We start from the raw sequence: 72,089 nt of genomic DNA, 5'->3' as shown, positions 1-72,089 counted from the left end.
TCTCAGGCAATCCTGGAATTATATGAAGACATCTGAGGAGATCTGGACCCCATCAACACAAGGTCCCATGCTGTCCCCAGCCTCACCAAACTCTTGGCTGCCCTCCATTTCATGGTAAGCGGCTCCTTCCAAACCACAGCAGAGGTTATGGGGGGAATGTCCCAAACCACATTCTTATGCTGTCTGGAGCAGGTCATCGAAGCTGTCACTGACCGCATTAATCAATACATAAAATTTCCTCACAACAGGCAGGACTTGATGGATTTGAAGAGAGGTTTCTATGCCTTCATAAACTTTCCAATTGTTGTCGGAGCTATCGACTGCACTCACGGGGTCAACATCCCACCCCGTCAAAGGGAGGAAATGTACTGCAACAGAAAGCTCTTCCACTCTCCAAAAGCGCAAGTGGTCTGTGATGCTCGAATGTGCATCTTGGACGTGGTAGCCAGGTATTCAGGAGCAACGCATGATTCCTTTATACTTAGGCAATCGGGACTCTTTGTCAATTTTGAGGTCAGCCTCTACGGTGACGCTTGGCTCTAGGGTAAGACACACTTTTCTTTCTCAGTTCCATCTCTGCCTATGGGTATGTGGCTAATGGCACCCAAATTGGGGGGGGGGGGGGGGGGGGGGGAGGGCTGTGGGGGAGGACACGATTGGTGGCATTACAACAGGCTTGTGCAGTTGTGTATGAAGGTTATTGTTCAAGGGCATGCTTTTTTCTGCCCATGTTTCAGAGGCCTGCCAAAGTAGTGCAGTCTAACAAGGCACAGGGCCTAAAGTGAGGATCCACTATATATGTAGCACGTATTTATAACCTAAAAGGCCCATTCCCTATTCCCCCCTTGAGAGCTGTTGCAATGTCTCAGGTGAATCTGAACTGTGCACTGTGCACACTGCTAGCACAGCATCTTCACATGTAGGCCATTACTGAGGTGTCAGGAAGATAGTCACTTACACTTTCTGTACAGCTTCACACACCTGTACCACGAGCAGTCTGCAGTGCATGTTGCAGGCCTGCTGTATTCCCTGTGTGGGTTTCTATGCAGGAAAGACTGCACAACTGCCACAGACATTCGCCTGAACAGCATGAGGTATGTCATTTTATGGCACCACAGGTATCTCACCTCTTACGTATGCCTTGAAGGTTGGCAGGCAACTACAACCAGTAGCCTTCTCTGGGCTGTGAGAGCCTGTCATGCAATACTTCCAATAGGCACATCAGATGCTGTAGTAATTAAAAGATCAGCTCCTTTTGGCTACAGTTTGCCTATACATATAGTGGCCAACAACAATGCTAAATGCTTTCAGGCAATGCTAATCAGGTTTAAAGGCTCAGCAAAGGTACAGGCTACTTTATACAGTCTTACTGGATGTTGTTGTTAGCCAGTCACATCTGCCAGTAACAATGCAAACATTCATGCCTTTTTTCTGTCATTGCCGCAGGAGACTCAGAGTTGCAGGCCCTGGCTTCTCACCCCCATACACATGCCAAACACACCAGCAAAGATGAGATACAATGAGGCCTTATGTGTTACCTGCTTTGTCAGCCTTCTGAAAAGTTGCTTTCGCTGTTTGGATAAGACAGGTGGACATTTAATATAAGCCCTACCCAAAGTGCAAAGATTATCTTGCTGTGCTGCATTTTCCATAATGTGGCTGTATGCCATGGACTACCAATCGACCTATGCCCAGATCTCCCACAGGATCTCCCATGTCTCCCTGCACAAGCCCAGGAGAACAAGTTGAGTGCAGCCAGATTCGGCAAAACCTTATACTAACACACTTTGGCTGATAGGCTTCAAGTAACAATTACCCTTCCAGGGGAGGTCTGCCTGAAGCCTGTAAGCTGCTCCTCTACTCCTTATCCCTTTTCTTTCTATCACTTCATAAGAACAAATGAACATAAGAACATGCCATACTGGGTCAGAACAAGGATCCATCAAGCCCAGCATCCTGTTTCCAACAGTGGCCAATCCAGGCCATAAGAACTTTGCAAGTACCAAAAAGCTAAGTCTATCCCATGTTACCGTTGCGAGTAATAGCAGTGGCTATTTTCTAAGTCAACTTAATTAATAGCAGGTAATGGATGTTTCCTCCAAGAACTTATCCAATACTTTTTTAAACACAGCTATACTAACTGCACTAACCACATCCTCCGGCAACAAATTCCAGAGTTTAATTGTGCGTTGAGTGAAAAATAACTTTCTCTAATTAGTTTTAAATGTGCCACATGCTAACTTCATGGAGTGCCCCCTAGTCTTTCTAATATCCGAAAGAGTAAATAACTGATTCACATCTACCCGTTCTAGACCTCTCATGATTTTAAATACCTCTATCATATCCCCCCCTCAGTCTTCTCTTCTCCAAGCTGAAAAGTCCTAACCTCTTTAGTCTTTCCTCATAGGGGAGCTGTTCCATTCCGCTTATCATTTTGGTCACACTTCTCTGTACCTTCTCCATCGCAACTATATCTTTTTTGAGATGGGACGACCAGAATTGTACACAGTATTCAAGGTACGGTCTCACCATGGAGCGATACAGAGGCATTATGACATTTTCCATTTTATTCACTATTCCCTTTCTAATAATTCCCAATATTCTGTTTGCTTTTTTGACTGCCGCAGCACCCTGAACCGACAATTTCAATGTGTTATCCACTATGACGCCTAGATCTCTTTCTTTGGTGGTAGCTCCTAATATGGAACCCAACATTGGTAATTAAAGCATGGGTTATTTTTCCCTATATGCATTACCTTGCACTTATCCACATTACATTTCATCTGCCATTTGGATGCCCAATTTTCCAGTCTCACAAGGTCTTCCTGCAATTTATCACAATCTGCTTGTGATTTAGCTACTCTGAACAATTTTGTGTCATCTGCAAATTTGATTATCTCACTCGTCATATTTCTTTCCAGATCATTTATAAATATATTGAAAAGTAAGGGTCCCAATACAGATCCCTGAGGCACTCCACTGCCCACTCCCTTCCACTGAGAAAATGGTCCATTTAATCTGACTCTCTGTTTCCTGTCTTTTAGCCAGTTGCAATCCATGAAAGGACATCGCCACCTATCACATGACTTTTTACTTTTCCTAGAAGCCTCTCATGAGGAACTTTGTCAAACGCTTTCTGAAAATCCAAGTATACTACATCTACCGGTTCACCTTTATCCACATGTTTATTAACTCCTTCAAAAAAGTGAAGCAGATTTGTGAGGCAAGACTTGCCTTGGGTAAAGCCATGCTGACTTTGTTCCATTAAACCATGTCTTTCTATATGTTCTGTGATTTTGATGTTTAGAACACTTTCCAATATTTTTCCTGGCACTCAAGTCAAGCTAACCAATCTGTAGTTTCCCGGATCGCCTCTGGAGCCCTTTTTAAATATTGGGGTTACATTTGCTATCCTCCAGTCTTCAGGTACAATGGATGATTTTAATGATAGGTTACAAATTTTTACAAATAGGTCTGAAATTTCATTTTTTAGGTCCTTCAGATCTCTGGGGAGTATACCATCCAGTCCAGGTGATTTACTACTCTTCAGTTTGTCAATCAGGTCTACCCACATCTTCTAGGTTCACCGTGATTGATTCAGTCCCTTAGAATCATTACCCATGAAAACCTTCTCCATTACGGGTACCTCCCCAACATCCTCTTCAGTAAACACCGATGCAAAGAAATCATTTAATCTTTCCGCGATGGCCTTATCTTCTCTAAGTACCCCTTTAACCCCTCAATCATCTGACAGTCCAACTGACTCCCTCACAGGCTTTCTGCTTCAGATATATTTAAAAAAGGTTTTTACTGTGAGTTTTTGCCTCTACAGCCAACTTCTTTTCAAATTCTCTCTTAGCCTGTCTTATCAATGTCTTACATTTAACGTGCCAATGTGTATGCTTTATCCCATTTTCTTTTGTTGGATCCTTCTTCCAATTTTTGAATGAAGATCTTTTGGCTAAAATAGCTTCTTTCACCTCCCCTTTTAACCATGCCAGTAATCGTTTGGCTTTCTTTCCACCTTTCTTAATGTGTGGAATACATCTGGACTGTGCTTCTAGAATGGTATTTTTTAACAATGACCACGCCTCCTGGACATTTTTTACTTTTGTAGCTGCTCCTTTCAGTTTTTTCTAACAACTTTTCTCATTTTATCAAAGTTTCCCTTTTGAAAGTTTGGTACGAGAGCTGTGGATTTGCACACTGTTCCTCTTCCAGTCATTAAACCAAATTGGATCATATTATGATCACTATTGCCAAGCGGCCCCACCACCGTTACCTCTCTCTCACCAAGTCCTGTGCTCCACTGAGAATTAGATCTAAAATTGCTCCCTCTCTCGTTGGTTCCTGAACCAATTGCTCCATAAAGCTATCATTTATTCCATCCAGGAACGCTATCTCTCTAGCGTGTCCTGATGATACATTTATCCAGTCAATATTGGGGTAATTGAAGTCTCCCATTATTACTGCACTACCAATTTGGTTAACTTCCCTAATTTCTCTTAGCATTTCACTGTCCGTCTCACCATCTTGACCAGGTGGACGGTAGTATACTCCTATCACTATAGTCTTCCCCGACATACAAGGGATTTCTACCCATAAAGATTCAATTTTGTATTTAGTCTCATGCAGGATGTTTATCCTGTTGGACTTTATGCCATCCCAGACATAAAGCACCACACCTCCTCCTGGGTGCTCCTCTCTGTCTTTGCGATATAATTTGTACCCCGGTATAGCACTGTCCCATTGGTTATCCTCTTTCTACCATGTCTCTGAGATGCCAATTAAGTCTATGTGATCATTCACTGCTTTACATTCTAATTCTCCCATCTTACTTCTTAGACTTCTGGTATTAGCATACAAACATTTCAAAGTTTGCTTTTTGTTTGTATTTTCATCCTGCTTTTTAATTGATAGGGATAAGTTAGAATTTTTTAGCTCAGGTGAGTTTTTAGTTACAGGCACTTGCACTATTTTTCTAATTATTGGAACCTCACTGTCAGGATGCCCTAATTCTATTGCCTCATTAGTATCCTTTGAAGATACCTCTTTCCGAACCATGCACTGTTGAGCGACTGTCGGCTTTCCCCTTTGTTCTAGTTTAAAAGCTGCTCTATCTCCTTTTTAAAGGTTAGTGCCAGCTGTCTGGTTCCACCCTGGTTAAGGTGGAGCACATCCCTTCAAAAGAGACTTCCCCTTCCCCAAAAGGTTCCCCAGTTCCTAACAAAACTGAATCCCTCTTCCTTGCACCATCGTCTCATCCATGCATTGAGACTCCAGAGCTCTTCCTGCCTCTGGTGACCTGCGCATGGAACAGGGAGCATTTCAGAGAATGCTACCCTAGAGGTTCTGGATTTAAGCTTTCTACCTAAGAGACTAAATTTGGCTTCCAGAACCTCCCTCCCACATTTTACTATGTCGTTGGTGCCCACATGTACCACGATAGCCGGCTCATCCCCAGCACTGTCTAAAATCCTATCTAGGTGACGCGTGAGGTCCGCCACCTTCACACCAGGTAGGCATGTTACCAGGCAATCCTCATGCCCACCAGCCACCCAGCTATCTACATTCCTAATAATCGAATCACCAAGTATGACGGCCAACCTAACCCTTCCCTCCTGGGCAATAGGCCTTGGGGAGATATCCTCATTGCGAAAGGACAATGCATCACCTGGAGAGCAGGTCCTTGCTACAGGATCCTTTCCTGCTGCACCTGGTTGATGCTCTCCCATCATGAGACTTTCTTCCTCCAAGGCACCACCAAGGCTGCCAGTCTGATGTTGGGACTTGACTACTATGTCCCTGAAGGTCTCATCTATATACCTCTCTGTCTGCCTCAGCTCCTCCAGGTCTGCCACTCTAGTCTCCAGAGATCGGACTCATTCTCTGAGAGCCAGGAGCTCTTTGCATTGCATGCACATGTACAACTTCTCACCGGTGGGTAAAAAGTCATACATGTGACACTCTATGCAAAAGACTGGGAAGCCCCCCTCTTGCTGCTGGACTGCTGCCTTCATCTCAATTTTGATCTGTTCCTAGTGAAGTTTTAGGTTGCTATGGGAGTACAAATGTGTCTAACGTCCTTTAAATGTACTAGTGAATTCATTATGTGTCTGGTAGTGGCCTACCGAGGTCTGATTGATGCCAATTGTTGTGCTTGTACAAGAAATTCCTCTTTTTCTGAACATAGATAATGGCGATGCAAGAATTGACCCACTGATAGATTCCTTTTCAATGAATATGAATGGTAGCTAGAAAAATGCAGTAAAGTATTTTTATCTGTGGGTTTTTTGTATAGTGTTGTAGAAAAATTATTATTGTCCAGGGTGATAAGGATATCCAAAAAAATTAATCTGGGAGTGATGAAAATGCATCGTAAAAAAAAGATTGGGATTCAAGGAGTTAATCCATGCCAAAAATTGCTGTAACTCAGGGATATCACTGTGCCATATAAAGAAAATGTCATCGATGTAATGTGTCCAATGCGATATCTGTTTGAAAAATAAAGCTGGATACAGATGCTGTTCTTCAAAATGGGACATGAAAAGATTTGCCAAACTAGGAGCCATGGTGGCACCCATCGCAGTCCATGTATCTGTTGATATAATTGTTTATTAAATAAAAAATAATTCACACACAGTGCTATTTGGGCTAAATTGACCAAAAATGTAGTGGGAACATGATGTGGGTGTGGACGAGTCTCAAAGGCTGATTCCAACATCTGTAACAATTTTACTTGAGGTATACTCGTATAGAGAGATCAAATGTCCGGAGTAACCATAATAGACACAGAATTCAATTGTATCGAAGACAGTAAATTCAACATAGATTTTGTGTCCTTGATAAAGGAAGTCATATTGGGAATTAATGGTTGTAAAAATTTGTCCAAGAACATGGAAAGGGGTTCCAGGAGTGACCCAATCGTGCTCACAATGAGTCTGCAGGGTGGGTTTTCAATACTTTTGTGAATCTTAGGTATAATATTGGAGATCTATAAGATTTTTTAATCAAAAAGAATGTTCTTTCTTAGATAGAAAACCAGTAATAAGACCATCTTCAACAATTTCCTCAATACGGGTAAGCAAAGAAGGACTGGGGTCTTGTGATAAAGGATCATAATTATTGACATCAGACACATGATTTAATACAGTGTTAACATAAAACACTTTATCCATGATCACGGAGGCTCCACCTTTATCGGCTTGTTTGATAATTAAGGATGAAGATGACTTTAATTATTTTACGGCTAGATGTTCAGACTTTGTTAAATTATATTGGGAGCAATCCCAGTTGGATTCAATTTCCTCTAAATCAAACAACACAAGATCCATGAAGGTTTTGATGTGTGGATCAACGGGATCCGGAGGTAACCAACAGGATTTTGGAAATACAACAGAACAATCAATGATTGGAGCTTGAAGTGAAAAAACAATTTAAGTTGCAATTTGCGAAAAAATCAGTAGAGGTCACATCTAGTAAGGAAGGGATCATAGAAGTAATATGGCATGAAGGAAAGCCCTTTTTCCAGCAAAGAAATTTGTGAAGATGTAAGTTGGTGGGATTATATGTTGACTACCGTAGATGGAAGGCACTCTGTGACATGGTTTGAGGATGACCTCCCATGTCTGCCCAATTGGTATCGCGATTGCGAAAAAAACGACGTCCGAATCTACGGGTAGCAGATTTATAATTGTTGTATCGGGAATCAGAGGTGGGAGGTTGCTGGTTGATGGAAACTTCCTCATCGGAACCAGATGAAGATTCATCCAATCTGGCAAAAGCCACTTTTCTTGGTCTGTTATTTTGGCGACGTTGCCATGGATAGATGGTGCCAGCGGCATAATCCTTTTCATCGTGCTTATACTTAGAAATCTTAGATTGTCAAATTTCAGCGTGGAATTTGTCCATAGATTGATTAAATTCATGTAGTTTTTTATTGTATTCTTCCAAACTCTCTGAACTTTGTAATGAAGTTTTTATATCATCACATGTGACTTTAATAGTATCAGCCAACTTATTAGTAGTCTCAACAATCAACAACATAATGTCAAGAGAGCACTTGTTAAGAATCACTATCCATTTGTGTACAAAGTCATCATCATTGCCATAGATGGAAGGCTCTAAATTTAAGCGCAGACCACGGAGGATCATCTCTTTTTTAATGTACTGTAACAGAGTGGATACGTGTAATTCCGATCTGATATATCGTTTATAAGAATCTTTCAAAGTGGTCCACGATTTGGTATCAGATGTTAATGGTTCATCCATCCAATGGTTTTTGCCATCAATGCCATGCTTTAACAAATGGACATTCATAGTACTATTTTAACAATTATATGGCATGACATTGCATTTTTTAACAATCATACTCACTTTAACACAATTGTGCAAATTGAAAATGAAAATGAAAAAAAAGGACCTATGATTATACTAATGGTATACTCATATCTTGTGCTAACTAGCATGGAAATGTGTGCCTTTGTATGAGGTCTTCACTAAAAAAAATGTGTTATCTGTATTCACACGGAATATATGGGTTATCACAATGGGTTGGTAGCTTTTGTCTATGTTGAATATTCAGTTGCCTATTACCCTTCATTGATATTTTGTGAGAGAGTATTTCCACGTATTTGTAATCCGAAACTTATTTGTCCTATCTGTTAAATACGTGGGGAGGTGAAACGCATCGCGACTCCCCACGTATTTAACAGATTTCTGTTTTATTCGGCCTCCTAAATAAACAATCTACCAGCGTTTAAAAAAAGGTTAAAAACCTGGCTTTTCAGGCAAGCGTTCCAATTCCCAGAGTGTAACTAGGCACCTCCTCCTGACTCTCAAATCCAACCACTGCAGGGTATCACTAACACATTGACACTTAATTTCATACCCGCACTTACTTATTCTCATGTCTATTTAACAGTCGTTATTCACCTTTATATAGCCGCTTTTTGCAGACCATATTCGATACTAAAATTCCTTGTAAAAAGATGAACTCACACATACTATTCATTACACGGTTAAGGTTTTGTTAATTGTTAAATTTGTTAAATATAATTATTATTACTTTCAATGTTCATTGTAATAAGGTTAAATAGTTGTAATAAGGTTCAATGGCTGATTGTTATTGTTCAATGTTCCATGTAAAAAAAAAACCCCGGTCTAACCTCCCAGACCAGGGCAACCTTTTTGTTACTTGTAAACCGGATTGATTTGTATTGTATACAGGAATTCTGGTATATAAAAATTAAAAATTAAAAATAAATAAATAAATAAATTTAACCCCCCCCCCCCACCCTCCTGACCCCCCCAAGACTTACCAAAACTCCCTGGTGGTCCAGCGGGGACTCCAGAAGCCACCCCTGCATTCCCACACCCTCGTTTGCCGGTTTCATCATGGCGCCGATAGCCTGTGTCATAGGGGCTACCGGTGCCATTGGTCAGCCCCTGTCACATGGTCACCGACGCCATCTTGTGCTCCTACCATGTAACAGGGGCTGACCAATGGCACCGGTAGCCCCTGTGACATAGTATGGGCAAAGGCTATCGGCGCCATTTTGAGTCCTGGCATCGGACGGCCGGCGTGCACGAGGTCACTCCGGGACCCTCGTTGGACCCACAGGGACTTTTGGCCAGCTTGGGGGGGCCTCCTGACCCCCACAAGACTTGCCAAAATTCAAGCGGGGGTCCGGGAGCAACCTCCTGCACGCCGGCCCTCCGATGCCAATACTCAAAATGGCGCTGATCGCCTTTGCCCTCACTATGTGTGACATAGTGAGGGCAAAGGCGATCGGCGCCATTTTGAGACGCAAAGGAGATCGGCGCCATTTTGAGTATTGGCATCGGACGGCCGGCATGCAGGAGGTCGCTCCCGGACCCCCGCTGGACTTTTGGCAAGTCTTGAGGGGGTCAGGAGGCCCCCCAAGCTGGCCAAAAGTCCCTGTGGGTCCAACGGGGGTCCCGGAGCGACCTCCTGCACGCTGGCCGTCCGATGCCAGGACTCAAAATGGCGCCGATCGCCTTTGCCCTCACTATGTCACACATAGTGAGGGCAAAGGCGATCAGCGCCATTTTGAGATGCAAAGGCGATCGGCGCCATTTTGAGTATTGGCATCGGATGGCCGGCATGCAGGAGGTCGCTCCCTGACCCCCGCTGGACTTTTGGCAAGTCTTGTGCGGGTCAGGAGGCCCCCCTAAGCTGGCCAAAAGTCCCTGTGGATCCAACGGGGGTCCCGGAGTGACCTCCTGCACGCCAGCCGTCCGATGCCAGGATTCAAAATGGCGCCGATAGCCTTTAACCATACTATGTCACAGGGGCTACCGGTGCCATTGATCAGCCCCTGTCACATGGTAGGAGCACAAGATGGCGCCGGTGACCATGTGACAGGGGCTGACCAATGGCACCGGTAGCCCCTGTGACACAGGCTATCGGCGCCATGATGAAACCGGCAAACGAGGGTGTGAGAATGCAGAGATGGCTTCTGGAGTCCCCGCTGGACCACCAGGGAGTTTTGGTAAGTCTTGGGGGGGTCAGGAGGGTGGGGGGTTGTAGTTAATTTTAATTTTAGCTGAGACACAAATTTAACTCGCCGTATTAACGCATCGGAGCGCCATACGGCCAAATGTAACGCATTTGCGCCCCAACGAATCCGAATCACGAATGCAATGAAAACTTTTTGGCTGCACATCCCTAGTATTTTGAATTTTTGTTTTCTTTGCCATAATATTGAATACCACTGTACTACTTTTAATTACCACTTCCGTGATAGATTTTTTGTTTGAATTCCCATCTCTCTCTATTTCATCTCCTAGAGCCTTTTTTATAGCCTTTGACAGGTTAACTAATTGCTCCAGAATTTGCCATATTATTTGTTCGAGATTTGTATATAATTGAAAGCCAAACTCAAACCAGTAGAATTCAATTGTGTTGAGTTTTTCTGAAGTTTCCATATATGGGGCAGAATGATTTTTCCCAGTGGATCTGAGAAAGATCTAAAGCAGATCCCGCTCCATTCATGCTCCATCCCTTCATCTCTACCCTCTTCTAATACCACAAAACCTGCCCCTGTCCACCTTCCCCTTTCTCACTCACTGATGCCACTTCCCCTCTTTCCAAATCTCTCTGATGTCACAAAGCCTCCTTTATTTGTTTCCTCATCCCCTAATATTGATATGCCTCACCTGTTCATTCCCCCCTCCCCCATTGCCTTTTGACATCACAAGACTCTTTCCTTCATACCTCCCACTGACATTTCTAAGCCACATATCATCTTACTGCTTTTGCTGGTGGGGAATGAAAGGAAGGAAACCAATTTTAGTGACAGCTGGTGTGGAAGTGAGGGGCAGGGCTTGGTGGCTTCATTGAGATGGAAAGAAAGGGGTACAACTGGAAGATCAAATGAGAGTGGAAGGAATAAAGTGTGGTTTAGCATCCTCATAGGGGTGGGATTCAAAGGGAGGGACTTGTGATTAGGGAAGGGAAGGGGCAAATCTAGGCAGAAGGGCAAGGACATGGAAGGAAGAAGGGGCATGGTTCATTGGCATCAGTCAATGAGTGGGAGTGGCTTTGTTGATAATGATATAATGGATATAATGGGGAGGGAAGAGGGTTCAAATGGGAGCACTGGGGGTGGGGGGACAGAGAAGCCATTGGAGTGGGAATCTTTTTATGTTTAAAAGTAGTCCATCAAGCTGATTTGACAAACTTTCAGAACTTTTCCAAGGTTCACCAAATTGCTTATGAATCTCTTTTGAAGAAGTTTGCACATCTCTGAGTAGCATATAAACTTCTGATGTACAAACCTGACAACTGGTGTGCAAAGAAGGATTTGAGAGAAACAGAAGTTTCCTTCTCTCAAACATGCTGTTCCCCTGAGTATGGCGGGCAGAAGAAAGCAATCATTGAAACTAGATTTAACCAGCTGAAATGCAGGTAGGTATTGAAGTTATGAAGAAACGATTGAAACTTGTTGTATTAGTTTGTGTAGAACAAGCTTTTGGTTATGGTTTGTGAGAAGGAAAAAAACAACAACAAAAACATCTCCAGCCATGAAACAAGTGTTCATCAAATATTTCATTCAGTGATCTCTGTGTCAGTATAATGTTCTGTTTTGTAACCTGAAATGAGACCAAGGGCATGATATCCTAAGCTCCCCCCCCCCACCCCCCATAAACATTAAATTAGAAAAAAAGCCGTAGTTAATCAGACCCAAAATGTTTGACCTTAATTACATTAGTATTTTTTAAAACAGGGATCTATGTGAGTTTGTACCTCAAAATATTAACCATTGTCTTTCAATGGGGTAATGGTCTTACCTGGATTGCCTTATTTCATTCTTATTTCTTTTTCAGAGCACATGGTTACAGTGGAAATGGATAGAAGTTCTCTTTTATTTGGATGACAGCTGATTATAGCATTATACCATCAGTGCAAAAATGGCTTTCGGTGACTAGTGTTTACTTACTGAATGTATGTACATAATGATTTTTCTTCACGTGGAACAGTTTTAGAAACGATAGGACCTGATTTTCAAAAGCATTTATTTACATGCTTAAAACTGGGCATGACATATATACATGCACTTTACCCATATAAGTGGTCTTTTGAAAATTGCTACATTGTATACCATTGAATTGTTCATAGCATTTACCTGTGTAAATGAACTTTCAGGTACATTTTAAAAGGCATGTGAGTGCACACATAAATGAACATTTTGGGCATGTGAGCAAAAATATGCTTGATTTTATATTGTGTGTGCAAGGACATGCATATCATTTTAAAATATCCCCAATAAATATGTGTGGAGCCTTTATGTGTATACTCACAAGTGAGCATGAGAAGGGAGAGAGTGAGATCAAGAAGGAGAGTCTCTGATAGAGAAACAATCTGACACTCTATATATCTCCCCATGTAAGAGGGACATTTTCAACTCAGTGTGGTTTTTTTTTTTTTGGGGGGGGGGGGTGTTACAAGGGTCTATAGATCCTTGTGCCCTAGGCAGACCAATGTAATACTGCTCCCTCAAAAACCCACCCTGAATTGAAAGTGTCACTCTTTCAGTCGGAGATATATAGAGTGTCAGATTATCTCTCTATCTCTCTCTCCCCTCCCCCCCCCCCCCAATATTCAGGATCCCTCTAGCTCAAAATCTCCAGACTTGTGACTCATCAGGACTAGTAGTAAAATTATGCAGGTAACATGTCCTGCATTGCCATGTTCAGCCTTGCAAAATTTGGGTGTTATCTGCATAAGCCTTGGCCTTACCCTGAAATGCCTATTAGGGATGTGCAAGCATTTTCCCTGAATTAGGCAATGTCAACGAAATTGCCTAATTCGGAATGGCTCAGGAGAACCGAAAAACGATTGAATTTTTTCTGAAATTTCTGGAAAAGTTCATTTTTGAGTTAGTGCACGCTAACAGGAGTTAGTGCGTGCTAACTCCCATTAGTGCACACTAACTCCTGATAGTGCACACTAAGTCTGTCAGGTTAGTGCACACTATCAGGAGTTAGTGTGCACTAACTCCTAATAGTGCACACTAACCCGAAAATCGGGGCACCCGAAAAAATAAACCCTGAACCACAGGAAAAAAGAAATTCCCACGGGGGGGCCCCGAAATGAAGCCCGACACAACATTTTTACCCGAAGCACATTTCTAATGCCTATGCGTGTCCTTCCCAGCTTCTAAAAATGTACATTGATCGTGCATGTATGGGGCCATTTTTGTGCGAGCAATGCTTTTAAAATTTACCTGTTTATGTACAAATGGCTTTTGAAAGTTGCAACGATAGTATGTTACATTTACATATATAACTCCTATGAAAATTCACTTGAATCTTTGTCCTCATGGAGGAATTAATCCACATTCATTCCCAGGAAGAGAGAGTAAGGGGAGTGAAGTGGAAAAAAGACTATTGGTACCACTCAGGTGTATCCTTGCCAGGTGTATTTCATGACCTTGGGCAGTTCACGTCACCCTTCATTGCATCAGATACAAACTTAAAGGGTAATTCATCAAGCTGTGTTAGGACTTTATGTCGCGGTAAATGGTGTCTAATGTGCGAAAAATCATGAGTTAGCTTTCAAAAATGATAATGAGTATGCAAAAGCTAAAAAAATATGCAAATGAGGGAATCCTACCAAATTTTGCAGTAAAATAGCACTGAATAATAGAGATGTGAATCAGAACCAGAATCTGATCGGTTCCGGTTCCGATCCAAATCTTAAAATTTTTATCGCCCAGCCCGATTTGAATTTTGATTATCGGCTGCGCCCGATCCGATAATCAAAAACCCCTCCCCCACCCTCCCGAACCCCTAAAAAAGGTTTTTAAATTACCTGGTGGTCTAGTGGTGGCACGGGGAGCGAGCTCCCGCTCTCGGGCCATCGGCTGCATTAATAAAAATGGTGCCGATTGCCCTTTGCCCTTACCATGTGACAGGGTATCCGTGCCATTGGCCGGCCCCTGTCACATGGTATTAGCACTGGATGGCCAGCGCCATCAGGCAGCTTAAAAGTACTAGTGAAGAAAAGTGTTAAGGACTTTTTAAAATTCTTTAATGTCCATTGATGCAGTGGATTTGTAAAGGAAGAGAGTTCCACAATAGGGACCCAGTTATTAAGTAGGCTCTTCCACATGTGGTGAAGAGGTAGGCATATTGAGGGGATGGAATGTCAAGGAGTTGCTGAATAGAGGATGGAGGGTTCTGTTTGGGGTATATAGTCTTAGTGTGGAGCTTAATCAGGAGGAAGTGATATGAAAGAGATTAGATTATGCATGATGGTGGCCAACTTGTATTGAATGTGCCTCTGTACTGGGAAACATTACATGGAATGTAATACTGGGATAATATGGCACAAATATTCAAACCAACAGGCATGAGGGCCAAAGAATTTATGTGCACAAACTGGGAGAGAAACCTCAGGGTGAGTGTCTGATAATCTGAAGCTGCCAATACAATGTGACAAGATGGTGACTAAGTCCAGAGCAATGCTAGGAGGCTGATTTGAAATAGGTATAACCAGAGGAAAAGGAAGGTGATAATGCCACTGTACTGATCCTTGGTAAGCCCTCTCCTGACATACTCTTTTCATTTCTGGAGATCTCATCTTAAAAATGATAAGAATAGAATATAACAGACCAGAGAAAGGCAACCAAAATTGCATGGTCTCAATACAGAAATTCATATGAGATGAGACTGAAAGACCTAAATATGAATATCCTGAAAGAGAGAAGACACAGGGGAGATATGATACAGACCTTCAAATGCCTGAAAGGAATTAATGATTCACAAAAATAAAGTCATTTTGGATGGAAAGGAAGCTGGTAAACTAGGAGTAATGATATCAAACTCATCGGCGATGACACAGAAACAATATCAAGAAATATTTCTTCATGGAGAGGGTAGTAGATGTATGGAATGCTCTTCAAGAAGAGGTGGTGAAGACAAGAACGGTCATGGGATTCAAAAGACCATGGGACAAACACAGAGGATTCCTGCTGACTAGAATATGGAAATGAACAAATAGGTAAACTTTAATCTTACACCTAAAGGTTACCTTTCTGCTTCGGGTAGCTTGCACAAAGTGGCAGTTGCTACTAACCTTTAAAAAAAATTGCTCAGCAGTCTAAATAGAACATTTTAGTATTATTTAACTGCTGTCATTCACTCTGTCTCTTATTAACTCTCAACTATACTTCACTTCTTTAAAATTAATCTACTGACAGCATCCATCAGCCATCTGAAGAATTAGCCAGCAAATCCTTTGAAAACCATTAAATCTCAACGTGCCAAATTGTGAAGTAAATTCCATTTTGGTGAATTTGTGTTGTCCTGATGAAAAATGTGTGCATGTTCCATCAAACAAATCTTTTTAAAGCTTTTTACATCTTTACTCTTATTTAAATTGAAAAAGCTTAGATGAAACATGGATTTGTAATTTGTCTTGATTTTTGTTTTAGTTTATCTCCTAGGCAATACTAATATATAGAATAGAAAGGGTGCTGCTGGTTCAGCGGCATTGATGAGCACAGCCAGGCAGAAAGTCCTTGAACATAAGATATGCTATACTGGTCAGACCAAGGGTCCATCAAGCCCAGTATACTGTTTCCAACAGTGGCCAATCCATAAATACCTGGCAAGTTCCCAAACATTAAATAGATCCCATGTTACTAATGCTGGCAACTAGGGATATGCAAAGCCCAAACCTTTCGGTACAGACTTCGTTTTCGGCCCACTGGGAGAAATATCATATTTCCCATGGTTCAGGCCTTTGAAATTAGGGGCTTAGTGCGCGCTAACGGAGGTTAGCGCGCAGTAATTCCTGTTAGTGCGTGCTAACCTGAAACCAAATTTTTCCTGAAATTTCGCAAAAAATGTGTTTGGGTCCCCGAACCAGGACGAATTAGGCAATTTCGTTGAAATTGCCAAATTCATCCGGAATGAATGCACATCCCATCTGGCAACATGCAGTAGCTATTGTCTATTGATTAATGTCAGTTTATCGACTTCTCCTCTGGGAACTCCTTGAGGTAAACAAGAAGACGTTTATTAGAGTAGTCTTACTCCAATTAGTTTTAAATGAACCACATGTTAACTTCTTGGTGTGCCCCCTAGTCTTTCTATTATCTGAAAGGCTAAACAACCGATTCACATCTACCCATTCTAGATCTCTCATGATTTTAAACACCTCTATCATATCCCCCCTCAGCCATCTCTTCTCCAAGCTGAGAAGTCCTAACCTCTTTAGTCTTTCCTCATAGGGGAGCTGTTCCATTCCCCTTATCATTTTGGTCGCCCTTCTCTGTATCTTCTCCATTGCAATTATATATTTTTTGAGATGCGGCGACCAGAATTGTACACAGTATTCAAGGTGGGGTCACACCATGGAGCGATACAGAGGCATTATAACATTTTCTGTTTTATTCACCATTCTCTTCCTAATAATTTCCAACATTTTCTTTGCTTTTTTGACTGCTGCAGCATACTGAACCAATGATTTCAATGTGTTATCCACTATGACGCCTAGATCTCTTTCTTGGGTGGTAGCACCTAATATGGAACCTAACATTGTGTAACTATAGCATGGGTTATTTTTCCCTATATGCATCACCTTGCACTTATCCACATTAAATTTCATCTGCCATTTTGATGTCCAATTTTCCAGTCTCACAAGGTCTTCCTGCAATTTATCACAATCTGCTTGTGATTTAACAACTCTGAACAATTTTGTATCATCTGCAAATTTGATTACCTCACTCATCATATTTCTTTCCAGATCATTTATAAATATATTGAAAATTAAGGGTCCCAATACAGATCCCTGAGGCACTACACTGCCCATTCCCTTCCACTGAGAAAATTGTAAATTTAATCCTACTCTCTGTTTCCTGACTTTTAGCTAGTTTGTAATCCACAAAAGGTCATCGTCACCTATACCATGACTTTTTACTTTTCCTAGAACCCTCATATGAGGAACTTTATCAAACGCCTTCTGAAAATCTAAGTACACTACATCTACCCATTCACTTTTATCCACATGTTTGTTAACTCCTTCAAAAAAGTGAAGCAGATTTGTGAGGCAAGACTTGCCCTGGGTAAAGCCATGATAACTGTGTTCCATTAAACCATGTCTTTCAATATGTTATGTGATTTTGATGCTTAGAACACTTTCCATTATTTTTCCTTGTACTGAAGTCAGGCTAACCGGTGGTCGTTAGTTTCCTGGATCACCCCTGGAGCCCTTTTTAAATATTGGGGTTACATTAGCTATCATCCAGTCTTCAGGTATAATGGATGATTTTAATGATAGGTTACAAATTTTTACAAATAGGTCTGAAATTTCATTTTTTAGTTCCATTAGAACCCTGGGGTGTATACCATCTGGTCCAGGTGATTTACTACTCTTCAGTTTATCAATCAGGTCTACCACATCTTTTACGTTCACCGTGATTTGGTTCAGTCCTTCTGAATTATTAACCATGAAAACCTTCTCCGGAATGGGTATCTCCCCAACATACTCTTTAGTAAACACCGAAGCAAAGAAATCATTTAATCTTTCCACGATGGCCTTATCTTCTCTAAGTTCCCCTTTAAAACCTCGATCATCTAACTGTCCAACTGACTCCCTCACAGGCTTTCTTCTTCAGATATATTTTAAAAAGTTTTTATTGTGAGTTTTTGCCTCTACGGCCAACTTCTTTTCAAATTCTCTCTTAGCCTGTCTATCAGTGTCTTACATTTAACTTGCCAACGCTTATGCATTATTCTATTTTCTACTGTTGGATCCTTCTTCCAATTTTTTAATGAAGATTTTTTGGCTAAAATAGCTTCTTTCACCTCCCCTTTTAACCATGCCGGTAATCGTTTTGCCTTCTTTCCACTTTTTTTATGCAGAGAGAGTTCATTTTGAATTTATCTCAAAGTATATATCTGTTCAGACATCTCAAGTCCAAAATTGGCTGTATTCCTCCCAAGGTCACATGCTTCAGTGGTGTCTGAGAATCAATCATTGAGTGCATCATGCATTGAGTGCATCAGTGCATCATGCATCAAGTGGATCAGAGCTCCATGTGTCAAGTGCATTGGCAGATTGTACATCGAGCACTTAGATGCACCATATATCAAATGCATTTGTGGAAGATGCATGGAGTGAGTTGATGCATCATTCATCAGGAATACAAATGCTACTTGTGCAGATGGCACTGACGATGGATACATTGTCGGTGCCTGTGCCAATGAATCCCATTTAGCGTGTTTGTACTCTTCAGCACCAGGCTATAATGACTCCAGTGACTGATGCAACTGTCTTTGATTCAGGGTGGTTGGTAGAACTCAACTGCATGGCTTCAGTCTGAGCAGATGGTGCAGTTTTAAAGGAGCTCCTGCTCAGCTCTTTTCCTGGCAAGGTAGATGAAGCTGCACTGTGGGAAGAGGACTACCTGCAACTCTCAAGATATTTATGCAGTTTTTCAATGTGAAGTGCTCTAGAACGCTGTGGATTCAGGGACATCCATCCACAGGCATAGCAGTTCTTCTGGTTGTAGTCTGGGACAAACAATTGGTGCTTATCATTATAAGAAATAATCTTTCCACAGAGGCAACTTTTGAAATCACTTGCCATTGTTGAATTTTTCTTCTGGCCATACATGATAGAAGAGAAGGCCATACTTCATTGTGTTTAGTTTTCTTTTTGGTAGCACTGAAAAGTGGTGTTGAGAGGTTTCAAAGGCAGCTAGACAACTTAATAATAAGAAACTGAAGAAAAAATATCAAATATAAAGACTTTAGAGTAAAATTATTAGGCGAGACAGAGTTCCCTACTGTTCTGTCTCCGACAAAACTAAACTGAGGAAACTCATGAGGCAATGCCCTTGTGGGAACTTTCACTCATGGCTAGTAAAGTTCAAAGCTCTACTAGATTGGAGAGGTGAGTTTATTCGATGCCACTGGATGATGACACCCACTTGTAATTCATAATTAAGCCTGCTTATTAACAGAAAAATGTTTATTGAAACGTATTGAAACAAAACCATCTCGGGAAGGGATAATTTAAGGGTTTAGAAATTTTCTATAGGAGGTGGGTATTTAAACAGGATATGAGTGGTTCACTACACTTGAGCAAAAAGCCTCTGCCTTCTATTTAAAAAAGGGCGATGCAACCATGGTACAGAATACAGGTACAGAAAAAGTTTAGTACCTTGGGTTTATGGAGTAATTTTGCAACATTTCACAAAAACTAGCCAGCAAATACATATATCTACAAGTATGCAGGGAAATCCAAACCTCTCTTCAACCTCATCCACAGGAATGTCTCTCCTTATTCCATATAAACATATATTTTTTAACTTTATATTTATTATATTTAAATGTTTTCAAAGCACAAATAACTCGATATAGAAACATGACTGGAAACACATTGCCAAGGAAATATCACCCCACAGAAGAAAAAACAAACTCTTCAATCTGAATAGTCCATTAGTAATGAAAGCACATGGGAGGAGAAACTGAGGAGAAAAAAAAATAAAATTTAACATGAGAAAACTACCCTGCATGAGAATTATCAATACATGCTGCAAATTACAAAACTAGACCAACTGTGAGACTAAAGAGTTAGAATCAATAATCAATTTCTTTGAATCAATAAATGCTTTAAGATATTTAGGCGTGAAAAAAATACAAATTTTGTTGAAACTTAACCACACACTTACAAGAATAACAATAAAAAAAATGTAGCTCTAAGGGCAAGGGTTTCCTGATACAAGGTCAGGAAACCCGTTCTCCTTTCCTGAGTAACATGAGGTAGATCAGGAAAAATTCTAACATTCTGCCCCATAAACTCTTTATTCATATATTGAAAATAGGCCTTCATCACATTACTCATTAGGGATGTGAATCGTGTCCTCGATCGTCTTAACGATCGATTTCGGCTGGGAGGGGGAGGGAATCGTATTGTTGCCGTTTGGGGGGGTAAAATATCGTGAAAAATCGTGAAAAATCGTTAAAAAATCGAAAAATCGAAAAACCGGCACATTAAAACCCCCTAAAACCCACCCCCAACCCTTTAAATTAAATCCCCCACCCCCAAATAACTTAAATAACCTGCGGGTCCAGCGGCGGTCCGGAACGGCAGCGGTCCGGAACGGGCTCCTGCTCCTGCATCTTGTCGTCTTCGGCCGGCGCCATTTTCCAAAATGGCGCCGAAAAATGGCGGCGGCCATAGACGAAAAAGATTGGACGGCAGGAGGTCCTTCCGGACCCCCGCTGGACTTTTGGCAAGTCTCGTGGGGGTCAGGAGGCCCCCCACAAGCTGGCCAAAAGTTCCTGGAGGTCCAGCGGGGGTCAGGGAGTGATTTCCCGCCGCGAATCGTTTTCGTACGGAAAATGGCGCCGGCAGGAGATCGACTGCAGGAGGTCGTTCAGCGAGGCGCCGGAACCCTCGCTGAACGACCTCCTGCAGTCGATCTCCTGCCGGCGCCATTTTCCATACGGAAAATGGCGCCGGCCATACGCGTATGGCCGGCGCCATTTTCCGTACGAAAACGATTCGCGGCGGGAAATCGCTCCCTGACCCCCGCTGGACCTCCAGGAACTTTTGGCCAGCTTGTGGGGGGCCTCCTGACCCCCACGAGACTTGCCAAAAGTCCAGCGGGGGTCCGGAAGGACCTCCTGCCGTCCAATCTTTTTCGTCTATGGCCGCCGCCATTTTTCGGCGCCATTTTGGAAAATGGCGCCGGCCGAAGACGACAAGATGCAGGAGCAGGAGCCCGTTCCGGACCGCTGCCGTTCCGGACCGCCGCTGGACCCGCAGGTTATTTAAGTTATTTGGGGGGGGTTCGGGAGGGTGGGGGATTTAATTTAAAGGGTCGGGGGTGGGTTTTAGGGGGTTTTAGTGTGCCGGCTCACAATTCTAACGATTTATAACGATAAATCGTTAGAATCTGTATTGTATTGTGTTCCATAACGGTTTAAGACGATATTAAAATTATCGGACGATAATTTTAATCGTCCTAAAACGATTCACATCCCTATTACTCATATCATTTTCAGAGAAGAAGGACACTAACATTGTTGATATTTACACCACCTCATATTGAGATGATTCTAAAAAATCAGGTAACTCAAAATTAGCTGGGATCAAACGATTAACTTTACCAGGTAGAAAATAGTCTTTTATAAGAGAAGAAACCAAATCTGAGGAAATATTTAAAACCTCCCGAAAATATTTGTGGAATGTTAATCACAGCAATTTACCTATAACATAAGGAAAATTTAAAAGATGGAGTTTTAAATATCTAAAGCTATTTTCAATTAGCTCAACTCTCCTGGATATACTGCTGTTTTCTTGTATGAGTGAAGCTTGAACTGTTTTTACAGTCTTAACTTCTTCATCCTGCAGAGCGGTGATCTTTCCTGTAATATTCTGGTGCTGAGAATCATAACATGTTGGATTCGTGGACCCTTGAGCTGACTAGGACAGATGATGACGCACTGTGGAAGGTACACAGTGGGTGTTGAAGCCGGGAGGCGGCACAGGCAGGAGACCAGGAGTTTCTTCACCACTGGAGACCCGAGGTCTCCCTAGGAGGAGCCCGTGAGGACCTGGGCCACTTGGACTTACAAGCGGTCTCCTGTGGGTCGGTTTCCAGAGGATAGAGATGAGTAGAGCTGGAGTCAGGAGGCCTATCAGAACTTTACCACTGGAAGCCCACGGTCCCCCCTGAGAGGAGCTCATGAGGAACCAAGCCACTTGGACTTAGGCGAGACCTCCTGGACGAAAGCTGGAGTCAGGAACCAGTGGACAAGAGCTGAAGTTGGAAACCAGTGGACGAAAGCTGAAGTCAGAAGCCAGTGGATGAAAGCCAGAGTCAGGAACAGCAACTAGCAACTCTTAGAGTGAACCTCAATGCAAGGCTTGTCAAGCCAGTTTAAGTACTGGCAGCGTCTGACGTCACATGCCGAGGCAGAGCAGGGTTTTCCTGCACTGGTCCCTTTAAAGAGCAGAGTCCCTGCACCTGCACATGCGTGCCTAGGGGCAGGGCCAGCCCAGATGTCGGCAGCGTCTCCCTCTCCGAGGGAATGCCGTGAAGAAGTTTGCCGGCTGGACTAGGCCTCAGAAACGCCGCGGCTGCCAAGAGACGTCCCGGGGTAGGTGGGGGACCGGCCCTCAACCTCCATGGGTCGGGCACTGGTAAACACATTTCTGGGAACATTTTATTTCCTTCACAACCTTCGGTGAAATAAGTAGATATTAACAGAGATGGGATTCGGCCAAAACTTTTGGTTTGGCCTTTGTTATCGGCCCGCCGCGGGAAATTTCATTTTCTCGCAGTTTGGGCCGATTTTAGTTCAGCTGCCCCCCCCCCCCCCCCCCCGAAATGATATCCGAAACCCACCCCGACCCTACCAATTTAATTAATTAGAATAGGGTTATAAAAAAACCAAAACCCTCCCCCCCAAACCCACCTCAACCCTTCAAATTTAATTAATTGCAACCCCCCCCCACCCTCCCGGCCCCCAAAAAACTTGCCAAAATTGTCTGGTGGTCCAGCGGGGGTCCCAGGAGCAATCTCCCATTCTCAGGACGTCGGCTGCCAGTGATCAAAATGATGCCAATGGCACTTTGCCCTTACCATGTGACAGTCTATCAGTGCCATTGACCAGCCTCTGTCACATGGTAGGAGCAATGGATGGCCGGCACCATCTTAAAAAATAGCATGGGCCATCCATTGCTCCTACCATGTGACAGGAGCCAACCAATGGCACTGATAGCCCCTGTCACATGGTAAAGGCAAAGGGCCATCAGTGCCATTTTGATTAGTGGCAGCAGATGGCCTGAGAGGGGAGATCGCTCCTGGGACCCTGCTGGACCACCATGGACTTTCAGTAAGTCTTGTGGGGGTCAGGCAAGTCTTGGTGGGGGGGTCAGGAGAGTGGGGGGTTGCAATTAATACAATTTGAAGGGTTGGGATAGGTTTGGGTTTTTTTTAAGGTGCCCTTTCTCCCCCCAAAAAAACAATAAAAACACCACATGAAATTTTGTGTTTTCTTATCATTTTGTTGCCCCCCCAAAACATGACAAAATAGGAAATATCATTTCTATTTCCTATTTCGTCGCAAACAAATGCACATCCCTAGATTTTAACAAGCTGAACACAAATATGCATTATTATATCTGTATCACATACCGTTTGCCAGAAAAGTGCAATATACATTAAGCATTGTTATGTGTCTGTAGCGGCATAAGCTATAATGGCAATGTTGGCACCAGAAAACAAAACCAAAAATGTTTTGCCGCAGATTTTCATTTGTAATCACTGTCCGACGCTTCGCGGATGAGAGTCCAGCTATAGTCTCCCAGCATGGAGGGGTTCCACTTGCCTTGATACAGTTTCTCCATTTTGACAATGTTTTGATGAAACCTTTTACCATGTTTGACATTCACAGCGCCAAGGTTGTCTGGAAAGAGGTCCAAGTGGGAATGAAGAAAACGTATCTTCAATGACATGTTGCACTTCATCATTTTGTATGCCTGAAGCAGATTTTCAACCTGTTTGACATAGTCTGCTGCCTTATAGTTGCCTAGAAAGTATATGAAATTAAATCCACAAGCTTTAAACTCAACAGTTTAGCGATACAATTTGCTCATTCTCACAGACATTGCATATGAGACTACTCATTTCTGCTGCTTATATAAGGCTGTATCATAATGGAAACAAGTTGGAATCTTGCAGCCGAGCTGGAGCTTGCCCAAGCAAGTTCTGCCATGATCAGACAGAGTTTCTTGGTGAATTTTTAAAAGTTAGTCTCTGTTACATGTTATGTTGCTTATGGCCATCAAAAATATGACATGAATTTTAAAAATCATAAAAACTATTGTCCAGCAAGAAAATATATGTATGCGAGATTATGTTTTAAAATTTCACAATGATTGTAACACAAAATTGGCCGTTTCTCAAACCTTACATGATGTACAAATTTCAAAATAATATCTGTGATCAGCATCAAAAAATCTATTTGGAACACCAAAAAGCCTGAAGGAAACAAAAACTTTGTTTACCAGTGTAATCAGCAGATGGACCCCAGCTTGTTTGCAATAGAGTCAACTCTTAAGAAGCATTGAGAAAAAGCTAATCTAAACTGGGCCATTAAGTCCCATAAAGTCACCAAAGTCACTATCTCTGGACTGGGAAGCACAATGCAAATGCCGCTGAAAAAGTACCTGGAACAACTTGAGAAGGATACAGTCCTGCTCAAAGATGTAAACATTCAGTGACCACTGGCAAAGCCATCTCCCCTGATGCACATACAAAGTCGATGCCAAGCTCCTTTTCTTCTGAAGTTACCCCCTCACTACCAGCTACCACAATGTCATCAGACAGGGAAGCTAGTGCTTCAGGGGTGGAAAGTGGTGGGACCAGAAGAAGGCGATCATTGAGGAGGTTGAGAGATGCCCCTTCCATAGTCAATTCTGGTTCTCCTTCATCACAAATGACAATGGGGATGCTCCTGTTGTATTCTACGTAAACTTATGTGCACATATGCTATATGCAAATAAGTTTACCTGAAGATCAGGCGGACAATTTTGCAAAAAAACATTTCTATACATAAAACACTGTTTTATCTGCAGAAGTCGTTTGGAAAATTACCCTCTAATAAGTCTATATGCAAAGGGGTTTGTCCTGGTAACTTTTATATAAATTTTCCCTACATCACTGACTAAATTTTACCTCGGTAAATTTAGCTAGGAAAAAGAAGGAGGATGGGGTGATGTATTCTGAGGGGTGGGCCTTAAGTTTAGTGTTGCAGAATACATTTTGCATTACCCAGCTAAACTTACTTCATAATGTCTTGTCAGACAAAACACAGTCCTACATTATCCAAATAATGCTATCTGGGTAACTTTAGAGGAGAATTGATCTGGGTAAGTTCCACTGAGTATCCTGCTCAATATGGGCCGGATTTTAAGAATTATGCCCAGGCGTAGATTTGTGTGTGCAACCCGGCGAGCACAAATCCGGGGTTGGCGCGCGCAAGGGGGTGCACACTTGCACACCTTGCGTGGGCCGAGCCCTAGGGGCGCCCCAATGGCTTTCCCTGTTCGGGTATTGCGTAAAACTAGTCCCTGCACCTTACAACTCGGAGATCACCGCTGCACAGGTTCATTCGTATTTGCACCTCACTGTCCTGTCAACCTGCTAGGTCGTGAACTCTTATCCGAATTCCAGATTCAGATAGACTTTTCTCATCGCCAGCCATCTCTCCTTATGGCTGTGCTTGACCAATTTGACGCTCGTCGGTCTTTTGCTTTAGATTCATTGCCCAATGATTTGCGGTCCACAGAAGGAAATTAATTTGGCCTCTCTAAATCCACCCAACCCCACCTTATTTGTCTCAAAGATCCATCATGTGGCCCTTACCAGGAGCAGTACCCCCTCCCCGATGACGCTCGTTCTTCTATTGCACAAGAAGTTGCTTCATTAGTTGCTGCGGGTGTTTTGGAACCCAGCTCTTCTCCTTTTAATACTCCCCTTTTCCCAGTCCGTAAGCAAGATGGAAGATGGCGTTTAGTCCAAGCCCTCAGACTGTTGAATGACCTTACCATCCCCATTTTCCCAAATGTTCCTAATCCTGTTACTCTACTTAATTCCACGCCCATTCATCTTTTTAAGATATGTATTGACCTCTCCAATGCATTTTTCTGCATTCCTCTACATCCTGATTGTCGCCCCCTTACTTCCTTTCAGCTTGGTCCTCGTAGCTTCCAATGGACGAGACTTCCACAAGGATTTCGTGATAGCCCTACTATATTCAGTACCCAATTACACCGTGATCTAGAGTTGTTTGAAGCCACTTTACCCGAGGATGAAAGTTTATGCCATTACGTTGATGATCTGTTACTCATCGCCACTACTGAAGATTTATGTATCCAGCTGTCCATTGATCTCTTGAATAGGTTATACCACCTTGGTTACAAGGTTAACCATAAGAAATTTCTGTTAGCACAAACTTTGGTTTCCTTTCTCGGCATTGATTTAGGAAATGGTGTTCGTTCCATCAATGATTATTTAGTACGATCCCTGATGGCTCTTCCTGTTCCACCCACCACAGTGACCCAGACTCATGCAGTCTTGGGTTTATTCAACTTCTGCCGTCTATGGATTCCGGCTTTTAGTGAAAAGGCCCTTTTCTTGTATGCCCATACTCAGGGCTCCGTCAAAGGCTCTCACCCCGTTTCTCTCACAGATCTTGAGACATCCCGTTTAAAGGCTCTTGTTGAAGAAGCCTTGTAGGCTAACACCTTACTTGCTTATCAGCACTCGCAACCTTTACATCTGTGGGTAGTTGCAGGCACCCACACCTGGTCAGCTGTTGGCACACAGGACCAGTTGGAAGCTGTCATTTTCCTTTCTGGCAAATTTTCCCCTGTTGAGCTCGGTATGACTACTTGTGAAAGAGGAGTTGTCGCTTGCGCCACTGCACACGAAAAACTGAACCATTACATTCCCTTTGCTACGGTGATTCTTCACACCCGTCACGACGTCAATTTTCTTCTTTCACCTTCCCAAATGTCTTTAACGGCTTCTCGTACCGGTAAATACCAGGCCATCCTTACGTAATCAGCCACTTCGCTACAACCTTGGGGTAAAGCTGTACCTGCCCCTGCTGTTTCCTTAGACAGAATTCTGTCTATTATCGGATCTCTAGACGCCTTGTCGAATGACTGCACTCGCCAGCTTCCCGAAATGGATGACTTACCTCTGTCTGTTATTCCGCTGGACAAGGGAGAATTTTGGTTCACTGATGCTGGAGGTACTCTCCTTACCTCCACTGGCTTTGCCGCCCTTCGGCTTCTAACATTCACGGACACTGTGGTTGAAAAACACGTGTTCTCTCTACCCCCTGACACTGGTGTACAGGAGGGTGAACTCATTGCCGTCACATGGGTTCTAGACTTCATGCTAGAACACCGCTCTCCTCTTTTCTCTTTGACCATCTATACTGATTCCCATTATGTGTTCTCGTCAGTACATCAACATCGTCATAAATGGAAAAAGAGAGGGATGACTACGAGTACTGGAGCCACTCTCAACAGTATACATATTTGGCAGAAATTGTTTACATCCCTTGAAGAATTCGGTGTAAGAGGCGAACAAGTCGCCATCACTTGGGTGAAAGGCCATCAGAAACCCTCCTCATCTTGGGAAGCCTATGGCAACCACATGGTTGATAACGAACTTCAAGACCTGAAACCACAACGATGTAACGAGTCGCCCGACCCGGATGGCATTATTGTGACGACTCGCTCCCAGACTAAAGCACAAGGTACCATGCGGATAGAGGAAGACACCCCTCCATGGCACCAAGAGAATGATGTCCCCTCACCCATTCAGACTGCCTACAAGCTTCAACAAGATGCTACAGGAGCCGAGATACAAGAATGGTTATATGCTGGAGCCACACCTGTTAGTCACCCCAGTGAAGATTGCTTTTTGTATACCCATCCCTCAGGGAAACCCTGTTTGCCCTTGACGGCTGCTAGAACCATGGCTACTAGTCTACATCTACCTGCTCATAGGCCAGCCACCCAGCTCATTGAAGATTTATCTGTATGGTGGAACCCCAAAATTCAGACCATATGCCACGAAACAGTCCAGTTGTACCACATTTGTACTGGTAATATTCCCCACAGAGGTCCTTCAGTTATCCCTGGTCACATCCCGAGACCTCAAGGTCCCGGTATTGAATGGCATTGTGATTTTACCGATATGGGAAGTAGATAACGACATTTGAGATATCTTTTGGTCTGTGTGGACAGATATTCCCATTGGAATATCTGTCCACACAGATAATGTCTCCGATGTCCAGGTGGGCACCCACCTCAGCACCAGTGATCATCAAACGGTATGGTTTAATATCACTAAAAGAATAGGGAAAAGAACCACAAAGACCCGAGTTTTACAGTTCAAAAACACGGACTTTGAGGAAATGGGTAAGTACCTGGAGGAAGAACTAAAAGGATGGGAGGACGAGAGAGATGTGGAGCAGCAGTGGACCAATCTAAAACGAGCAATCACCAAGGCAACTACTCTATATGTTAGAAATGTAAAGAAAAGCAAAAGAAAATTGAAACCTATCTGGTTCTCAAAGGAGGTGGCTGACAAAATTAAAGCTAAAAGAACAGCATTCAAGAAATATAAAAGATCCCAAAGGGAGGAACACAAAGAAGAATATTTGATTCAACTGAGGGAGACAAAGAAATTAATCAAGTTGGCAAAAAGTCAAGCGGAAGAGAGGATTGCCAAGGAGATAAAAAATGGTGACAAAACATTTTTCAGATACATCAGCGAAAAGAGAAAGGTCCAAAGTGGTATAGTGAAATTGAAAGGTGATAATGATCAATGTGTGGAGAGAGACGAAGAAATGGCAGAAATATTAAACGAATACTTCAGCTCTGTGTTCACTAAAGAAGACCCTGGAGAAGGACCATCTCTACACAACAAGAAACTGGAAGGAAATGGAATAGATGAAAATCCTTTTACAGTAGAAAATGTGTGGGAAGAGCTAAAGAACCTGAAAGTGGACAAAGCCATGGGGCCTGATGGGATTCATCCAAGGATATTGAGGGAGCTCAGAGATGTTCTGGCGGGTCCGCTGTGTGACCTGTTCAATAGATCCCTTGAAACGGGAGTGGTGCCGAGTGATTGGAGAAGAGCGGTGGTGGTCCCGCTTCACAAGAGTGGGAACAGGGAGGAGGCTGGCAACTACAGACCGGTTAGCCTCACTTCGGTGGTGGGAAAAGTAATGGAGTCACTGCTGAAAGAGAGAATAGTGAACTATCTACAGTCCGGAGAATTGATGGACCAGAGGCAACATGGATTCACCAGGGGAAGATCCTGTCAAACAAATCTGATTGACTTTTTTGACTGGGTAACCAAGGAATTGGATCAAGGAAGAGCACTCGATATCATATACTTGGATTTCAGCAAAGCTTTTGATACGGTTCCGCACAGGAGACTGGTGAATAAAACGAGAAGCTTAGGAGTGAGTGCCGAGGTGGTGACCTGGATTGCAACTTGGTTGACGGACAGAAGACAATGTGTGATGGTAAATGGAACCTTCTCTGAAGAGAGAGCGGTTTTAAGTGGTGTACCGCAAGGATCGGTGTTGGGACCGGTCCTGTTCAATATCTTTGTGAGCGACATTGCGGACGGGATAGAAGGTAAGGTTTGTCTTTTTGCGGATGACACTAAGATCTGCAACAGAGTGGACACGCCGGAAGGAGTGGAGAGAATGAGACGGGATCTAAGGAAACTGGAAGAGTGGTCGAAGATATGGCAGCTGAGATTCAATGCCAAGAAGTGCAAACTCATGCATATGGGGAGTGGAAATCCGAATGAACTGTACTCGATGGGGGGGGAAAGGCTGATGTGCACGGAGCAGGAGAGGGACCTTGGGGTGATAGTGTCTAATGATATGAAGTCTGCGAAACAATGCGACAAGGCGATAGCAAAAGCCAGAAGAATGCTGGGCTGCATAGAGAGAGGAATATCGAGTAAGAAAAGGGAAGTGATTATTCCCTTGTACAGGTCCTTGGTGAGGCCTCACCTGGAGTACTGTGTTCAGTTCTGGAGACCGTATCTACAAAAAGACAAAGACAAGATGGAAGCGGTACAGAGAAGGGCGACCAGGAAGGTGGAGGATCTTCATCGGATGACGTACGAGGAGAGATTGAAGAATCTAAATATGTACATCCTGGAGGAAAGGAGGAGCAGAGGAGATATGATACAGACTTTCAGATACTTGAAAGGTTTTAATGATCCAAAGGCAACGACAAACCTTTACCATAAGAAAAAAATCAGCAGAACCAGGGGTCACGATTTGAAGCTCCAGGGAGGAAGATTCAGAACCAATGTCAGGAAGTATTTCTTCACGGAGAGGGTGGTGGATGCCTGGAATGCCCTTCCGGAGGAAGTGGTGAAGACCAGAACTGTGAAGGACTTCAAAGGGGCGTGGGATAAACACTGTGGATCCATAAAGTCAAGAGGCCGCCAATGAAGAGTGGGTGACTCGCCAGAATGATGGCTACTGCCTGGACACAATACCCTTATTCAATAAACATACACATGGTTACTGTGACTCCAACATCACTCTAAACTTCAACAGCAAGAGGAAATGTGGAAAAAAGGATTTGCACTCACAAAGCCGGGAGTAGCTGGCTTGTTACGGCGGTTACTACCCCAAACCAAATGTGCCTGATACTTCACTTTCGATGCACATCCAGCATAGCTCTCTGCTCCAACGGCAGGGGAGAAGAAAAACTGATACTTCACGCATATCCAGCATAGCTCTCTGCTTCAACGGCAGGGGAAAAGAAAAACTGATACTTCATGCATATCCAGCATAGCTTCAACGGCAGGGGAGAAGAAAAAAGGATTCACACTCACAAAGCGGGGAGTAGCTGGCTTGTTACGGCGGTTACTACCCCAAACCAAATGTGCCTGATACTTCACTTTCGATGCATATCCAGCATAGCTCTCTGCTTCAACGGCAGGGGAGAAGACTGATACTTCACACATATCCAGCATAGCTCTCTGCTTCAACGGCAGGGGAGAAGAAAAACAACCAATAAGGGCTGTATAACATAGTCTGGGTTAAAACAAATAAGCATGGGTGTAGCTTGCTTATTGCGGCGGTTACTACCCCTACTACCCCTAACTAATCAAGCTAGATATTTCACTTGGATGCAGCTCCATCACTGCTCTCTACATTAATGGTGGGGGAGGAAGGGAAATAGAACCAAGAGCTAAAAGAAACAGATAAGTATGAGAGAAAAAATGTGTGAAGCTTGCTGGGCAGACTGGATGGGCCATTTGGTCTTCTTCTGCCGTCATTTCTATGTTTCTATGTTTCTATGGATTGAAGCCTTCCCCTGCAGAAGTGAGTCCAGTGATGTCATGGCACGTGCGTTGTCAGGAACTCATACCTAGACATGGATTTCCTCACTGCATCGTCACCGATAACGGTACCCACTTCGTCAATAGATGGTGGACACCATTATGCAAATGCTAGGATGCACCATCATCATGTGGCTGTCTATAGGCCCCAGAGCAATGGTCTTGTCGAACGGTACAATGGTCTGTTGAAAACTCGTTTACAGTTACTTATGGCAGAGACGCAAGGCTCCTGGCTGAACTGTCTGCCATGGGCCTTACTTTATCTGCAGAATGCTCCCATCACCAACTTACGTTTATCTCCGTTTCAGCTACAAACCGGAAGGTTCATGCCTTGGGTTACCCCTAGCACTGCTATGGTGGATTGCCTCCCCACATATTGGAAGAATTTATGTGCTGCACTAACCTATGTTCATTCTTTTGCAGGATTCCCCAGTGATCGGTCCGGAGACGACGAATGCACCCCTCCCGTGAAAGTCGGTGATCTAGTGTGGAGAAAGAACTACACACACAAGAGCTGGAAGGACCCCATGTACGTGGGACCCTTCCCTGTTACTGCCGTCACTCCTACCACAGTTAAACTTGGCAAAGATACGGAGTGGACTCATCTTAAAGACATACGTCCAGAGCCCAAGTTGACAGATATGGACTGCCGCACAGATACTTAAGGACAATTACCCTCATTTAAGGACTTGACCAATATGTTTCAAATGTTCCAAAGACCCCTTTTCTTTAGCTTTGATACCTGGATGTGTATTTTTGCTGTCTTGTTTATCATCTTTGTTACTATCAGTTTGCTTTTGTATTTCCATGGTATTGACTTTTTGCATTAACATGTTTATCCTTTTTTGTGTGTTGTCCCTTTGGAGTGGCATACTCCCTGTATGCACCACTGACCCGAATTGTAATGCTTGCATCTCAGTCACTATAGATGGTACGACTAAAACTTCCACTTTGCTATACAAATTCCATTACGAATGTGAAGGGACAGTTACATACTGTTCCCATAATTCTACACGATACAGCGTATGTACCGTGCAGACAACCATTACCTGTTTTGACCCGACTGAAGCCCCCACCCAACAATGGATACAAGTCCACAAAGGAGACACTCCTCAGGGTCCAGTTATGGCATCTGTCCTTTTGCTCCCTACCGAAAGGTCGGTTTCCCTCATTTTCGAAGTATGTACCCTGCCCACATCTTGGGATTTGACTTATAGATGCGGTAATGATTTGGCTTGGCACCATACCTATATGCATAACCATAAGTATGTGTGCCCCAAAAGATGGCCATACACTCGTTCCCCTAAATCTCACTGTGCTGAAAGTAAGGCTGACTCTTATTGGGGTAGATTTTAAAAAGCATTTACTCGAGCAAAACTGGTTTTTGCTCGAGTAAATACACTTTACTCAAGTAAGTGGGCTTTTCAAAATTGCTACAATATATGCCAATGAATTGTCCATAGGATTTACTCAAGTAAGTGCACTTTACTCGAGTAAATAGCTTTTGAAAATTGCTACGATAGTATGTCACATTTACATGCGTAACTCCTTTGAAAATGACCCCCATTGTGCCTATTGGGATTGCATGGCCTTTGCCACCTGGCATAACAACCCCAAGTCTGCTTCATTGACTTTGGTCCCGAGCTTGTCAAACTGTGCCTTAAATACTTGTAACAAAGTCAATTTCACCCTTTTCAACCCATCTGAATTCCTTGATAAATGGGGAAACGTTTTCGGTATCCAAATTCATGCCTCAGGAACTGATCCTGGAGGACTCTTCTATATTCAGAAGGTTGTAACTCGTAAGAGTCCATTAGATCACTCTGCCATTATTAAACAATTTTACCAGCATGTTACTGAGCCCTTTCCCATATCCCAAACTGCACGAAATTTGTTTGTTGACCTTGCTAACGCCATTACTACTTCACTTAATGTTTCCAACTGTTATGTTTCTGGTGGTACCAATATGGGAGATAACTGGCCATGGGAAGCCAAAGAATGGAATTGGTCCATATCCTATAATGTTTCCTCTCTTGTTCTACCCCCACAATTTAACAAAGCCCGATGAATATTGGCTCACTCCATAATACCTACCTGGTGTATCCATTAGGGATGTGAATCGTGTCCTCGATCGTCTTAACGATCGATTTCGGCTGGGAGGGGGAGGGAATCGTATTGTTGCCGTTTGGGGGGGTAAAATATCGTGAAAAATCGTGAAAAATCGTTAAAAAATCGAAAAATCGAAAAACCGGCACATTAAAACCCCCTAAAACCCACCCCCCGACCCTTTAAATTAAATCCCCCACCCTCCCGAACCCCCCCCCAAATAACTTAAATAACCTGCGGGTCCAGCGGCGGTCCGGAACGGCAGCGGTCCGGAACGGGCTCCTGCTCCTGCATCTTGTCGTCTTCGGCCGGCGCCATTTTCCAAAATGGCGCCGAAAAATGGCGGCGGCCATAGACGAAAAAGATTGGACGGCAGGAGGTCCTTCCGGACCCCCGCTGGACTTTTGGCAAGTCTCGTGGGGGTCAGGAGGCCCCCCACAAGCTGGCCAAAAGTTCCTGGAGGTCCAGCGGGGGTCAGGGAGCGATTTCCCGCCGCAAATCGTTTTCGTACGGAAAATGGCGCCGGCAGGAGATCGACTGCAGGAGGTCGTTCAGCGAGGCGCCGGAACCCTCGCTGAACGACCTCCTGCAGTCGATCTCCTGCCGGCGCCATTTTCCGTACGAAAACGATTCGCGGCGGGAAATCGCTCCCTGACCCCCGCTGGACCTCCAGGAACTTTTGGCCAGCTTGTGGGGGGCCTCCTGACCCCCACGAGACTTGCCAAAAGTCCAGCGGGGGTCCGGAAGGACCTCCTGCCGTCCAATCTTTTTCGTCTATGGCCGCCGCCATTTTTCGGTGCCATTTTGGAAAATGGCGCCGGCCGAAGACGACAAGATGCAGGAGCAGGAGCCCGTTCCGGACCGCTGCCGTTCCGGACCGCCGCTGGACCCGCAGGTTATTTAAGTTATTTGGGGGGGGTTCGGGAGGGTGGGGGATTTAATTTAAAGGGTCGGGGGTGGGTTTTAGGGGGTTTTAGTGTGCCGGCTCACGATTCTAACGATTTATAATGATAAATCGTTAGAATCTGTATTGTATTGTGTTCCATAACGGTTTAAGACGATATTAAAATTATCGGACGATAATTTTAATCGTCCTAAAATGATTCACATCCCTAGTATCCATAGACCTTATACCATGGATCATGTCACAGCAGTAGGCAATTCCTCTTGCATGTCTCAGACTACCCTTAACTACACCTCCTCTACCACTATCCTGTACACCCATTGGCCTAACTCGTCTGTGATCCCAAACCTAACTCTTTGGACTACAGAACCCCTTCTTTCGATAGGTACCCATAAGATCCCTACCCTTTGGCCTGCCCCACGAGGTCTATACTGGATATGTGGACGATATGCACATGCCTCTTTACCGACTGATTGGTTTGGAACCTGTACCATGGGTACTATACGCCCCTCGTTTTTCCTAATCCCCCTACAGATGGGTCAACAACTAGGGATGCCCGTGTATAGTACATACTCAGATGTACGTAAGAAGAGAGACCTTAGAATAGGTAACTGGAAAGATGACGAATGGCCCCCAGAATGTATTATAGCATATTATGATCCAGCCTCCTGGGCTCAGGATGGCTCTTGGGGTTATAGAACTCCAATTTATATGTTGAATCGTATTATAAGATTGCAAGCTGTTGTTGAAATAATTACTAATGAAACTGCTAAAGCACTGAGAATATTAGCCACTCAGCAAAAGGGTTTTCTGAATGCTATTTACCAGAATCATCTAGCCTTAGATTACATACTAGCTGCAGAAGGAGGATTATGTGGTAAATTTAACCTCAGTAACTGTTGTCTTCAAATAGATGACAAGGGTGAAGTGATTGAGGAAATCACCCGCAACATGATGTCAATTGCACATGTACCAGTGCAAACCTGGAAAGGACTTGATGTCAGTGATCCATTCGGATCCCTTGGCTCATGGTTTTCTAGTTTAGGTTCAGGATTCAAAATTCTAATTGGCTCCATGTGTACGATTGCCTTACTTGGGCTTGTAGTCTGCCTCCGCCTACCATGCCTCTGTATCTGCCTACGAAGATGCCGTGATCAAGTCTCTGAAATGCTGATAACACAGACCAGCACTCGGATCATGCTCAATCAAGCTGAAACCTTGAACCTGATGCTTCTGGATTCCAACGATGACACTGAACTATTCCCCACCACCTGTAATGACTATCTGTGAAAAATGAGCATATTGGCACGAAGACGGTTAATGTCTCTAGCCAGTAAGGATTAGCTTTAACTAGACGGGACAACCTAAGACAGGCGATATGCGACGCAGATAGGTGTGAAGGGTTCCTAGCTGTCACCCTTCAAAGGGGGAAATGTAGAATAGTGAATTGCATATATCCTGCACATGTAGCTATAGCGCTATGAAGCACTATGATCACTTAGCTTATCAGAGAATCATCCAGCACGGATGATATCATTCCTGGGAGGATGGAACTAACTTCGCTTATTCTACTGATAACAAGAGGCCTGTGGCTTATAGTAAGAGCACGCAAATGTACACATGCTAAAATATATATCGATTGGCTATTAAAGGTAATGGGTGTGGATTATGCAGATGTCTGGTATCAGCAAACCCAGGACCCTTATAAGTCTGAGCACATACATTAGAGCACTGGGAAGATTCTGAATTATACACCATTTGCTTTGTATTCATTTCTTCCCCGGGGAAACCACGCCTTTCCCCTTTTCCCCATTAATAAACCTTTCACTGCATAACTTCTTTGGAGCTGGTATTCATTGAATTATTGGTCAGAGGTTATCACCATTAACAACCCCCCCACCTTCCCCTCCTTTCCCCTATCTAACCCACCCCCCAGCCCTACCTAAATCCCCCCCTACCTTTACTTTTTTATTTACACCTGCCTCTGGGCAGGCGTAGGTTGCGCGCGCCGGCCAAATGCTGGCACGTGATCTCCCGGCACAGTCGCTGTGCCAGAGGCCTCGGTCCCACCCTTGCCCTGTCCCCAGACCGCCCCACCCCTCCCACTCCCACCCCTTTTTGCAAGCCCCAGGACATACATGCGTCCTGGGGCTTGCGCGTGTTCACCAGGCCTATGCAAAATAAGCTCGGCGTGTGCAGGAACAGGTTTTAAAGGGTTACGAGCATATCTTACACGCAAAACCCTTTTAAAATCATCCCTTATGGGTCTCTTAGTGTGAAGGTTCTAATATAAGTACCAGAGTGGTACAAATTAATAAAAATATCAGAAAGTACTCTAGCTGTGTCAGAAAAATGTGTTTGCAGATCAAAATATATTAAAAAATGGACATTTATATTTTTTCAGCAGCAACCTTGTGAGACTGAATGATTGGGCATCCAAATGGCAGATGAAATTTATTGTGGACAAGTGCAAGGTGATGCATTTAGGGAAAAATAACCTATGCTGTAGTTACAAGAGGTTAAGTTCAATATTATGAGCTACCATCCAGGAAAAAGATCTAGGTGTCATAGTGGATAATACATTGAAATTGTTGGCTCAGTGTGCTGTGGCTATCAAGAAAGCAAACATAATGATAGGAATTAGTAGGAAGGGTATGGTGAATAAAACAGAAAATGACATAATACCTCTGTATCACTCTACCGTGAGACCGCACCTTGAGTACCATGTACAATTTTGGTTGCCACATCTCAAAAAAGATATAGTTGTACAGAAGAAGATACAGAGAAGGGCGACCAGAATGATAAAGGGGATGGAACAGTTCCCTTATGAGGAAAGGTTAAAGAGGTTAGGGCTGTTCAGCTTAGAGAAGAGATGGCTGAGGGGGGATATGATAGAGGTCTTTCAAATCATAAGAGGTCTAGAATGGGTAAATGTGAATCAGTTATTTACTCTTTCAGATAATAGAAGGACTAGGGGGCACTGCATGAATTTAGCAAGTCACACATTTTAAACTAATCAGAGAACATTCTTTTTCACTCAGAGGTAGATTTTAAAAGGGTTACATGCATAAGTTATGTGCGTAACCCTTTCAAAACCCCCCTGCACGCGCCAAGTCTATTTTGCATAGGCACGGTGGTGCGCAAAAGCCCCGGGATGTGCGTAAGTCCCAGGGCTTTGCCAGGGGTATGTGTCGGGGGCGTGTAGGGGTGTGTCGGGGGGGCGGTGCGACATTCGGGGCGTTCCGGGGGGCATGTCGTGGGTGTGGTGCAGGCCCAGGGGCATTTTGGGGGCGTGGCCGAGGCCTCCAAAATTGCTCGCGGGCCAGGGAATCACGCGGCTGTGGCCGATCGGCGCAGGCGTAACTTTCAAGATAAAGGTAGGGAGGGTGTAGATAGGGCTGGGGGGGGGGGGGTTAGGTAGGTGAAGGGGGGGGAAGGTGGGGGAGGCCAAAGGAAGGTTCACTCTGAGGCCGCTCCAATTTTGGAGCAGCCTCGGAGGGAACGGGCAGCGCACGCAGGACTCGGCACACGCAAGGTGCACAAATGTGCACCCCCTTGCACGCGCCGACCCCGGATTTTATAAGATACATGTGGCTACGCATGTATCTTATAAAATCCGGCGTAGTTTTGTTTGTGCCTGGTGCGCGAACAAAAGTACGCACGGGCGTACATTTATAAAATCTACCCCTGTGTGTGCACAGTTAAGCTCTGGAATTTATTGCCAGAGGATATGGGTAGTGCAGTTAGTGTAGCTGGGTTTAAAAAAGGTTTGGATACGTTCTTGGAGAAGAAGTTCATTAATTGCTATTAATCAAGTTGACTTAGAGAATAACCACTGCTATTACTGGCATCAGTAGCATGGGATCTACTTAGTGTTTGGGTACTTGCCAGGTACTTGTAGCCTGGATTGGCTACTGTTGGAAACAGGATGCTGGGCTTGATTAACCCAGTATGGCAATTTCTTATGTTCTTATATTCTTAACCTTGTACTTCCCTAGCTGTAGCCAGACTGTCAAAAGTGACACATTCATTGTAGTCTAATTTGCTCATACGCTGTACTATATGATTTTTGGTGGTCATCTCTGTTGGTGTGCATGTTTCAAATTTTGTCTATGACTATAACATATAGTTCCTTCAACCTCAACTGTCAATTTAACAAATTGAAAATGTCGTTTATGGATTTTTGCCAGAATTAGTGCAGCTAAGGTATACTTCGAAAAGGATCCTTTAAAATGAACTTTAAATTCACATTATTTTACAGTATACAAATTTGCAGAAGGAATGCTGTAAGCTTGGTTGGGTTTGAAAGTTTTTCTCATAATGTATCAGGGGACAGCAACTAGTATAATAGTCTGTAAAAGAACACCATTTCTGGTGCTGTGCTGCTTTAGATCTGTGGGTGATATATTAATCTCTGATATTTTTTCTTCTTTTATTGACAAACTCAGCTTCACATGACAAGCTCAGATTCTTCATATCACTGGTATGCGTGCATATGTCAATTTCTTCAGTGAATAATAAAGATCGGTCAATCTGGCAGCTATGAGTCAAGTGCTAAATTGATTGTACCTGCTTTCAGTCTTCTTATCCCTTCATGAACATTAAACTACTTTTCAGGTTCATGCCAGTTCGATGTTCCGTATGGCTCTGTCAACCGTTGTTTTCAGTTTCACTCAATTGAATGTCTCACAGGAGCTAAACAGAAAAATACAAGCCTCGGTGGTAGTAAGTCAATATCCCATGGTTATGTATTTCCTATAAAACAACATATTGTGTTTTAATGAGCAGTAGTTACTATAGTCATTGAGGAACTGTTCTCCTGCTATCATTCTGTGAATAACAAAAAATACTGGTATTTTGTAAAATCATCATTCCTTCATTTATCTTTTCTTCTGGAATAGACAAGCAATTTGTATTCTAGTCAGACAACTCTTAATGCAATTCACTCAGAGGTAAAATGCTAGATACCAGATATTTAGCTGTATCTTTAAAAAAATAAATATGTCCTATGACAAACTTAGAGACAAAAAACAGTTTTATACTGAAAATATTGTTACTACTGCTATGCAAAAAAAAGATATGAGGAGGAGCGGTGGAAGGGGTGGGAAGCGGCTTGGAACATCAGAGACATAAGGAAGATACAATTATGTTATAAATAAAGCAAGAGGCTTGCGGTGCACTGTGACTGACAAGTTGGAAAAAGGCTCAGGGGTCAAGAATCTTGGATGACTGGCATGGAAGAGAGTCATGGCAAAAGGAAAACAGCAACAAGGAATGGACAGAAATGGGAAGAAACAGAACATCTCTGGCACATTTCCGAAAGCAACAAGACTCCCACACCTTCTCTATTTCACATAATTGTGTTATCATGTTATAAAAAGTATTTGATATTTAATTTATATTGTAATGGCAGTATAGTTTGGTAATAAGGAGAGTCTAATATTCTGAATTTATACACTTTTTGTTCCTGCATATTAGAACCACATTATTCCTCTAACATAAGTGAATTTCCAAGTGTTTGTTTTCATTATCTACCTCTTAGATGATGCTTATTGTTTCAAGCTCCCTCAGAATAGAGATGGTGTATTGATTCAGCAGAAACAAGCCACATGACAAGCAATAAAGATTTGTTCAGACATTGATTATAGTGTGAAAGATAAAGTGCATCTAGAAGGTGGAAGATTCATTTCTATAACTGAAAAAGGAGAATAGCTTAAATACACCACTATTGTTGGACACATGTGAAGGATTCTCATATAAGATATGCCGTATGTTCGAGACTTGAAGCTTGCCATCAGTGAAACACGTGACACACAAGGGCCTCATTGTGCATATGCATGATTGAAAAGGCTGCAACCATAGTGTTAAAAAGGGCTGCAGATGACAAGCTGTAAAGAATTATTTGCACAAATAAGGAAGCTAAAGCTTCTGTCCAATCCCCACACCAGAACTGCATAATCAAATGACATTAGGGTAAAGCACAGGACTGCTTCAATGGCCAAGCCCACAAGCAAAGCACATCCAAGCCACATTGTCTGAATTATCAGGAAGGCTGCTCATCATGTAAAAATGTTGCTAGCAGTAAATTTGTTATGGGTTAGATATTTGCTTGGTTTTGATTGTAAATATTATTATCCTTAACATTAGGCATAGGATAATTTGCATGGAACAGCAGTTTCTACACTTAACAGACACATGGGGGTAACCTAGGCAAAGTAGCAGTTACTACCTTAAGAAACTTGCTGGGCAGACTGGATGGACCATTTGGTCTTTTTCTGCCATCAATACTATGTTACTATATAACTATGCTAAACCAAGTGGAACATGTGATTTGGTGCAAGAGATAATAATAGTTGTCCACTTGACATAAGAACGTAAACATTGTCATATCGGGTCAGACTGAGAGTCAATCAAGCCCAGAATCCTGTTTCCAATAGTGACCAATCCAGGTAACAAGTACCTGGAAAGATACCATACAGTAAATAGATTTGATGCTGCTCACACCCAGTGATAATTAGTGATCACACTGCAATCAAATTATTGCCCTAACACTTAACTTTCAAAAGGGAGACTATAATAAAATGATGAAAATAGACAAAATCTAAATGGTACATCTTCAAAAGTTAGCAGTTTATATCAAGTATAGACATTGTTTAAAATACCATCTTGGAAGTCCATACCAAATGTATGCTATGCAATAAAAAAAATTCAGATGGAAGGACAAATGACAGCTGGCATTAGGCGAAGAGGTGAATGAGGTTATTATAGCCAAAAGGACATCTTTCAAAAAATGTAAAGAGGATTCAAATGAAGAAAATTTGTAAAAAAGAATAAGCACAAGCAAGTTTGATGCAAAACATTGATAAGGTAGGCAAAATGATAACTTGAAAATAAACTTGCTGGGGACACAAAAACTAATAATAAAACTTTTTCAAAATTATTCAAAGAAGAAAGCCTGTGAAGGAGTCAATTAGACTGTAAGATGATTGAGGGGTAAAAGTGGCAATTAGGAAAGACAAGGCCATAGCAGAAGACTAAATGAATTCTTTGCATTGACATTTACTGAAAAGGATTTGGAGAGAGACCCATGCCAAAAACAGTAGTTAATGGTGATGATTTGAAGGAACTGAAACAAATCATGATGAACCTGGAAGATGTAAAAAGACAAAATGACAAACTGAAGAATATCAAATCCCCTGGAGCAAATTATATGCACCCCAAAGTTCTGAAAAAAATGAATTGTACACTTTTTAGTAGTAATTTATAACCTATCATTAAAAATGTCTATTATACATGGAGTAAAGTAGTAACATAATAATGATGGCAGAAAAAGACCAGATGGTCCATCCAGTCTGCCCAGTAGACTTATGGTAGTAACTGCCATGTTATACCTATGTTTCTGTTGAGGGTACTAATTGCACTCTGTGCTGGTTACTCCCAAGTCTTATTTTAAGGGTGGCAATATTTAAAATCTAAACCAAGCAACTGGCAAACCCATTTCACAATTGTTTTTACAGTATGAGCAGTCTTCTTAGAAATAAAGAAATGATGGTAGAAAATAACCAAATGATTGATTCAGTCTGACCAACAATGTTATGCTAGTATCTGCCACATCAGCAAGTTACCCCATGCTTATTTGTTTATGTATTTAATTTATTTAATTAAAAATATATTAACCACCTATCAACATTTCTAGGCTGTTTCCAATAAAACATCCAACATTTTCCTTACAAATATGTAATACAAAAGCCAGTTATAAACAATAAAACCAATATACTTTAGCGCAAATTATCAAATGTACATATCATTATACAATAGGCAGTCCACTTGTTTCTTTCAAGGTACAGTAAAATTCTACAACTACAGTAATTGTACTGTGGGCCTTCACCCTTTCTGTTCATGACAAATGTCAAATGCTTGCTGAAACTAAAATGCCTTTACCATTTTCCTAAATTTTTGCAGCCCAATTTCAGGTTTCAAAAATCCTGGCAAGCTATTCCAAAACATGGGTGCTTGTATTTAGAAGAGTTTCGTCCAGTCAAATTAATCTAAATAATGGAACATTTAATAGCATTTGAGAGCCAGATCTCAAAGCCCTTAATGGTTGTTATAGTTTTAAGGCTGAATTGAAACTAGTTTTATAACCTAAAGGCCAACACCACTACTTTAAATGTACTTCTCCATACCATGGGCAACCAATGGTACTTTGATGTATTTAAATTCCTACCACAACTCACACTGCAGAGTTTTGTACATATTGCAAGACCCACGTTGTATTCTGAGATAAGCCGATATACTACGTATTGCAATAATCAACAGAAGACTACCAAAGGATGAGAGACTGTCTTCAAATTATTTTCCTTTAGAAAAGAGCATCAATAAAGTAGCATTTGCAACTTAAAATATGATGCTCATACTACTTGTTTTATTTGTGGATAAAATGAAAACTTATTACTTAAAGTCAACACCCAAATTCCACACTTCCTGAGAAATTTAAATTAGCAAAATTTAAATTGCCATGTGCTTAGTCATATCATCTGAAGAAAACCTAGACAGAGTATTTCAGTTTTGGCCAATTTTCCCAAACTGTAAAATGTGGGGCCCTAATTGGTTGCTGTTTGAATCCAATTTCCCTTTACCCTTACTTGGAAACAGAGAGCAATGTTGATGTTGCATCAAAATTATCAGGCTTATTGGTTAAGGGTAGTAAAAGCTGCATGAGCTTGTTACGCCTATGTTTATTTGTTCCCCAAACCATATAAGACAGGTCTCTTGTTGGTTGCTCTCTAGAATCCAATTCTTCTTTTACCACTGATAATGTAGACAATGCTGCTTGAATGTGTTTCGCTTTTTAGACTTGGCCATAGAAACAGTCCTGTGCTTTATCCCTAAAGTCTGCATATCAGTATCTGGACCATTAAAGTTGGGGGTTAATGCTGACTGTCTTCATAATCTAATTCCCCCTTTTCCCCTTCCCATCAAAGCAGAGAACAGTATTGCAGTTGTGCCACATACATCCTGCTAATGAGTTAAAGGCTGTAATCCCCATGCCTTCTGATCAAGATAGTAGCTGCCATGTTACCCCCATGTTACCCCTAAGATAGTAGCTGCCATGTTACCCCCATGCATCCTTTTCTTCATTTCTAACTTCTAGTCTTTAGGGATCCACAATGTGTTTCCCATGTCTTTTTTAATTTGTTTATTGTTTTTGTCCTCATCACCTCTTCTGGAAGGGCATTCTAGGAATCCACCACCCTCTCTTTGAAGAAATATTTCCTGATGTTCTTTCTAAGTCATCTCCCTAGAGTTTTATTTATTTATTTTTATTTAAAATTGTTTATTTACCACCTTTACAACAAATGTTGGTCAAAATGGTTTACAAAGTAAAATACACATAATAAAACTATATAAAAGTCAGTCATATCATGGAGAACTAAAAAGTAATATGCCAATAAAAAGAGACAGACTCAATAATACAAACAAGAGTGGTAATAGCTAGATGGTCACAGCTAGTGTGTGCCTAGAGCTGATTTGAGAGTAATTTAAGAGGTGGAAGGTGATTCAAATGCAATAAAAATAAGTACTTTTTAAAGCTTTTCTTAATTCTTTGTGGTTAGTGATCTGCCTTCAGTAGTCTGGAAAGGAGCTCCAGAACAAGGGGCCTGCTACTGAGAAAGCACATCTCCTGGTTATATCAAGCCTCACTAGATGGATGGTAGAGACTTCAAGTAGATTTTTGTTTAAGGACCGTAAGTTGTGCTGGAGGTAAACCCTTGGCCTTGTGCAGGATTGGTACGGCCCTCTGGTCGGACCCAGAGAGCGCCTGCCACCAGGAGGCAGAGCACAGGAGGAGACGGAGGCTAGCTGGAGCTTCGCCAATGGCAACCCGGGGTTTCCACAGGTTGAGCCCTTGGGTACCCAAGCCACCTGGTCTTAGGTGGGCCTCACAGGGTCTCCTTGTTGTGACCATCGGTCTTCGACGGCTTCGCCCCACCTACTTCTCACTACTTGAGGTTCCTCCCGCTCACCTCGGACTACTGGCTGCTGCAGCATCTGTTTGCTATCTTCTCCAGCGTCCCCGGACCAGCTTTGGTGCTGCTTCCCACCATGCTCCTCCATGGTACCTTAGGGCACGCGTGCACACACTGGGGGTAATTTTCAAAAGGAGTTACATGCATAAATGTAGCTACTAATGTAGCAATTTTCAAAAGCCATTTACTCAAGTAAAGTGCACTTATGTGAGTAAATCCTATAGACAAGTCAATGGCATATATTGTAGCAATTTTCAAAAACCCACTTACTCAAGTAAAGTGAATTTACCCCAGTAAACCTGGTTTTTACTCGAGTAAATGCTTTTTAAAATCAGGCCCACTGCCCTCATCTTTATTTCCACGTTGGTGCAAACCTCAGGGGCATTCCCCTGATATGACATCACGCTGCCTGGATATTTAAGCCTACAGTATTTGCTAGCTCATCGAGTTAGCATTGGTAACTTTACGGATGGGATTCGCTCTCCATACCGAAGCTGCTCTGCCACTCCAGCGCTATCTGGAACTCTTACACCCTTTGGGGTTGCTAATGGGGTACCCACTCCTCGGGGGCCTCTTCTGCTTCTTTCAGGTGCTATTAGAAAACCGGTACTCGATCCTCGAGGGCCCATGTTCCCTGAGTCGCTGCCTGCATCTTCAAACTTTTCTACTTGGAAGACTTCACTAAAGTATCCATCTGTGAGTACAACTACCATCTATTCCACAGTTCTGCTTCACTGGAACCAGGTACTCGCTCCTCGAGGGCCTGCCCTCTGTTCCGGTGCCAGATCTCTCGTCTAGTGGAATCTCTGTTACTGCTAAATTAGTACAATACAACTGAGTCTCTCTGCTCTAAGGGATCAGGTACTCGCTCCTCGACGGTCTGCTGTCCCTGTCTCGGAGCTTCTCCTAATTCTACCTGGAACTCTGAATGCTTCTCATTGTGTACTCATAACTTTCAGTCTCTTTCCACTACAGCACAGCCAGCAGAGAATTCGCTGTTCCAGCGTTCTGTGGGAGACCTGCCCAGCCGGGCTTAACATCCACTACTCACTACTGCCACCTTTGGTGGTTTCCAAGACTGTTTAATAAAAGATTAAAATCTGCGTTTGTGTGTTCAGAGTCTAGCCTGACACTGTGGTCCCTCCCGGGACTGCCCCCTGTGGGAATGGTCAGCTCCCACAGTGTCCAAGGATCCACCCAAACATCAATAACCATAACATTCCTAGAGAGGAAGCACAGGGGCGTGCACACCAAGAACAAGGGTGTGCGGTCGATGTCCAGGCAAGAATGTTCAGAAGTCACAGGAGGCCAAAATAGAGTGTCAGAGTGGATAGCGAGGATCAAGGCCAGAGTATCAATCCAGAATGGTCAGCTAAAGCAGGGGTCAATACCTTTAGTCAATCCAAGAGTAGTCAGCTCAGGCAGAGGTCGTTCCAGGCAGTGATCAGATTCAGATGTGGTCAGTGAACAGGCAGAGGTCAAGATCCAGGAAGCAGCCAGACGAGGTCAGGAGCAAGCAAAGGTCAGTACTGTGAGATCAGTCTGAAGGGTACTACCAGGAATGGAGAGACGAAGGAGCAGGAGATGCTGGAACAGGAGACGCTGGAACAGGAGACACTGGAATAGTCAAACTAGACCACACTGGAGTGTATGACCCGATTGCCAAGGCAGTGATCATTAGGGATGTGAATCGGGCTTCGGACGATTGAAAATATTGTGCGATATTTTCAAAATCGTCAGAAATCGGGGGCCATCCAGTGCTCCTACCATGTGACAGGGGCCGGCCAATGGCACGGATGCCATGTCACATGGTAAGGGCAAAGGCTATTGGTGCCATTTTTATTAGTGGCAGCTGACGGCCCGAGAGCGGGAGATCACTCCCGGGACCCCCACTGGACCACCAGGGGTTTCTTTTGGGGGTCTGGAGGGCGGGGGAAGCTAAGGGATTAGTTTTAAAGGGTTGGGGTGGGATTTTAATGACAGGTTACACATTTTTACTAATATGTCTGACATTTCATTTTTTAGTTCCTTCAGAACTCTGGGGTATATACCATCCGGTCCAGGTGATTTACTACTATTTACTACTAATTTTTCTTTTTACTAATTTTTACTATTTACTACTATTTTTCGCACCTCCAACAGACCAATTAGAAATATTCACCAAGCGAAATTAGCTGTCCATCCACTAAAACACATCAAACACGTTTCCACCATAGACCGATCATTCTCCATAGCGGGTATCAAAATCTGGAACAACATGCCGTTAGACCTGCGTCTTGAATCCTGTCACAAAACCTTCAAACAAAACCTTAAAACATGGTTGTTTGAACAAGCATTCACTCTATGAATCTCATCTAACCTAAAAATTCAGCTATCCCTTATTATTCCTCGCTGGCTCCAAATTCTTTTCCTCGCATTTTGTATTTACATTCTGCTATTCCATACCCCCCCCCCACTGTTATTCAATTTAGGCTATTGTATGCAATGTGACATTGGTCTCGCTGCTGACAGTTAATTTGCTCCTGCGAATACATGGTTATTTATATTTTATTGTTTGATATTTTAATGATGTATGCATATTAACCTTAAAACCCTTGTTTCTGTAAAACCTGTTGCTGTCAAATGTTTTACTGTTTTTTAAACTGTTACATGTAAAGCCTGTTGCTAATTTATTGTTTCACTGTAAACCGAGGTGATGTATGTCTATACGTACCGCGGTATAAAAGAATCTATAAATAAATAAATACATAAATAAATAAATAAATACTCTTCAGTTTGTCAATCAGGTCTACCACATCTTCTAGGTTCACCATGATTTGGTTCAGTCCATCTGAATCATTGCCCATGAAAACCTTCTCCAGTTCGGGTACCTCAACCAACATCTTCTTCAGTAAACACCGAAGAAAAGAAATCATTTCTTTCCACGATGGCCTTATCTTCTCTAAGTGCCCCTTTAACCCCTCGATCATCTAACGGTCCAACTGACTCCCTCACAGGCATGCTGCTTTGGATATATTTTAAAAAGTTTTTACTGTGAGTTTTTGCCTCTACGGCCAACTTCTTTTCAAATTCTCTCTTAGCCTGTCTTATCAATGTCTTACATTTAACTTGCCAACGTTTATGCATTATCCTATTTTCTTCTGTTCGATCCTTCTTCCAATTTTTGAATGAAGATCTTTTGGCTAAAATAGCTTCTTTCACCTCCCATTTTAACCATGCCGGTAATCGTTTTGCCTTCTTTCCACCTTTCTTAATGTGTGGAATACATCTGGCTTGTGCTTCTAGGATGGTATTTTTTAACAATGACCATGCCTCTTGCACACTTTTTACTTTTGTAGCTGCTCCTTTCAGTTTTTTTCTATTTTTCTCATTTTATCAAAGTTTTCCTATTGAAAGTTTAGCACGAGAGCCGTGGATTTGCTTACTATCCCCTTCCAGTCATTAAATCAAATTTGATCATATTATGATCACTATTGCCAAGCAGCCCCACCAGCATTACCTCTCTCACCAAATCCTGTTCTCCACTGAGAATTAGATCTAAAATTGCTCCCTCTCTCATCGGTTCCTGAACCAATTGCTCCATAAGCTATCATTTATTCCATCCAGGAACTTTATCTCTCTAGCATGTCCTGATGATACATTTACCCAATCAATATTGGGGTAATTGAAGTCTACACACTATAAACAGTTATGATCGAACACAACGAATACAAATCTTCACTAGAAAGACGTCATGTAGATATGTTTTTGCTTAATGTGCTGTTTACTTACAGAGCCATCATAACACCTGCAGGCATACCAGCGCTTTGTGCTTTGATTTGTAATTCTGATTTGTGCTTTGATTTGTAATTCTGACATTGAGAGTCACTCTAAGGAAGATCCAACCCCGATACAGAATTTTATAAAAAATTCAAAAAATTTAAAAATTCAATTAAATACATGCAGTAGAATAAAGGACTAGAGCCAATGATTAAACGTGACCTGAAGTGGCAAAACCTCAAAGCACAAAGTGCTGGTATGCCTGCAGGTGTTATGATGGCTCTGTAAGTAAACAGCACATTAAGCAAAAACATATCTACATGACGTCTTTCTAGTGAAGGGTAATTGAAGTCTCTCATTATTACCGCACTACCAATCTGGTTAGCTTCCCTAATTTCTCTTAGCACCAGCCCAAGTACAGATCCCCGTGGCACTCCACTGGTTACCTTAATCCACTATGAAAAAAGACCATTTAATCCTCTCCTCTGTTTCCTGTCTTTTAACCAGTTTGCAATCCACAAAAGGACATCATCTCCTATCCCATGACTTTTAGTTTTCTTCAAAGCCTCTTATGAGGGACTTTGTCGAATGCCTTCTGAAAATGCAAACACACCACATCTACTGGTTCACGTTTGTCCACATGTTTATTCACCCCTTCAAAAAAAATGGAGATTTGTGAGGCAAAACTTCCCTTGGGTAAACCCATGCTGGCTATTTCCCATTAAACCATGTCTATCTAAATGCTTTGTGATTTTATTTTTTACAACAGTTCCCATGATTTTTCACAGCACTGAAGTCAGGTTTACCATTCTCTAGTTTCCCGGATCATTCCTGGAGCCATTTTTAAATATCGGTGTAATATTGGTAACCTTCCAGTCTACAAGGACAATGAACAATTTTTTTAAAATAACTTTTTATTTAACACATTTTCAAATTACACACAAAGGAAAGACAAAATGGCATAGTGCTTCAATAAAGGCAATGAGTGACATTATAATCCACAATAAGGCCCACCCATCTATAAACAAGAAAGCTTTAATCCACTTTATAATAGTAAGGGCCCCATATAGGTTGATACTTGGAACTTTAATTTTGTAAGGCAAAATGTAAGCACTCAATATCAGCTATCCTTTGAATCTTGTCCTGCCTATGGGGCATCCCGGGGCTAGTTTTCCAGAATGTGGCAATGGTGAAATGAATAGACAGCAAGAGCTGGCTTACCAATGACCTATATTTTTGAAGAATCACTGAACCAAACTACCTACCAAGAAGATTTAATGGGTGGGGTGGGGAGGGAGGGAGGTATAATACCAACAGGAATTTTCAAGTTGACAGCAATTTCTTGTGTGACACTTTCACATCGCTACCACATATGCATGTACATGCCTAACTCACCATAACTCCGCCAATATGTGGCAAATGTGTCCCCATAAATTTTACTGTGATAGAGAGGCATTCTATGAGTGCAATGCAGCAGTCAAATCATTAGCTCAACCCGTTTAAAACAGATCAAACTGTGATGAGCCTCAAGCCAGATATGATTACAGACCTTAAAGACATAGGTATTAGGGATATGAATAGTTTTTGAACGATTAAAATTATCGTCAGATAATTTTAAAATCGTCCAAAATCGTTAGAGTGCACGATACAATACAAATGCCCCCGATTTATCGTCAGGGGCATTTGTATTGTATCGTTAAATAGGGCGCGGGAAAACCGGCATACCAAAAAAACCCCTAAAACCCACCCCGAACCTTTAGAACAAATCCCCCACCCTCCCGAACCCCCCCAAAATGTATTAAATTACCTGGGGTCCACTGGGGGGGGGGGTCCCGACGCGATCTCTTTCTCTCCGGCCACGACTGCATTCAGAGAAATGGCGACGGTCACCCGTATGACATAGTGAGGGCAAAGGTAGCACCGGCGCCATTTTGAAGATTGGCAATACGGCCCGCGTGCAGGAGGTCGCTCCTGGACCTCCGCTGGACTTTTGGCAAGTCTTGTGGGGGTCAGGAGGCCCCCCCCCAAGCTGGCCAAAAGTCCCTGGGGGTCCAGCGGGGGTCCGGGGGTGATCTCCTGCACGCGTGACGTCGGGACCCAGGAACAAAAATGGCGCTGGCGCTACCTTTGCCCTGTCACATGATAAGGCCATTTCTCTCAACGCAGTCGTGGCCGGAGATAGGGAGATCGCGTCGGGACCCCCCCACTGGACCCCAGGTAATTTAAAACATTTTGGGGGAGTTCGGGAGGGTGGGGGATTTGTTCTAAAGGTTCGGGGTGGGTTTTTTTGGTGTGCCGGTTTTCCCGCCCTCCCCCGATTTACGATTTTTAACGATTTAAAAAAAAAAAAAAAAACACGACGATAAGATTTCCTTCCCCCCAGCCAAAATCGATCGTTAAGATGATCGATCACACGATTCACACCCCTAATAGGTAGTACCCACATCATCATTTCATTGCTTGATCAATTTCTGAGATGTTACTTCATCATACCTATGAACTGGAATACCACAGTAAATAACAATTATCCGCTTGACAGAGGCATCAGGATCTCCCAAGTACCTTTCCATTTTACATAGCATTCCGAGCAGCGAGGATACATCAAATCAAAGGGCTAAATAATCATGCAACTGCAGGTAATGAACCCCCGTATGGTCAGGCAAGTCATATTCCTTACACAGATCCTCAAGGAATTGGCGACTATCTTCATCCCAGAGTAGCATTATCATATATAAACTCAAGTTACTCCAAATTTTAAATTCAGAGGAGAAAGTGTACCTTGAAATACAAGTGTTCCCATAAATTGGGGCAAGAGGCAACATCTGTTCACTAGACACCTTGAGAAATTGAGAAACCTGAGACCAAACTTTAAGGCTGGGTGAAATAATGGGATGGCACCTACTAGATCTAAGTTGCACAGGGAAGACATCAGGAAGTAATGGCTAGGGATGTGAATCGTTTTAGGACGATTAAAATTATCGTCCGATAATTTTAATATCGTCTTAAACCGTTATGGAACACAATACAATACAGATTCTAACGATTTATCGTTATAAATCGTTAGAATCGTGAGCCGGCACACTAAAACCCCCTAAAACCCACCCCCGACCCTTTAAATTAAATCCCCCACCCTCCCGAACCCCCCCCCAAATAACTTAAATAACCTGCGGGTCCAGCGGCGGTCCGGAACGGCAGCGGTCCGGAACGGGCTCCTGCTCTGAATCTTGTCGTCTTCAGCCGGCTCCATTTTCCAAAATGGCGCCGAAAATGGCGGCGGCCATAGACGAAAAAGATTGGACGGCAGGAGGTCCTTCTGGACCCCCGCTGGACTTTTGGCAAGTCTCGTGGGGGTCAGGAGGCCCCCCACAAGCTGGCCAAAAGTTCCTGGAGGTCCAGCGGGGGTCAGGGAGCGATTTCCCGCCGCAAATCGTTTTCGTACGGAAAATGGCGCCGGCAGGAGATCGACTGCAGGAGGTCGTTCAGCGAGGGTTCCGGCGCCTCGCTGAACGACCTCCTGCAGTCGATCTCCCCCCGGCGCCATTTTCCGTACGGAAAATGGCGCCGGCCATACGCGTATGGCCGGCGCCATTTTCCGTACGAAAACGATTCGCGGCGGGAAATCGCTCCCTGACCCCCGCTGGACCTCCAGGAACTTTTGGCCAGCTTGTGGGGGGCCTCCTGACCCCCACGAGACTTGCCAAAAGTCCAGCGGGGGTCCGGAAGGACCTCCTGCCGTCCAATCTTTTTCGTCTATGGCCGCCGCCATTTTCGGCGCCATTTTGGAAAATGGAGCCGGCTGAAGACGACAAGATTCAGAGCAGGAGCCCGTTCCGGACCGCTGCCGTTCCGGACCGCCGCTGGACCCGCAGGTTATTTAAGGTATTTGGTGGGGGATTTAATTTAAAGGGTCGGGGGTGGGTTTAGGGGGTTTTAATGTGCCGGTTTTTTCGATTTTTCGATTTTTAACGATTTTTAACGATTTTTCACGATATTTTACCCCCCCAAACGGCAACAATACGATTCCCTCCCCCTCCCAGCCGAAATCGATCGTTAAGACGATCGAGGACACGATTCACATCCCTAGTAATGGCAGCATAGAGATAGCCACCCTCCAGTTGTACACACTCTAATGCTACCCGTGGGGCAGTATTATGACCAGACCAACACTTAAGACAAACCAAGCAAGCAGCCCAATAATAAACTTTTAAATTTGGCTGAGCCATCCCACTCTGTCACTTTCGCATGCATTGCTGAGCAAAACTGATCTGGGCTTTTTTATGATTCCAAATATATTTCCTCATACAACTATGAAGATCATCAAACACTTGCAATGGGATGTTACACCAGACATGTTGGAATAAATATAAGAACTTTGGTAGTACATTCATTTTATTCAAATTTATATTCCCGGCCCAGGAAACCAGGAGGTCAGCCCATTCCAACAAGGTTTTCTTAATTTTACCAAAATGGCCCACAAATTTATGGATATAAAGCCCAGCCCAATCCCTAGGAACATAAACACCAAGGTACATAAATCTCTTAGTAACCACCCGAAAGATCCCAGACAGTCTGGAAGACAACCCCTCAGGAAAACACCTTAGACTTGTCCCAGTTAATCTTATAGCCTGCAAGATCCCTGTTCCTATTCAAAAGTCCCAGCAAGGCAGGAGCAGTGAACCATAGTGAGGTGAGGTAAATCAGCATGTCATCAGCATAAAGAAAAATTGTGTGCTCAGAGCTCCCAATCCGGGCCCTGCAGATGCCAAGGGTTCAATGGCCAAATCAAAAAGTAGGGGCAAAAGGGGCAGTCCTGTTGGGTACCATGCACTATGGAAAAAGAGGGAGAAAGTGAGCCATTGATTAAAAGCCAAGCTCTTGGGTTGGTATTCATAGCCTGAACCCAAACTACAAACCGATCAGCCAAACTGATATGTCACAAAACTGCATATAAAAATGGCCATGAAATCTGGTCGAAGGTCTTCTCTGCATCTAAAGACAAAACAACCATGGAAAGGCCCCAAATTTTAACCAAATGGAGAATGTTGAAGAACTACCAGGTATTGCAGATGGAAACCTGCCCCTTAACAAAACCAGTCTGGACCCTGTGCACCAAGAAGGGCAGGACCGATTCCAGACGAAGCTGCAGTACCTTTGCTAAGATCTTCAAGTCAGAATTAAGTAGGGAGATGGGCCTATAAGACCCACACTCAGATATTATGCCCAGATTTGAAAATGAGAGATATAGTGCATCAGCCAGAGTCCCCAAGCTAGCATCCGGGTTCCCAGCAAGATTGAACACAGGCACCAAAAAGGGAGAAATTTCTAGCAAATATTATTTTTTTAATCAATGGAATAGCCATAGGGACATTTACAACTAGGAAACAACTTAATCACATTATGAACTTTGAGGGAGGTGATAGGGGCCATCAGCATGGCCTGCTGGGTTGCTGAAACCTGTGGGAGTCCTAGAGGCTCTAAAAACTGATTAATATCTACAGGGAAAGCAGGAGCTGAGTCAGTGTATAATTTAGAGAAATTGTACAAAAAAACTTGCTTTATGTCAATGGTCTAGTTAAATCCGTACCACTGCCCCCTTTTGTTTGCAAATTGGCAGTCTTCCCTGCCCTTTTTCATACTACCTATGCCAAAGAAGTCCCCACCCTATTCGTATGCTGATAAAATTTTAATTTCACAAATTTGAGAGCCCATTCCACCTTATCCAATTCCAAAGTGCGTAGCTCATTCTGACAAGCCTCTAGCAGTTCGTATGTGCAAGGTAAACAGTCATGTTTATGCTGATCTTCCAGCTGATTAATCATGGCTGTTAAATCCCGAACCCTAGCTTGGTGTCTCTTTTTAAGGAAACTCTCAAAACTAATCAGTTTACCTCAAAACCAGGCCTTGTTTCCTATTGAAGAACGGGGGAATAGCTCTTAACAGGGTTATGTAAATTAAACTCAGAAATAGCATCTGTCAACAAGACAGGAAGAATGTGAAGGTGCCCTAGTAAAGCGGTATTCAGCCTCCAAGTAGATACCTAAGGAGACCCCGCACCAAGATCCAATGTAATCTCCACAGGCAAATGATCAGTGATATTGCTGCTTTTAACTTTGGGAACAAAAGCAGGAGAACATAGAAAATATTCCAACCAACTATACATATTGTGTCTCAGGGAATAAAAAGTGTAACTTCCAGACGTCCATGAGCACAAAGGTCTCCGTCAAACCCCTCATGACCACCATCCCTGGAGCACTGGAGTCATGGACAGATGTCTTATCTAAGAGAGGGTATGGATTAACATTCAAATCACCGTCATACATAGATGATTGGGTCCAAATGCTGCTATAGTGTCTGTCAAAGCCTGAAAGAATTCAACCTGATCACTGTTGGACCTGTAAACATTCACAAGAGCACTATTAAAAAGTGCACAGTCAAGAATTATATACCATCCCTCTACATCTTTATGCCGACGTTGTACCGCTAGAGGCAAGGTTTTGTCTACCAGGACACAAACCCCCCTGCTGTGAGAGTTAAATGAAGAATAATAGACAGCCCCTACCAACCCTGGTTCAATTTATCAAGCTCCACGTTCATAAGATGGATTTCCTGAAGGTTGAAGATCTGGGCCTCCTGTCAGCGCACAAACTGCAAGATGCATTTTCTTTTGACGGGAAATGAAATACCCCAAACATTCAATGAGATGCATTTAACTAAGTAAGCCATAATATAGACTAGTAGTAATACATGAAACACATGCGGAGCCAAGAGGTAATGGAAAAAGAAACAAGAAAAACAAAGATAATGGCTCCTGTCCTTGAAGAGGGCAGCTTCCTATGCCCATAACCAAGCCTAACCATGTGGCTCCCATTGTGGAAATATAAAACAGAAGCACAATAAGAAGGTTCAAAAAACCTGGAATCCTGCATCACCCTTGCAAGGCCCAGACTGGGAGGATGGGCATCCAAAATATCAGATTAAATTTAATGTTGACAAGTGCAAAGTAATGCCCATAGGGAAAAATAAACCAAATTGTAGTTACACATACAAGGTTTTATATTAGAGCTCAGCTTCCAGGAAAAGGATATAGATTTCATCATGGACCATACATTAAAATTCTCATCACAGTATGTATTAATTGTCAAAAAAGGAAACAGAATGTTAAGAATTATTTGGAAAAGAATGGAGAAAAAAAATAGAGAATATTATAAAACCTCTACATTGCTCCATGGTGTAGCCACACTGAGAGCACTATGTGCCATCCTGGTCACCAAATCCAAAAAAGATGTATTGGTACTAAAAATGTTACCAAGAAGGGTGACCAAAATTGTAAAAGTGATGGAATGACTCCCCTATGAGGAAAGGTTAAGGAGGTTAAGGCTTTTCAGCTTGGAGAAGAGACAGCTGAGAGGAAATGTAAATGAGATTTATAAAATCTTTAGTGCAATGGAACAGGTTAATGCAAATCAGTTATTTTCTCTTTCAAAAAATAAAAAGAGTAAGGTACACTCCATGAAGATGCTAGGAAGCAAATTTAAGACTAATCAGGTAAAATATATTTTTTCAGTTAATGCAAAACTAAGCTTTGAAATTCATGGCTGGTGGAAGTGATAAACGCAGTTAGTGTACCTGGGTTTAAAAAAAGGTTCAGACAAGTTCTTGGAGGAAAAATCTGTAAACAATTAACCAAGTAGACTTGAGGAAAGCCACTGCTTATCCCTCGGTGAAAGCCACAAAGAAACTATCAACTATTTGGGATTCTGCCAGTTACCTGGATTAATCACTGTTGGAAACCTGGATCTGGATTAATCACTGTTGGAAACAGGATACTGGACTTAATGGACCCTTGATCTGACCCATAATGGCAGCTCTTATGTTCTTACGCTCTTATATTTTGTGGTAGTATACTCGCAAATATGTATTAATTCACTATTTTCCACAAGAAAAGATAACATAATCTTTGCTGGCATTTATAGTCGGTCTGTCCATGAATATTGCATCCCATAATGTATCCTTATAAATGAGCATTTCCATTTTTACTTTCATAGGGGCGGATTTTCAGAGCCCTGCTCGCCTAAATCCGCCCAAAACCGGGCGGATTTAGGCGAGCAGGGCCCTGCGCGCCGGGAAGCCTATTTTACATAGGCCTACCGGCGCGCGCAGAGCCCCGGGACTCGCGTAAGTCCCGGGGTTCTCCGAGGGGGGGCGTGTCGGGGGCGGTCCCGGTCGTCGCGGCGTTTTCGGGGCGTGTCGGCAGCGTTTTGGGGGGCGGGTACGGGGGCGTGGCTACGGCCCGGGGCGGTCCGGGGGCGTGGCCGCGCCCTCCGTACCCGCCCCCAGGTCGCGGCCCGGCACACAGGAGGCCCGCTGGCGCGCGGGGATTTACGCCTCCCTCCGGGAGGCGTAAATCCCCCAACAAAGGTAAGGGGGGGGGTGGTAGACAGGGCCGGGCGGGTGGGTTAGGTAGAGGAAGGGAGGGGAAGGTGAGGAGAGGGCGTTAGAGGATTCCCTCCGAGGCCGCTCCGATTTCGGAGCGGCCTTGGAGGGAACGGGGGTAGGCTGCGCGGCTCGGCGCGCGCCGGCTATACAAAATCCATAGCCTTGCGCGCGCCGATCCAGGTTTTTACAGATACGCGCGGCTCCGCGCGTATCTACTAAAATCCAGCGTACTTTTGTTTGCGCCTGGAGCGCAAACAAAAGTAGGCTATTTGCGCTCCTTTTAAAATCCGCCCCTCAGTGTATAATTACTTGATTTCATTTTTGTTACAGCTACTCTGAGCTCTGCACTGGAAGTTAACTCTCTTTTGTTGTACTCACAGTTTCTTGATCAGAGCAGCAAGATGTCTGCTTTAGTCCTTTTTCTCAGCTTTCACTGTTTCCCTGGATTATCACCACTTGGTTCACAATCTCTTCTCTGGGTCCACAGCCTTCTCTGACCCTTTAAGCAGCAGTATTTTTTGGTACCATTCTGGCTTAATCTTGATGTTCAGGGTCAAAACTGGGTGTGTGCAACAGGGAGCACCAGGAGAAACACTTACTATGATGCAGAACTGACTCAGCACTCTTCTGTGGCAGCATGCAAGGACAATTTACCTGGGAAACTGGGGTAGACAAATAATAAATATGATTTACATGGTTCTGACATTTGGATTGTGCTGGTGTGACTGGACATAATAGGCAGGAAGGAAAATGGAGACTTAGACTGACTAAGATGATATCTTTTACATAGGCAGGTGGGTGCATATTATAAAATAGCCTGAACTTGCACACATGTACACGCAATTTTATGTGGATATGCACCTGTGCACAAAAATGCCATTTCTACCGCATAAGTGGGGGGATTTTAGTAGACATGCACGCTGACACCATTACCAGTTTTCCCAGTTTGTTCCCAGTTTAATTAGGTAAGGGACAGGTCTTCAAACTCCCCCTAGTTTAATAGCCTCCCTTCTCTCTTGTTAGCTCCATCCCTTAAAACCGCACTGATCTGCCTATATATTTTTGTTTTACTAATTATATGCCGTCCATAGCCGAAGTAAAGTTACACAGCAGGAGACCCCGGTATGTGCCTATGTGCATAAATATTTATGCGCAAATTTCAAGGTGAAATCTAGGAACTCCTATTCCCTGCCCAGTCCACGCAGATGATCTGCCCCTTTTTTAGAACTTTTAATTTGTATATGTAGCAGAAGATACGTTCGTACACGGACAACTTTTAAATCTGCTCAGCACACTGCCCTGACTTGTGCACATATCTCCCGGTTTTGGCACACACCGGGCTTTTAAAATTCCCCTTTAAGTTTGTTTTTGTATCTAAACAGGAATCATCCTGAATTTGGAAGTCTATTTGAGAAAGAAGGTATTGTCACCAACTGTGGAAGATGCAGCAGCTTCTCATCTCAGAATACACTGAATACAGTTACAGGGCTATCCTATCTAGGAAACTCTAACATTTCCACCCCTTCCCATGTAGGGTTAGATGAAATAGCTAGGGAATGTTAACCCCTTGAATTTTAGTTTTTAGGATGATCTTTTTCTATTGGTCCTCCGCTGAACGACCTCCTGCAGTCGATCTCCTGCCGGCGCCATTTTCCGTACGAAAACGATTTGCGGCAAGAAATCGCTCCCGGAACCCCGCTGGACTCCCAGGAAAATTTTGGCCAGCTTGGGGGGGCCTCCTGACCCCCACAAGACTTGCCAAAAGTCCAGCGGGGGTCCGGAACGACCTCCTGCGTCAAATCATTTTTGTCTATGGTCGCCGCCATATTGCGGCGGCCATTTTGAAAAATGGCGCCGGCTGAAGACAACACAATTCTATTGAGGGGGCCGTTCCGGACCGCCGCCGTTCTGGACCACCGCCGGATCCCCAGGTAATTTAAAGCATTTGGGGGGGGGGGTTCGGGAGGGTGGGGGATTTAATTTAAAGGGTCGGGGTGGGTTTTAGGGGGGTTTAGTGTGCCGGCTCACGATTTTAACGATTTTTCATGATAGTTTACACACCCAAACGGCAACAATACGATTCCCTCCCCCTCCCAGCCGAAATCGATCGTTAAGACGATCGAGGACACGATTCACATCTCTAATAATGACATCAAATAGTGTGTTATGTGTGCCGTCCGCAGCAGACCTGCGGCACAGCCCCCTAACCTCTCTTCAGTAACTCCAGCACCTGGTCCCTCATCTCTAGTGGTAGTAGGCCACCAGCTTGGTCCTCGGGCTGGTGGCCTACCGCTGGTGGCCTCGGGCTGGTGGCCTACCTCCGGGTGGCCTACCTCCGGCTCAGCTACAGACCCTGGTATCTCCAATTCAGCTACCACTTCTACTGCTCCACTTCGGGTTTCTCCTTGTGGCCCGCGGAGAGATGCTGCTACCTGGTGGCATGCCCCTCCCTAGGCACGCGTGCGTGCATCACTGAACCTTAAGTAGGGCCTGCAGCGGGAACCGAGCCCCGGCCCCGGATGATGATGTCAGCAGAGCATTGGTATTTAAGCCCAGGTTCCGCTCCCTAGCTGGTCGAGTACTCATTGCCTCCTGAGAGATTTGTCTCGTTCCTGTGTTCCTGTTCCTCGTTGACCCCTGTTCCTGATTTCCTCATTGACCCCTGTTCCTGATTTCCTTTATTTCTGCGATCCTGCTCTTCAACCCTTCCTCATATTGCCTACATGGACTTTGACTCTGCTTTGCCTGACTACGTCATTGACTCTCTCCAAGCCCGGACCTCTGCTTTGCCTGACCACGTCGTTGACTCTCTCCAAGCTTGGACCTCTGCTTTTCCTGACCACATCGTTGACTCTTTCCAAGCCTGGACCTCTGCATTGCCTGACTACTCCGTTGCCTCTCTCCAGACCCAGACCTCTGCATCGCCTGACTACTCAATTGCCTTTCTCCAGACCTAGACCTCTGCATCGCCTGACTACTCCGTTGCCTCTCCAGACCCAGACTACTGCATAGCCTGACTACACTGTTGCCTCTCTCCAGACACAGTCCTCTGCATTGACTGACTACTCCGTTGCCTCTCTCCAGACCCAGACCTCTGCATTGCCTGACTACTCCATTGCCTCTCTCCAGACCCAGACCACTGCATCGCCTGACTACTCTGTTGCCTCTCTCCAGACCCAGACCTCTGCATTGCCTGACTACTCCATTGCCTCTCTTTTAGCCCAGACCTCTGCTTTGCCTGACTATGTTTGACTATCTCCATGATCAGACTTCAGCCTTGCTTGCCACCACTTCCAGATTGCCTCCAGCCTTGACTCAAGCTTCCTCTATGATGCCTCTTCAGCCTACGTCCTGGACTTGGCCTATTCAGGCTTTGGCCTGCACTTTCTTGGGCGCCCCCTGTCTGACTTTGTTCCTTTGGCACCAGGGTCTCCGGGACACTACCTTGTCCAATACTAGACTGTATCATCTCTCTACTGCTGTCTCTGGGCTGACCTCTATCACTCCATCGACAATGACATACGGAGGCCCACCTAAGTCCTGCCGGCCCTGGCACCAAAGGCTCAACCCACTGGGAATGAAAGCTGGTATTGGTGAAGCGCCAGCTGGCCTCCATCCATCAGCCCACTTCATCTGCCAACGGTGGGGACCCATAGGTCCCTATCTACGGGTTGCATCAACCCTGCCTCGGCCCAAGGGTCCACCTCCGGCGCAACATAGTGGACAGTAAGTATACCTGCATGTTATCATGAATCGCAAAGTTGTTTTGCAAACACCTTTATTTATTTGTTATTTATTTATTAAACATTTATTTCATACCCATATCAAGCCTGTTTTACTGGGCAGGTCCAACAATAAAATAATGCATTGACTTATTCATAATTTTAAACAAAAATTCAAAAATGTAATTACTAAATAAAGATATATGCACCAAAAACTAATAAAATCACGGAAACAAACTACGGATCAAAAGCTTCTAAAATAAATAAGCTTTCAATTGTTTACAAAATAATTTCAAATCAGAGATCTTATGTAACTCAATGGGCAATTAGCTCCATGCAGTAGGCGTCATAACAGAAAAAGCTCAATTCTTGTCTCTAATAAATGACCATCCTTCTCCAAAGGCACCTCTAAATGATTCTTTTCCTGGGGAAAAAAGGCACTAATAGGCAAATAGTTAAAAGATTTGGCAAATAAGAGGTACTCTCCATCTTTAATCCTTTGAAAACCAAAATCAGTTGGGGAGGCAACCAATACAATTCATGCAAGAGGGGAGAAATCTGATCACAGGATCGACTGCATAATATCAATCTTGCAGCAGAATTCCGAAGTATCTGCAAAACATGAATGCCAGATGAATATAGACTATTGCAGTAATCGATTGATGAAAGAACAAAAGATTGTACTAAAGTGTGGAAGTCAGTACGATCCAAAATATCTCATATGATGCAGCATCCATAACTTAAAAATAATTCCTGCTCTTAATATCAATTTTAATTGAGGCATACATTTTAGATTCTCATCAAAAAATACCCCCAAATTCTCTGTAACGGATTTTACAGGTATTTATATTCCATTCATGTTAATCAGATGGTGACTCAAGTCTAGAGGAGACAGTCCTACGATGGAAACACACCACTTCAGTCTTCAATAGATTTAAACATAAATTGTTTTCTTGTATCCACATATTAACCTCTGTGACACAATCAGCAATGTAATGTGACTTATAAGTAAAGAGTCAATAACTGGGAAAAATAACTGTAAATCATCAGCATAAATCTTAAACTCTATGCTGAATTTATCAACAGCTGACATTTGGGCCGATACAGTAAAGTCCGCGGGAGAGCGGGACTTTACCGTTGGGAGAGAGGGTTAACAGTGCACTCCGTTGGAACGCACTGTATTATATCGGCCTGAAAGAGGGTCAAATAAACATTAAAAAGAGCAGTAAACAAAATTGAACCTTTAGGGACCCCATGATTTAATACATACCAATCAGAATAATTCCCTTGGATCCTAACCTGTAGTTTTCTATCGTTTAAATATGATTTATGATTTAAACCAACTATAAATAGACCCTGAAATACCCAACTTCCTTATGCACCAAAGAAGCACCTCATGGCTGTTTGTATCATGAGCAGCTAAAATATCTAGAAAAATGGCATTAACTTGTCCTTTCTTATCCAGTTACTGCAAGAGATAATCCAAAACTGAGACCAACAATGTCTCAGAACTGATGTTTCTATGGAAACCACATTGAAACTTGGGTAAAACTGTATTATCAGTCAAGAACTCATCTAATTATTTGTACACCACTCTCTCTAGTAATTTCTCCAAAGAAATTAAATTAGAAATCGGTCTGTAACTCGTTGGAACATTTAATGGTATTTCCACCTTCTTATATACTTGAAAAACTGAAGATAGGGTCTGATTACATAGAACAGTTATTCTTTCCAAGTTTTCTTTTGGTAAATAATCAATCATTCAAAAAGGACATGGGTCCAAAGGTGTAACATTTTATAACACCCCCATATAATCTTCCACCTCTGTTATCCCAATTAACTTGAATTGGCACTAAAGGTATACCATTGGGTTTAGAGATAAAATTTGCACTTGATATGGAAATCAGGACCCTTTACTGGGAATATATCTGTCAATGTAGATACCTTTGATGTACATTCCACAGCAATCTTCTCTGGAGAAAATTGAAAAACTTCATGTTTAGCATCTGAGTCTTGAATATGTTAATGTGTCACCACAAATAGCTCCTTTGGTTGATTAAGAGATTCAGACAGATGGGAATGAAAATATGCCCTTCTTGCAGATTCAAACAATAGTTTATATTCCTGATGCATATCTGCATCTAATAATTTTCTTTTATCAGTCTTACATTTTTACCACAAACTTTCTACCCGATGCAAATCCCGTTTCTTATGCCAGAGATCTCAAGTACACCAAGGAAAATGAGGTCTTGACCAACTGAAAGCTTTTAATGTTTGAAGGGCCAGCTTATTTGTCAAATCAGATAATATTTGACACAAGGAACCAGCCAAAGATGTAGCCGAGTCCTTGTTTACAAAATTTGAATTCAACTGCCATTCATCCCTAAATTTAGATAGATCAGTTGGACAGGGAACTAATTTAGAATCTGGCTCCCTTACATAATACATATGATTAACATCCAGAGAAAAAATAAAGGATATAAAATTATGATCTGACCATAAAACTGGCTGCACCAGCATATCATTAATAGCATCTCTACAAAAACCAGAAACAATTTATAAAATATTACCTCCTTTATGAGTGGCTGTTTCAATTAATTGTAATAACTGTAACCCACTCGGACCATCCAAGAACTCTTAAAAACTAGTTGATGGTTTACTAGCATTATGGATATTTAAATCTCCCAGAATCAAAACCCTATCACAGTGCAAGTGTAATTAAACCAAAAAATCAAGAATGATTGTTGGATCTTTACATAATATGCCCATAGGGCAGAAAAGAATTGCTATTAGCCAATTGTGGAGAAGTACTATTACACTCTCATAACTCTTGCCCAAAGATAATGTTGTCTTTTCTACAGAAAAACAGGATTTATAAAATAAAATCATCATCCCCTCCTTTTTTCAATTGCACATCCTAAACAAATGAGTAACCGTATTTGTAGTTAATATATTTAATATGTATAATATGTTATTTTAATATTACGTTAATTTGTTACTCCCCAGTTCTCCTTTTCTCTGTTCTCTTTTCCTAAGGCTCACCCTTACAGCCTTCTTTTAATTGCAGCACTCCTGTTGCTATTTGTTCCTTCGTGTTATCCCCTGCCCTGCCCCTGTTCAATGTACTTTCCATCTTTTGTTTGATGTAAACCGATATGATGTGTCTACTAATATCTGTATAGAAAAGCTGTTAAATAAATAAATAAACAAAATAACCTTTAGGGCACAATAAATTTAGAAAAAGGAAGGCCATTCAAAGTTAACCGAATCTCACTGAGACATAAAAGATCAAGGTGTCCTTCTTGAACTAATTCTGATATAATTTCAGACTTGTTGCACAAAGAATGTAGATTTATATATGTGACAGATAAAAATAATTTTAACGGATACGTATTTTGAATAGGAATATGTTTAGGACAAAGGAGAGATCTCTCAAATCTACCACAGTTATTCTGACTTGGGAATATATGATGGCCTCTTCAATTACCATAATCATATTTCCCCTTTCCATAAATTACTGGCATACAATTATCACTCAATCCTAACAAATCTCCCAAAACCACTACCCCAAGTAAACTAACCCAAAGTCAATGTATAGGCATGAAAAAAGCCCACATTACAACAAGCAATCTTAAAAGCTACCAAATTGAACAAAATCACACAAAAACACACCCAAAGGAGTGAAGAAAGGAGCCTGTTCCTTAAACGTGCTCCTTCGTGTGCAAGACACCTCTAGCATCACTGCGGAGATGAAATTGGATCATGGATGATGACAGGATGGGGCGGGGCTAGGTTCATATTGGGCAGGGGAAGGAAACAGAGAATTAGGTCCACCTGAACAAAAAGAGACAGCAAACATCCATAATTACAGGGATAAAAACGATCAGGAGCTGGTCACAGGTAATAATCAAGCATCAGCAGTAGTAGCAGTAAAATAAGTTCTGCATTGTTAGGAGGTTGAAATAGAGCCAAGGATGACATCAGGATGGGGGCAGAGTTAGCAATGTTTTTATTTTCATTTACAGTTCTGATGAGCAGAGACTGTCATTGTCATGGACAACTTTAAGAACATAAGAACATGCCATACTGGATTAGACCAAGGGTCCATCAAGCTCAGCATCCTGTTTCCAACAGTGGCCAATCCAGGCCATAAGAACCTTGCAAGTTCCCAAAAACTAAGTCTATCTCATGTTACTGTTGCTAGTAATAGCAGTGGCTATTTTCTAAGTCATCGTAATTAATAGCAGGTAATGGATTTCTCCTCCAAGAACTTATCCAATTTTTTTTTTAAAACAGTTACACTAACTGCACTAACCACATCCTCTGCCATCAAATTCCAGAGTTTAATTATGTGTTGAGTGAAAAAGAACTTTCTCCGATTAGTTTTAAATGTGCCACATGCTAACTTCATGGAGTGCCCCCTAATCCTTCTATTATCTGAAAGAGTAAATAACTGATTCACATTTACCCATTCTAGACCTCTCATGATTTTAAACACCTCTATCATATCCCCCCTCAGTTGTCTCTTCTCCAAGCTGAAAAGTCCTAACCTCTTTAGTCTTTCCTCATAGGGGAGCTGTTCCATCCTTGTTATTATTTTGGTCGCCCTTCTCTGTACCTTCTCCATCGCAACTATATCTTTTTTGAGATGTGGCGACCAGAATTGTACACAGTATTCAAGGTGTGGTCTCACTATGGAGCAATTCAGAGGCATTATGACATTTTCTGTTTTATTCATCATTCCTTTTCTAATAATTCCCAACATTCTGCTTGCTTTTCTGACTGCCACAGCACACTGAACAGACAAGTTTAAAGTATTATCCACTATGATGCCTAGATCTCCTTCTTGGGTGGTAGCTCCTAATATGGACCCTAACATTGTGTAACTATAGCATGGGATATTTTTCCCTATTTGCATCACCTTGCACTTACCCACATTAAATTTCATCTGTGATTTGAATGCCCAATTTTCCAGTCTCACAAGGTCTTCCTGCAATTTATCATAATCTGCTTGTGATTTAACTACTCTGAATAATTTTGTATCATCTACAAATTTGATTACCTCACTCATCGTATTGATTTCTTTGATTTTTCATTAGTTCATCCTTTGGGCTACTGTCCCTCCCGACGCAGCCCATGTGGTGAAATATGGTCTGTGTCGAGGGACCAAGAAACTATTTTTCTTCAAGCAACTCTGAATAAATGGCGAATATGTTGAAATTAATTATATGCTAAGTCTTAATATTGAATTCTGTAAGACAAGGTTCCATGAACATAACCAGTGCTATGCTATCTACTATTGTGGCTTGTACCTATTGCTGTATACCTCTCACTGCCTCTACTCTTTATTAGCTTATTTTGATATTTAGAACACTTTCCACTATTTTTCCTGGTACTGAAGTCAGGCTAACTGGTCTGTAGTTTCCCAGATTGCCCCTGGAGCCCTTTTTAAATATTGGGGTTACATTAGAGAATAGCGATGGGAAAGAACAGGAGAAAAGAACAGCAGAAAAATGAAAGTTTACTTAGGTGGAGAGAGAGGTGGGAGGGCAGGAAGAGCAGGTAGGCTCCAGTGGTAGCCAAGCAATCATGTGATGCGCTTCTTGGATGCAGAGAAAGAACTCCTTTGTTGGCGTTGGGTGAGAACTACGAAATGCTTTTCATATCAAAGAATTCCTAAGTCACAAAGAAAAGTATTTGGAAGAGGATCACACTTGGTGTCATCTCCATAGTGTTAAACAAATCCAGCACCACTGGCATGACACACACAGGGAGGTTAAGGAGAAGGTTGCCAAAATTAAGGTGTCATATAGTATTTCTGGGATGGTTCAGCATGCACTCTTGTTTTGAACACCCTAGAGGAGCTCATATTGTGCACGCTGCACCCAGAGGTAGTGGAAGGGATAGCTACAGCCAATGGGTATGATACAGGCCAAAGAGAATGTATGGTTTTTGAAAAGGCTAGCATGTTTGCATTTACAGTTTCTCTTTTGGGTGACTGGGTAGTCAACAGGTCAGAACTAAATAATAACCTGCGATATTTGTTTCTTTATCCTTTTCCTGCAGATCAAGTAGTCAACAGTGTAGACTTGCAAAATGTGGAAGATGACAATGAAGGAGAGACAGTTTCCTCCTCACACCAAAATTCACTTTTCTGATATCTACTCAAGCGTCCCCTCACCCAGAAAGCCTGCTTGTAGAGGAGAGCCACCCTGAGTATCTGTTCACACTTATACTGGAGGAGGTAATACCAGAAACTCAGGTATCAGAGACAACAGTGGCCCCAGAGGAACTAGAAGAGGTGGTGGATGGCATGTTGCCCACCATTAGCCTCAATGGGTTGGGCGCAGACTTGGTGGTTGACCTGCTGTCATGTCAGGAATGGTACAATGAGTCTATCCCCCAAGGTTGGCACTCAGTATACTCAGTATTACTAGAAATACTTTGGGAGAATGCAGAGGCAGTGTCTACTATGGCTAGCCTGATGGGCAAACTTATTAGTGCTGACAAGGTGTAGCCAGTACCTTGAGGTCAGGAAAACACCCATGAGTTTCACCTTTTTGCATAATAAAAGATTTTTGTTGAGTGTAAGCAATGTGTTACGTCTCTTATTTATGGGCTCAGGTTCAATCCAAGACCAAGATGTCTGTCTTGTGCAGGCTCAGACTAAGGTCATGGCGGTGTACCATATCCTACCCTAGGCCTCCGCAATATCAAGTCTTTGACCTGGATATAGGCCTCACCAGTGGATACCCATTATATTACCGGGGCCGGGGAACCTGGCCGGAGAACCTGACCCCGACATTTTTTCAGGAACGAGAGATGGATGGTGGACGAGGAAGGCCTTCAGAGGCTCTTGTTTATTTTATTTTTTTTTTCATTTTTGGTAATTATTTTTTTATTTATCTTCTTTTTCACACCTTTGAAAAGGAGTCAAACATTCCACAAACTAACATTCCTGGGAAAAAACACTCTAAAAAATGAATCAAAAAAAGAAAAACACCTTTTTAAGCTGTGTATATATAAGACCAATATCTATCAGCAGGCTTTCTTATAATGCTGACCTATACTTCCTTAGCTTATGTTTTCTTGCTGATTACATTTTTTTATATTAATTCATGCTTTTACATTTTCGGTTTTATCCTTATTGTGAATATGAAATGATTGTAAGTCACATCGAGCCTGTCAGCACTGTAAAGCGCTGTTTCTCCAACTTTTTTGTTTCATGGCACTTCTGGAACAGGGTCCACTTCAGTGTAGCACACATCCCACTTCACCATCATCACTTTCACCTCCTTTGTCTTTCTTCTCCATCCCACCCTTGGCATCATTACATTTTTCCTTCCCTTTTCACCCATCATAATCATGCTTCTCCCCTATTATCATTATCTTCTTCCCTTCCCTATCCTCACCTGTCCCTGGCTGGCATCAATACCTTTCTTCTCATACTATCTCTTCCACCTCCCTCATATTATTGCCCCGTATATAGTACCTCAAGCAATGGGATGGCTCTCCATCAGTTGAGGATTCAACATGACAAACTCCAACAAATTAAACAACAATAAAACTGCTTATTAAAAACCCAAAATATATATTTTTTCATAAATAAAAATATAAAATAAACTCTGATTTCTTTCAAAACAAAAGTAAAACTTAAATAATAAAATCAATTGACATGAAAGGAGGGGTTGGGATGGAAAATGAGATGAGGGTTGAGTCCCTGGAGGACAAGGAGGAGCATCACCACCAGGGGAATGGTGGTCGGTTTGTTCATTGCTGGGCCATGGTCATGAGCGATTGAGCTCCAGAAATAGCTGAGAGCAGCTCAGCCATCTGCCTCTGGCCATGCACCAGCTCCACCAAGTTGGCCGCCATAGGCCTGGTAGCCCTTCCACTGAGACCATACTGCGGTTCAACTGCACCAGCAGAGCAAGTGCAGCATCCAAGTGCGTCCCAATGAAAACATGTGTTCCTTCCTCCCTGGGCCCTTCCTCAGATGCTGCGGCTTGCTTCTATAAATGGTGAGCCACTGATGGCATGTCAATGAAGGGCACTTCACTGTCATCAATGATGATTATCTTCTTGGCCTCCTAGGACACGGGGGGAACTGGGGGATGGGGGGAACAGGCAGTTCTGCTGGCAGCGGAGGTGGTGGTGGTAGTGGTGGTCCATTTCCACCCACCACCTGAGGTCTATTTATTTATTTACGTATTTATTTAAGTATTTTATATACCGTCTTTCCATAAGAAGATCACAATGGTTTACAAAATCAGTAATCATGTTCTTAGTCAACATTCGCATTCTGATTCTGCATTCATTCAACATTGCAGCAAATGCATATTCTAGTGCATATTCATACATCTTCTAGGTCAACATGACTGTAAATACAAATTCTAATTCTACTATCATTCCACATTACATCATTCAGTGTATATTGTTCATTGTGCTATCATGATTTCAGTTAGTGGCAGTATGGTTATCAGCATATTGGTAATTTATGCTAAATCAAATGAATTTCTAAAGAGCCCATAGGTGGACGTGGTGGTGGTGGGAGGGGGGGGGGGGCTTGCCCATTGCCCTCTTATCCTTCTCCTCATCAGTGCTGGAGGTGTCTGAAATAAGAAATCCCAAAGCTTTAATAACATTACCTGGAGGGCAGGGGTAGAAGAGTTAGGGATGGAGGGAGATGGTTTTCAAGATTTAGCAATTGTACACAACAGATAAGCACAAACTGTATTCATAGTAAACCATTAATCGCCACACTGTGATGCTCCCACTATCACCTGCCCATATAGTCCAATTTTTAATCAGAAATCAGTGATGAATAGTCTGGTCATTTCCTGCATTCCTGCCTTCATGGCCATCTCCTTTGGGTCAGAATTCCTGCCACAATCAGGTTTTTTTGACTACATCTCCACTCACCATCTAGCTGCTCACACTAGGCATGGAAAGCAGGGATCCATTCCCTCTCCTCTCTTCTTAGCTTCTGAGACCTCTTCTTTAATGCCTCCACTTGGCAAGTGCAATAAAAAAAAATCACTAAGCAAACAAATGCTTGGCCTACAGTTCCTACCACCCTGCCCATAGAAATTGAACAGTGCCTGCCCAATTTCAAATCCAGAAACATTTGCATATTATTAGCTATTTGTATCTGGAGTGAAAAGAACTATACAAAAGCACTAAAAATTTTCAATGCAAACAATCTTGCTTTTATACCTTATTTTAATGATCCTTTCAACTTACCTCCCACAGAAAGGAGGCCTGGGCATTGAAGGTCGCCCTGAGTGCTAGACAAGCAGCATATGCCCATTCTTTGTTTCACCAGTATCCAGGGTAAAGAAAAATATGCCTCTCATCATCCACGTTTAAGGTTGCCAGTAGACTGACATCGCTGTCAGAAAAATTGGGCTGGTGCCCTTGTGGAATTTCTTGATCAGGAAAAGGCCCCAAACAAAATGGACATCTGGGTATGGCCGCACAGGATGTGCCTGCAAGTTCATGTGCTCAAAGGAGCACCCAAATCTCGGCCACTTGGACGTACACATGATATGCATTTTGGGACTAAATGGACGCCCAATATTTGTGTATCCATCACAAGGGCCTTGATTGGATGCAGGGCCTGTGTATTCTTTGAACGGCACCAGACTTGGCCATCAGTTCAGTGTATCTCAAGGGCCCTTAATGGACACAAAATTCCAGGATGACTTTGAAAGGTGCAGAACTTGGGCATCCATTAGGTGCATCATAAGGGTCCTTAACGGATGTATAAGTAGAGTACATCTTCGAAAGGTGTAGAACTTGGGTATCTGTTATGTGCATTTGTGGTGCTCTCTTGTGGCTTTCTATGCATCCCACCTGATGCACGCAAATGATGGTAATTGGGGATATGGTGAGGGAATGCATGGCAGTGATGAGAGTTGGAGAGAGGCATGGGGCCACATGCCAGTGATGGGAGTTGGTAAGAGGGCAAGGGAATGCACAAGCATTGATGGTAGTTGGTGAGAGAGTGAGAGGGGTGCATGCCAGCAATGGGAGTTGTTGAGAAGGTGAGGTGATGCACAGCAGTGATGGCAATTGGTGAGAGGGCACGGGGTTGCATGCCAGCAATAGGAGTTGGTGAGAAGGAGAGGGGCTACATGGTAGCGATGGGAGTTGGTAAGAAGGTGAGGTGATGCACGGCAGTGATGGAAGCTGGTGAGAGAGCTAGAGGGCACACACCAGTGATGGCAGTTGATTAGAAGGTGAGGGGGCACATGCAGGTGATGGCAGTTGGTGAGAGGGTGAGGACATGCATGCCAGTGATGGGAGTTGGTAGGTAGGAGCTTGTGCGAGTGTTGCCCATGCCTGCAAAGATATTAAGGATATAGGGATTACAGATACATTAATGCAGTCCCTTAAAGAAATAAAAGTAATGTATTAATCAAATAAGAAAAATATGCAATAAAACAAAAAAAATAAATTTGGGGTGCCAGGTCCATCCCTCCATCGGCCACCAATTGAAACTCCTGAAATAAAATAGATTTTCACACAATAGCAGTTTGTTTATTCCAGACAACACAAATAAGAGGGGTTATTGGTATCATTGGTAAGAGCTTACACAAGAAATAATCAGCAATGACCCTTTGGCAAACCTCGGAGCCTTGCAGTGTGGTGTCCACCTCTGCTGCTGGTTATAGCGGTGGATCTGGGGACAAGTCATCAGCAACGTCCTCTTCCAGCCTGAAGCACAACACAATGTTATGTAGCATGCAGCAGGACACAAAAATGCATGCAACCTTTTTGGCACTGAACTGCAGGGTACCACCAAACCAGGCCAAGCATCTGAATCAGCTTTTAAGCATGCCAAATGTCTACTCAATGACAGACCTCGTGGATGTGCCTCATTGTACAATCTTTTGGCCAAAGTGCTTGGGGCCAGGAGCGGAATACACAATAATTGCTTATAACCATAGTCTCAATCACCTATAAATGGAGTAACCAATATACCATCAAAAACAATGGCATGACACCACTAAACACATACACTACGCCAGTTGGCTTATACATATATATAGCCTGCTTATTTTAAACCCCACCCCTATAGCAATACAGTACTACCAAATTACTTTCATAAATAAACAGTACGCAATGACATACATGATTTTTTAGGTGAGACAATGATCTTGTACTGGGCTCCACATCCCTCCATTCCACTGGTTGTCTATAGTCCCTCCCATATCTACATTACTGACCCAAAGCAACTGTTACTTTCTGAGCAGCCAGCCATCACCGTATTTCCCCTAAGATAAATCGGTAACAAGCACCAAATGGGCAAGGATGAAGGAATCATGGCAGCTTCCAAGAAATCTTGATGCTGTTTTCAGGATTCAAAGATGTTCATCACACACAACCTGCACTTTCATGGAATGGAAGTGCTTATGGTTGTGGAATGCACTCTCCTGTTCTGACTTTGGGGTCAGTACAATATGAATGCAGCCTAAAGTGCCCAACATATTAGGTATCCCAGCTATTTTGAAGAACCCAAAGCAGATCTCCTGGATTTGCAGAGGGTCCTGTAGATAGTGGATATACTTCCTCATGCTCTTCATTGCCGTCAAGACTTGTCGCAAGTGCTGTGAGAATGAGGACTGATCTATCCCACCAAGTCCAACCATTTTCTGGAAATTTCATTTTG

Source organism: Rhinatrema bivittatum, chromosome 2, assembly GCF_901001135.1.
Source record: "Rhinatrema bivittatum chromosome 2, aRhiBiv1.1, whole genome shotgun sequence".
Classification (NCBI taxonomy): domain Eukaryota; kingdom Metazoa; phylum Chordata; class Amphibia; order Gymnophiona; family Rhinatrematidae; genus Rhinatrema; species Rhinatrema bivittatum.
Note: the sequence above shows the minus strand (reverse complement) of the source record.